We start from the raw sequence: 72,089 nt of genomic DNA, 5'->3' as shown, positions 1-72,089 counted from the left end.
TAAGGGATGTTCCCACTGACAAATCTCTGGTACAGCTGCATCAGATGCCAGATGTGGGAGTTGTGATAGCTTCCAGGGCAGCCAGCACACACGTTCATTATAATGCCCTGGGCATTGCACATGACCTGGCAGTTGATGGGGGGAAAGTCCTTGCGGTTGATGTGGACCCTACCCTACTCACTGGGTAGTGCTTTGATGCATATGTGCGTGCAGTCTATAGCACCCACTACCTCAGGGTATTCTGCTATTTGATGGAAGAGACGCATATTGCTGGCCAACACCTCACAGCTGTTGTGGAAATATATGTGCTCACCGGCATGTGCTGACATGGCATCCAGGAACTGGTGGAGTACCTGGATGCTGATGCCTGTGAGATCCCCATGATATCCCCAGTTGGCCTTTAGAAGGTACCCGTGGCTAGTATTCTTAGGCCTACACATACCTTGGTATCCACTGGGATGGGTTCCCCTCTGTTGGTTCTGTGTGTGAGTTGTAGCCGGCACAGCTCAAAAATTTGCTGTAGGAGGTCCCTGTCCATGCTATAGCACTCCACTATCTCCAGCTCATGTAGCCCCTGGTAGGTTACCCTAGGTCTGTACACCCTTCTCCTTCTCTTCACTGTGGGTTGGTCATCAGCATTCTCATCCTCATCACCCTCAGCCTCTTCCACATGTTGATTTATGATAGCTGCTGCAGCCCCTATCATTTTGTTGCTTTTGTTTGGTAAAATTTCCTTGCTTGTGTACACTGGTGGTGTAGAGTTTGTGGGAAAAAACAGAGGGAAAGGTGTTTGCATAGTTTATAGTAGTGTGCTTGGCTGGGCTGCTGCCTGTGTAATTGGCTGATTCTGACACATTTCACCTGCCAGCTATGCTAGTTCTCCTTGATTACCTTCCTACTGCTGTTTTCCCTTCCCATTTCCTTCCTGTTTAAGTCAGGGGCGTGGCACACAAACACAGTGCTCAGATATGCATGGAGCTGCTCTTTCCTGGTTTACTTTTTTTTTTCCTTTAAAACATGGTACACGGCACGCACACCTGTTTAGGCAATGTAAAGAGGGCTAGGCAGCCTCAGACACACACCCTTGTTTAGCTCTGCTAAGCTCAGGGCAAACCCGAGCCACAGGGCTCCAGTAAGCTTACAGTATGCCTGACACACCCCTCTATGATGTCAGCTAGCTCTTAGGCTTGCACCATAGTCTTCCTGCACCGACACGGTTGGGTGCAGGCTAGCCATGGGGGGATCGAGGATTCAGCATCATTCCCCTCATTTGCATAGGATTGCCTGCTAATGCCTAGTTACAAGTCCCATACTGAGCCTTCCCCCTTAGCAGCCACTATTCACTGGCCATGTTGTCTTCTGCCTGCCATTGAGTATAATGGCAAAATTTTGATTTTGAATAGAATGCTTATTTAAAGTTAATTTTTTTTTATTTTCGGCCCGATCCCATTTGCGTGCCACTGCCCCATGCTTAAACAGCCAAAATTGGCTAATAAAAAATTAAAGTTATTTTTTTTTAACTGTTTTCCATGCCAATGGCCATATATTTGGCCATTGACATGATTTCCACATTATATACACCCTTTATTTGGAGCTGTCATGGCTCCGTTTTGTAGTTTGCAGATATGTACTCAGTTACTAACCGAGTTCATTTCTGCAGATTACACTAGTCCTGCACGGCTAGCTGCCAGCTTCCTGGATTTCAAATTCACCTCATTTGCATGGTATTCACCTGAAAATGGGATAATTTGCATACAGGAGCTGTGTCCGTGCAGGAATTGTGCAGAAGAGCTCATATATGTCCTGGGAACTTATTCCATATTGCCTCCAGCAGCTCCTGCACTATTCCTGCATGCCATGTAGAGCTTGCTGAACCCTACGGTATTAGTTTTTCACATACTCCTCAGAAAGATTTTGCATGCCTTACAACCGTCTGTGTAGAAGTATGTGTGTATATATATATATATATATATATATATATATATATATATATATATATATATATATATATATATATATATATATATATAGACACAGAGAGAGAGAGAGAGATGTGTGTGTGTGTGTGTGTGTGTGTGTGTGTGTGTGTGTGTGTGTGTGTGTGTGTGTGTGTGTGTGTGTGTATATATATATATATATATATATATATATATATATATATATATATATGTGTGTGTGTGTGTCTGTATATGTAAAACAAAATTCCTGATCAGTCTTTTCCTTGCCTTTACTTGCATTACTTGATCTTGAATATCTGTTCTACACTTCACCAACACCATCGTTTAGCCTATCTTCTATTGCAACTATGAAAAGGGGCCCTAATGGAAAGGGAGAGTAAAAAGTGAGGTAGAGTGGTCATATATGTTTGATAATGAAGTATCTTCTTTGTGGAAAAAGGGAGTAACATACAAACAAATCATGCAAAGACCATAGTCTAAAACTACATGCTAGTCTCATACTCTTTGGAAAATATCAGAATCCATGTGCTTAGCACATAAATGATCCCCACCATCTAAAACTGATATGATTTTTAGTGTCTTGGGCACTCTTGTAGACTGTCCATTCTCCTTTTAGTATCACACATCTGCAGTCATAAGAACATACTTCAGTCTGTATGCTTTATGGTAGATACACACTGACAAACAGGGGTGCATAGACCCCTCCCACCATTAATATGAGTTCTTGGCTCAGGTTGGAGAAGGAGAAATCCTCAATCCAATTAACAGCAATGAATATTCATGCCCAACAACATTAGTTGATATAATCAAATCACCTATATCCATTTTTTGCACCAATAAGTGAAAGGTACCTGGCTCAAAGCCAACCTTTTCAGGCCTTACACAATCTGTGATTTGTGTTTTCCTGTCTAAAAGGGTTTACTATTGAAATGTCGAACGGCACTACATCGACTGTACTATAGTCGAACACTGAAGTTCGAAAATAGTAATGTCGATGTCAAAAAAACAATCTAGGACTGTGTTTTAACATAGGTCGAGGTAGGGGAGATGTTTGTAGTTCTGAATAATACTGAACACCTACCTCGACCCATGTTAAAACCATTCCTAGATTGTTTTTTTGATGTTGACATTACTATTTTCAAACTTCCCTGTTCAACTATAGTACAGTCGACGTAGTGCCATTCGACATTTTAATAGTAAACCGTCTAAAAGTACTGAGCAAGCACTTTATCTTGCTCAGCATTAGCACCGCATATTCAATTACATACTATTACTTTAATAACATTAAAGTTAATAAATAAAATTAATAAAAGCATTGGTAAGATCCTTTACAAATACTCTGTAGCCCATGTTTTGAACTCACTACCTCTCAACATAAGAAACATTCAGAATAAATACCTGTCTAAGAAAGAAATTAAATGTTTTCTCATGAAGACTTGGTCATGCCCTTGTCAAACCCCCTCTTGAACTAGTCTCCTCTCTTCTCATCTTATCTGCTTTTCCCTATCAGCTCTTTTTCCTCCTCCTCCTTGCTGTAACAAATTGTATTCATACTATAATCAGTGTAATATTCTCTAAACCTTTTACTTGTTATTTGGCCTGTAATGATATACTGTTCTCAGATTTTGGAAATTGTACTAGTTAAATGTTATTTTACTTATGCATTGTACTTCTGTGCACAAATTTTTGACTTGTACTATATTTCTGTGACCCTACTTTAATATTTTGTAAATATAATTATTTGTATTATTTCTGGAGCTTTTCTCCATGGGTATCCACTGAAAATGGGCCTCTGGCTCAGTTGGACTAACCCAGTTAACAAATGTCAATAAATAAATAAATAATACCAGCTCAGATTTATTCTTACATATCTAAGAAGACTGTTGTGTCTCACCAATTTAGAAATTAGTATGGATTCACATTTATTGCCCCTTCCTTGCGTATCTGGGCTCTTGTCTCTCCGCCTTGCCTGGATCCCTCTGAAGACTTCAGTACTAGACCAGGTGCTTCAGTGGCAACCTAACCCTTAATGAAGCTGCCTGTCCCCTGCCATTGTCTTCTCCTCCTTTATGCTCTATTTCTGATTCCACTTTAATGTTTCTCACTAAGAAACATGGGATATCTACCATCTATGTTATCTTCACAACCTTCTCTCTTATAGTTGACTGGGGTACATCCTGCTTTATATTATGTCCACCCATTGCAGCAAACTTCCATAAACCTCCCAATGCTCCATGAAGTGAGTGTGTGCTACACCTCTGACCCTTCCCCCCTGCATGACTTCCCTGTTACATACTATCACTTCTTCAACAGATCTGAAATAGTGAGGCCTTCTTTGCTAGCTAATCCTTATCATTGATAATACAATCAAAAGAAGAAAACTTCTTGCCAAGTAAAGCACCTTCCACAAATACACAGTCACAAATTAGTTCCACAATGAAAGGTGCACCATTGACTGCAATAAACTTACGTAGATGGTAAAAATCAAACAATTTATTCACAACAAGAACACAGATTCCGGAAAGTAAGCACTTTCACGTCCTTACAACGCTTCCTCAGACTTCAATAAAATCCAAATGAATACATTCCTTTAAATACACATTTCAAAAAGCAGCTGTAATTGATCCATATAATTAGTGTGATTAAACGAGCAGTCAGAAAAACACTAACCTTACTAGCAACATCTATAAAAGACAGTGAAATATGCACAAAGGTGCAAGAATAAAACATGTAAAATCTATTACATAGTCTACACACTAAAATGTTAAAAGTACTATGAATACTAATGCATAAAAATTATACATAAATAAGAAACATGCTCAATGCTTTAATGGTTTGGAAGCCAAAAATGGTTTCAACGTAATTTTATCATTTAGCCCATATTTATGTGCCTGTAATCTCAGTATCCATTTATTTTCAATCTCCTCCGTGTGGCCTCTGATATTACTTGACCTATTTGATTTCATAACTAACTGTAAAACCCTAAAATTAAAACTGTGTTGTGAACCATATTCCAATATATGCTTAGCTAGAGCATTATTGGTGTTTTCCTTATTAATTGCATATAAATGCTCCCTTATTCGTTCACGCAGGGTTCTGTTGGTCTTCCCAACATAGAACAACCTGCATACTTGACATTGAGCTACATAAACTAAATCCGTAGTCCTGCAATCCGCATAGCCTTTGAATGAATAAATCTGACCTGTGAATGGATGTGTGAAAATGCTATCATTTGCTATATATTTACATTGATTACAATTCCGGCAGGCAAAGGTGCCTTTCCTTTGTGACTGCTGCTCCTTACTTTCTGTTTTTTCATAACACAACATTCTTTTGAGTGACTTCATATTCCTGTATGTTATAGTGGGTTGATCATCCACTAGACTCCTGATCTTATCATCCATTTGTAATAATTTCCAATTGTTTTGTATAATACGTCTAATGTGGCTGTTCCTGTTGGTAAAAGGAATGACCAACCTATTCTTCCTTGTATTGATGGGACATCAGTGATGACGATATCCCTATGGATATAGAGTACCTTGTCAGTTCTCTGTATGTCTCCCTCTGTCATAGCTAAATCTATCTCTGCTGGTTTATATCCTCTTTGCACGAAGTTATTAACTAATTCAACCTTTTGTTGTTCATAAGTCTTCTCTTGAGTTGTTAATCTCGAGGCCCTCATAACTTGATTTCTCATAATATTAGCATGCACATGTCTAGGGTGCATGCTTCATGTAATATATTATTCTTCCAGCATGACTTCCTAAACATTTCAGTATCTATACCTTCATCTCTTTTAATCATTCTAACGTCAAGGCAATCCATTTCATTCATTGAATATGAACTTTCAAATGCCAAAAATGTTGTGGTACTGTTAATATAACTCACAAATTCTTGTAGTTGTGTCTCCGTTCCACCCCATACAATAAAAACGTCATCTACAAATCTAATGTAATATTTCAACTTGTCAAAATATAGTGTATTATTCAAAATGTACATGCCCTCCCAGTATGCCAGTACAAGATTGGCAACTCATATGCCAATCTTGTACTGGCATACTGGGAGGGCATGTACATTTTGAATAATACACTATATTTTGACAAGTTGAAATATTACAGTAGATTTGTAGATGACGTTTTTATTGTATGGGGTGGAACGGAGACACAACTACAAGAATTTGTGAGTTATATTAACAGTACCACGACATTTTTGGCATTTGAAAGTTCATATTCAATGAATGAAATGGATTTCCTTGACGTTAGAATGATTAAAAGAGATGAAGGTATAGATACTGAAATGTTTAGGAAGTCATGCTGGAAGAATAATATATTACATCATAAAAGCATGCACCCTAGACATGTGCATGCTAATATTATGAGAAATCAAGTTATGAGGGCCTCGAGATTAACAACTCAAGAGAAGACTTATGAACAACAAAAGGTTGAATTAGTTAATAACTTCGTGCAAAGAGGATATAAACCAGCAGAGATAGATTTAGCTATGACAGAGGGAGACATACAGAGAACTGACAAGGGTACTCCCTATATCCATAGGGATATCGTCAACATCACTGATGTCCCATCAATACCCAAAGGGAAGAATAGGTTGGTCATTCCTTTTACCAACAGGAACAGCCACATTAGACGTATTATACAAAACAATTGGAAATTATTACAAATGGATGATAAGATCAGGAGTCTAGTGGATGATCAACCCACTATAACATACAGGAATATGAAGTCACTCAAAAGAATGTTGTGTTATGAAAAAACAGAAAGTAAGGAGCAGCAGTCACAAAGGAAAGGCACCTTTGCCTGCCGGAATTGTAATCAATGTAAATATATATAGCAAATGATAACATTTTCACACATCCATTCACAGGTCAGATTTATTCATTCAAAGGCTATGCGGATTGCAGGACTACGGATTTAGTTTATGTAGCTCAATGTCAAGTATGCAGGTTGTTCTATGTTGGGAAGACCAACAGAACCCTGTGTGAACGAATAAGGGAGCATTTATATGCAATTAATAAGGAAAACACCAATAATGCTCTAGCTAAGCATATATTGGAATATGGTTCACAACACAGTTTTAATTTTAGGGTTTTACAGTTAGTTATGAAATCAAATAGGTTAGGTAATATCAGAGGCCATACGGAGGAGATTGAAAATAAATGGATACTGAAATTACAGGCACATAAATATGGGCTAAATGATACAATTACGTTGAAACCATTTTTGGCTTCCAAACCATTAAAGCATTGAGCATGTTTCTTATTTATGTATAATTTTTATGCATTAGTATTCATAGTACTCTTAACATTTTAGTGTGTAGACTATGTAATAGATTTTACATGTTTTATTCTTGCACCTTTGTGCATATTTTACTGTCTTTTACAGATGTTGCTGGTAAGGTTAGTGTTTTTCTGACTGGTCCTTCAATCAAACTAATTATATGGATCAATTACAGCTGCTTTTTGAAATGTGTATTTAAAGGAATGTATTCATTTGGATTTCATTGAAGTCTGAGGAAGCGTTGTAAGGACGTGAAAGCGCTTACTTTCCGGAATCTGTGTTCTTGTTGTGAATAAATTGTTTGATTTTGACCATCTACGTAAGTTTATTGCAGTCAATGGTGCACCTTTCATTGTGGAACTAATTGATAATACAATAATTGCATTACAGCCTGTGCCTGTCCTGAGTGATAGACTGCTAAAGACAAGCTAGCCCAATGTTTATACAGCAAGCTGGAAAAATAACCCACTGCATGTAATTGTTGACTAGATATCAGCACTCCTTTATGCCAAGGTACTTGCTTCATCGTCTAGTCTTTTGTATTAAATGTGTAGAGTTTAGCTACAACATGCGCCATCCTTTGCTGAGGCTCATTTCTTCTGTCCACCATGCATGTTTGATCCACATGTGGATTCAGTAATGGGCCTCCCTTCCTGAATAAACTTTTCAATGTCTTAACTTCCAGACCCTAATTTATGACAACAAACAAGTTATTTTCCTAATATAACCTGTTGCAGGCATCTTTCACTATCTTTATGTAGTTTCTAGCATAGATCAAAATTATACTAGTTCTGATCTCTGCTGCATCATTTTGAAGCATAGTTTCCTCTCCTACTGCCAAACCACATTTCCAAAGTGCTCGCATTCTACCTTTACAACCTCCTGGCACAAGAATTTCATTGCTCTCATGATGCCATCTAACCTTTTCAGTATCACCTCTAATTTATAATCCATTTTGCCACTTTAGACAGTTTAAATTGCACTGCATACCCCTGACACCTTCACAATCAATGCATGCCCTCAAAATAATTAATCTGTTTCTGTACACACAACTAAATTTAACTATGTAATGAACACAGCCTAATACAGATGCTGACATCTCAATTTGGCACCACAGTGTCCTCAGCCTGCTACCATTAATTTTCTACTTGGTTACCCAAATTACCACAGCACCACTTACTTCTAATGTGTAGTATATATTTACCAAAATAAGAATTGGTTTGCCATAAATCCTCTCTTGCTGTCTTTGGCAAATTATATACCTTCTCAAATTCCAGTGATCATTTCTTAAAAGGTCCATCCATTGTGCCATCATTGTTTTCACAATGTTCGTTCCATTTTCTCCTTCCAATGCACCAGTCTAAACTTTTTCTTCAGACATAATTCTCCATTGTGACTAACTGCTGTTGCACATTTCTATCTTACAAACCAGTTCCACCTTTCTTTGCCCACTTCAGCTTCCTGTTGCTTAATCAGTAGAATGTTCACTTTCTTCAACATGCAGAAACACAAGATAGTCAGCTTAAGGCACTTATAGTCTTTCTATTTAACCTTCTGACAGCCCAAAGATGAGTCTTCTCTTCATCCAAATGTTATTTGCTTAGCATTAAGCCAAATCAACATCTGACCATTGACAAAGAAATGTTGAATTGACCAGCCTTCTTCTTGATTATTGGCATTACATTTTTTTATCCCACATTCACAGATCCAAATGACTTTTCCATTGTTTATCCATCGTTTGGATGTTGAGACCTTCACACACTACAATCATTTGGATGTTGAGACCTTTACACACTATAATTATTATCAGTTGCATCAAATTTCCTTATTTAATAACAGAAAGTGTAACTTTAATTAATCTCAATAACAGAGTGAACAATGAAGACATCCAGTAATATCAAGCTCCACAGAACAACCAAATCCCAGCACTTTAAAGGTTCTCTTTTATAGGTCTTCAATTCAGTATTAGTTAACTGTAAAATTGTGTTACTTGCTCCTTTGAAATTCATTTGATTTAGTATAGTGACTCATCTCCATGTATCAATGTTAACATTTACAGGCTTCCCTTCTGATTTAATTTCTACAAACAAAAAAAAAAAGGTGAACTTTTTTCTTACTGAGATCTTGTTTACTGCATGTAGAACATGTTTACTGTGCATTGCCCATGCTGCACTTATCACAAAGAAACAAGATTTGAGAAGTATGTGCTAAAATGCATTTTAACTCTTTCACCAGATGTTTTCATAGTGTGTATTTTTCTTATTTCCACACTCTGTTAACGTGCCCATTGTTACCACAAACATGGCATTTAACTTTCTCAGATTTATACTATGTGATATTTTCCAAGACACTTTAACAAGTGTTAGTTGTGTTACCTTCCTTATTTGTTGATAGAAGGCCTTTAAAGTTTTTCTGCTCACTGTTACATGTTACAGCTGTCACTTTACTTGTAAACCTTATACACATTCTGTTTGCTGCTAGAACTGTTAAACACTATTCAAGGTATTTTAGGGATGCCCTTCTCAGCATAATTTAAGTACAGTCAGTTCCACAAATAATCTTTTTTCTCAGCATTTCATGCAATCTTTTCTGTAATTATAGTCCTGGGCTAATTTAATTAACTCATTCACATACCCAATTACATATTTATTACATTTTCAGTTTCTAAGAGTCAGACATGAGTCATTGGTCTATGTCATTGAGTTTAGGGCTAAATAATTTATAACAAGATTGCAAGTTGCATATAACACTTTCTCCCATTGAGTACTCATGAAGTTTATCATTTGTGTTGTAGCTCCACGAACAAGTGCACATACAGCCAGTCAAACACACACACACACACACACACACACACACACACACACACACACACACACACACACACACACACACACACACACACAAAACACACACACACAGTTTCCATGCTATTTTATTCCCTATTTCTTTTCTTTTCTTGAAGGTATTTGGAACTCTTGTTAAGTGTCAAAAAATATTTTATATTATGGACAGAAAGACAATTACCTTGTAACAGTTCTGAAGCTTTAATAAGTAATCCATACTTCATAACAGATATCAACATATACATCAGCTCTCAGAGTGACTTTAGCAAATGGACCTGAAATGAATTAGCTTTAATAGGTTCTAGTTTTTTTTAACTGCATTGTTGATGAATGTACAGTCTGTGACACCGGCAAAATCTAGCAGCATATTCAAAATGTGCTACACCACAGATTAATGGAGATTTTACAGGGTATGTGTGGAGTCCAAAAACCTGAGGTTACTGAGTGAAGCCAGACTGATAGTTATTTGTAGAAAAGACAATCACCACTAATGTTCCACAGTTTTTGAGAACTAGGCAAACCCTCTTGATTATAATCATGCCTGTTATCAGACTGATATAAAAGAGCAGGTGCAACATGTTGGCATTTACACTAAATGCCATACACTAACAACCTGACTCAGCACATTTACACTTGCAAACTGAGTCAACGCATTTGCATTTAAAATCTGAGTGTACACATTTCAGCTAATCTTATCAGATTTCCCCTGATTTGTAATTGCTTAATATCTTAATTGTTTAAGCCTTGTGTAGCTGGCGGGTATATAATATAAACAGTTGCAAAGCAGCCGCTCAGATGGAGAAACTAAAGAAAACATAATCACCAGGAGGCTCACCTTATAGAAAAAAAGAGGACATAAAAAGATATGGGTTATTATCAAAAGAAGGATGCCATGCAGTAAGAAGCGATATCTGCTAGCCAAGTTCATTTTGTACAGGAATAAAGTCCAGACTATGACCCCAGTTGACATAAGTCTGACTGTTGGTCATACCTCCCAACTGTTCAGATTTACCCAGAATGTCCAGATTTTTGTATTATATTTTTGTTATGTTCCTTATAAAATTTGTGTTTTTTTTTTTTTTTTCTGGCAAATCAGTGAGGACTGAAGTTCCTAAACAATGACAGACATTTGACTTTCACACTTCATATCTTTCAGGAAATGTGTGGTTCTGCAGAAAACTTTTTATTCTAACAACTTTCTAACTTTATAAGACCAATATTTAAAGTATGTCCCTATTTTGGGGCCTTTGTATAACCATTATTTTTATCTTTGCCCAGATTTCTTTTTTTAAACACCTTTATTGAATTATCACTTGTGACATATTAAAATTCACATTGATACAAAAGTAATCAAACTTTATTAACAAACATTAATAGGCCGAGAGGTTTGCTAATGGTCCAGGCACTGGAAGAGTTAGCTTGGGGGTGGGAAAGAGAGAAAGGAATAATGATAAAATACAATATCTGCTTACCTCTGTCCAAGGGGAGAGCACAGGGTGAAGGGGACATGCCCAGAAATGGAGTGATCACATAGAAATCCCTGGCTGAGACTGGGTATTACTGAATGTACTTTACCTTCAGGGCAGCACAGTGATTGTGAGATGCCTCTCACAGAAGCAGGAGACATGCCATTTGCAGATACTCATTATACATCATCCTTTGATGACATGTATGTGTACAAAGGAGAACTGGTAGAGCTTAAATAAAAACCTTCCTCTTCCCAGAGTAGATGATGATGTCAGTCCCATCACCCATCTCCAGTCACTGGATAGAATGAATCAGCCATGGGGGTTTAATCTCCTGGAGGATGATTAGTCCAGTTAAGCAGATGAGGTAGAGATTTGGTGGTCAGTAAAAGAAAAAGACAAAAAAATAAAACAAACAAAAAAAGTAAACAGATAGACGGACAGACATACAGTAGAGAGTCAATTATTATATCCAGGGCCCTGTAGTACTCATAGTACACAAAATGTGCTTAGTAAAATCACATGATTCCTAACATCTACAAAAGGAATCAGCACTGAGTTACCTTTTCCTGGTCAGGATGTCTTCCCTCAGTCCCTGTTTCAGAATGTGCTCATTAATCTTTCAACTGTCAAAGCTAGGCAACTGTTCATCAGTGGCTCTCCAGCCTATAGTATGTTCTTGGACAAAAAAAATGTAAAAACTTCTCAAATATCTTACTTTACACATAAATCTCCATGTCTTTCACAAGCACATATAATTAGGATATTCTAAAAAATATGCCAAGAAATGGGAAACAAGCTTCCTTCATATAACCAAGCTATTCCAACATTTTCAGAATTTTAACAAAACCAATAAGCTATCTCCAATCAATCTGTAACTTGTTCGATTGTATAACCTGGAGTTTTATACTGGATATTATTAATATATTAGTATGTTTTAATAGAAGTCATATGGTTTTAATAGGAGTTTTTTATTGCATTCATGCACATGACAGTTTCTAACCAATGGACAGAGGTACCCTTGTATTTAAAATGTAAATGGAGTATGTAGAATTGTACTGTCTGATGAAGCCTACGGGTGAAAGTGCTTACAGTTTTGGACTATTAAACTGCTTGATTTTTACTCTATCTGCAGTGTTCGTGATTGTGGCAAGTGTACTGACTTTTGGATTGTGACGTTTTTATACTTCTACATTCTTTTTTCAACCATTAGACCCAGTGCATGGTATCGTTTTTCGTTCTTGATATTAGTATGTTGTTTATTGCTGGATAATGTTATTTTGTATTTATTTTGCTAAATTCTTATACCTCAGTGTTTCTATCTGATACATTAATGTGCATATGTTGCTTGGTTGCTTCATTTTTTTCTATTCTGAGAGATTTTTGTATGTGCAAATGTACAGTTTGCATGGCTAGCAATAACATATCTTACTTTGTTAAACCTCCATGTACCTTGCATAGTTCTGAGCCTGAGTTCTCATTGGTTTGATTAGTCATTTTTAACTTTATTTGAATGGAAAGAGGTACAATAATCCAGGCCAATTAGTCATTTAAGACTTACTAGGTTATAATAATCCTTTCTAATAGCTATACTTACTTTTAACAACTAGATATGGCCGAGCTTGTGGTAGAATGACAAGTTTGCCATGTAGGGGCAGCTTTTTATTGTGACAGTTCTGCTTCTGAGTTGAAACTAGTTATGTTTCTCAAAATGGTGATGCTTACCTTTAGATATGAGACAAATATGTCTGAAAATGTTAATTAGAAATGCTGACTTTTATATATTGTTTCTCTAATGCAGTCAAGGTAAAAGTAAAAGATAACTGTTGCTGATATATCCCACTAACAGCAGACTAAACATAACAATAAATAAAGTGCTACAAAATGTAGTAGCTGCATATGATGGCATGTTTGTGTTCATTTGTCTGAATAACATACTGACATCAGTCTTTGAATTCATTTATATGTTCCTGTGTGTGTGTGTGTGTGTGTGTGTGTGTGTGTGTGTGTGTGTGTGTGTGTGTGTGTGTGTGTGTGTGTGTGTGTGTGTGTGTGTGTGTGTGTGTGTGTGTGTGTGTGTGTGTGTGTGTGTGTGTGTGTGTGTGTGTGTGTGTGTGTGTGTGTGTGTGTGTGTGTGTGTGTGTGTGTGTATATATGTGTGTGTGTATATGCCTTTCTCTGTCTCTCACTCTCTGTCCAGTGAATGAGCTTTTGCAAATAAACAACAATGATAAAAAAAAAAAAAAAAAAAAAATGGTGTTAGTATTTTTATATAAAGCTAGATATTTCTAAGGAATTTTACGTGCCTTGACTGAGGTTCACCAGGAAGAAGTTTAAGAACCTATGGACAAATACAGGGATGCATAGCTGTGCACCTGCCCAATAGATCGGAAGTATTCAGATCATATTCTCAAGATGTAGTTGTTTGGACATGCAGGAGGATCGCACAGTTGGATGGATTCAACAAGCTCTGCACATAGTGCCTGAATAGTACAAGAGCTGCTGCACGCAATATGACCACCGAGTGATCCAGAAACGAGCCCTTGAGATGTGCATGAGTAAGCTTACACTATTCCCACATGGACACCACTGCTATATGCTAATTACCTCATTTGCTGGTGAAAACCATGCAAATGAGGTGAATTAGCAATCCCGGAAGCAGGCAGGCATCTGTACAGGAATAGTGTAACCTGCAGAAATGTATTCGGTTACTAACCGAATAAATTTCTGCAAATTACAAAACAAAGGCATGACAGCTCTAAAGAAAGCATGTATTCAATGGAGTAAAACCAAAAATTAAAAAACAAAATCCACGTCCAGTCTGAAAATGAACAAAACGAACTTTAATTTAAAGCGCTTTTCGGCACACAATAGATAGCCTTCATCAGAATACAGAATAAGAATGGTTACAACATATTTTATACACAAAAAGGCACCATAATTAATCAATTAAATAGTTAAATAATTAATTAAACTTTTCAATGGCACAGTTTTTAAAGGCAAAGGGTATTATACTGAAAAATAATGCACTGTAAAAGTTACATAAATCAATAACTGTAAAGATACTTAATAAACTTCCAACATTTTTAACTTAATCAAACTTCTAGTTACCTAATCAATTCAATTATAAATACAGTCTATTATTGTGCATACTAACAGAAAACAACTAAAAATAAAAAATTTTAAAAAGAGAAAGAAAAAAGAAAAATTATTATTAGATAATAAAATATATATATCTCAAGAGTATATTATATTAAAGTGCTAGAGATGTAAATTTAAATTCATACAATAAGAAAATAACTCATATCAATTTACAAAGCACTTCAAAAAATACTTCAAAAAATATATATATTATATATGTATAAAATGGCTCCCTAATTCCAAACGTCTATTTATTGTATTTATAGGTTACTTTTGTGTTGTTAATCTAAGAACTGATTAAATAAATTCAATGCATTGTTAATATTGGTTACCTCACCAAACTTCTCAATTTTAATAAAACGCCTATTGATAAAGCTTCATTAAGGCCTGGGTAGTTACTGGCATTTAATTTAATTTGCCACTTCAATTCTAACTCCAAGAGTTTCAGGGAGTAGGGACCACCTCTAGGGTTGTTATCTAGTCTATCAATGATCAAATATTTAAATATGTGGTCAGGGAAACACATAACATGCTTTGCCAGTGCGTTGTCAGCCTTCTTGTGGGTAACGGCATAGATGTGTTCATAAATTCTTTCCCTGAGTCTACGCTCAGTTTTACCCACATAGAAGGCAGCACAAAAGGAGCATTTGGTCAAATAGATGATTCCTTTTGTGTTACAGTTATATTTATCTCGTAATGTATAAGTTACGTTTTCCAATGTGAATGAATTGCTAACAAGTACATGTTTACACATGCTACAAGATTCACATTTCAGCATCCCAGTTGACTTCCTCAACAAGTCGGGTTGAAATTTTAAAGAGTCCTTTAAATTTAAGCCACGCCTAAATGTCACCATAGGTTTATGTCCTATTTTATTCATTAGGGATACATTGTTTTTAAACAAATTCCAATTTTTATTCAGGATGTTAATACATGCTGGACTCAATTTAACATAAGTTGTGGCAAACAAAATAACTTTATTTCTATCACTCTTATGGATGTTAGATGGAACCTTAGAGATTAGATCAGTATTACAACCAGAGTCAAACATTTGGTCAGGTTGAACACCATTTATAAGATCCAAATTATTGCTCAATTGAACTCCATTAATATCTTCACCACTCAAGTTATTTATAAAGTTGTTAGGGCTTGAAGTTTGTATAGCCAATAAAGGACTAAAGTGATTGTTTTCTCTCTTTGATTTAACCTCGGCTATCATTTCGTCAATGAGCTCAACCGGGTACTCTCTTTTTACAAAAGCTGTTTTTAAGAAAAGACATTCTTCTTTGAACTCATCATTGAGAGTAACTATCCAGGCCGCTCTGACTAATTGCCCTTTAATAACAGCCTTCTTTTGGTGAAAAGGGTGGCAACTTGAGTAGTGAAGAAATGTATTAGAATATGTCTTTTTACAGTAAATCCTCGAGGTGTAACTGTTTAATTCTAAGTTCTTGGTTAACATTATATCCAGATATGGTATAGTACAACTATCAAAAGTGTGAGTAAACTCCAAGAACTCAGTAGACTTGTTGAAAAAGTCAACGAGGGAAACAGCTGTTTGTTCATTACCTTTGACCAACATAAAAATGTCGTTGAGGAATCTAGTGCAAAACACAACTGATTCCTGGTACAAGTCTGATTTAAAAAACAGATCTGATTCCCAAAAAGCCATCACTAGGTTTGCTACACTAGCTCCACACAGTGAGCATGTCAGTGGCCAAATATATGGCCATTGGCATGATAAATGATTGTAAAATTATAAAAAATAACTTTTTGTTTTTGGGGCCGATATCTGCCATTTAAGCATAGGGCAGCGGTGCGCAAATGGGAATGAGCCGAAAATAAGAAAAAAAGTTAGAAATAAGCTTTTAAACCCAAATCAGCAATTTGCCATAATAGTCAATGGCATGCATAAGACAACAATACCAAGTAATAGTGGATGCTAAGAGGAAGGCTCAGTGAGAGTGTGGTAACTATGAATTAGCATTCTGTTTTATGCAAATGAGGGGACTGATACTGAATCACAGATTTCCTCTGTTAGCTTGCACCCAACCATGTAGGTGCAGCAATACCATTGTATAAGTGTAAAAGGTGGATGACCTCATAAGGGGGAGTGTCATACATGCTGTAAGCTTATTGGAGCTGTTTGGCCCGTGTTTGCCCTTAGCTATGCACAGCTAAGGAAGGGGGAGTGTCTGAGTTAATACTGCATGCATTTTAAATTAAAATTAAAGCATATAATAGGTTAGACAGCTGTGATTGAAACACTGTGTTTTCTTCTAAGTGCATTTATGTATAATATGTTTTAACTAGTTTAAAGTGTTTTTGAGGTATTCAGATTATGAGTGTTAATTTATTTATTAACTAATTTTAGCTATAAACTAGGTAGTATGTTTTTAAGTGTTTTTAGTAATTATTCAATCATGTGATATCATTAAGTAAGGGTATTTAAGGGTTTTTATACTGTACTTGTTCTGATGAAGTCTCTTGAAGGAGAAGAAAGCACTTATCCATCAAAGAATAAAATTTGGAAATTCTATTTGCATCATTTTCCTTGTCTCACCAGATTTGGAGCTGTAGTCTGTTGTGGTTTAGGAGGTTCTAAAGTTTTATTTCTTGTGGGGAGTGTCTGAGGCTGCCTAGCAGTATTTACATTGCCTAAACACTGGGTTTTAAACCAAAAAAAAAAAAAACCAGGAAATAGCTGCTCTGTTTACATCTGGGTATGCGCAGCGTGCCTCTGGGCTTAAACGGGAAGGCAATAGGAAAGAAAAACAGCGGTAGGAAGGCAGTCAAGCAGAACTAGCATAGCTGGCAGGTGAAATGTATCAGAATTAGCCAATTACACATGGAACAGCCTGGCACACTACTATAAACTATGAAAACACCTTCCAGTCTGGTTTTTCCCACAAATTCTAAACCACCGGTGTACACAGACAGGGGAAATTTTACCTGACAAAACTAACAAATGTTAGGGGCTGCTGTCACTGTCATACATCAATATGTGCAAGAGGCTGAGGGTAATGAGGATGTGAATGCTGATGACCAACCCACAGTGAGGAGGAGAAGAAAAGTGTACAGACCCAGGGTAACCTACCAGGGGCTACATGAGCTGGAGATAGTGCAGCGCTATATGGTGGACAGGGACATTCTACAGCAAATTGTTGAGCTGTGCCAGCCACGCCTCACACACAGAACCAACAGAGGGGAACCCACCCCAGTGGCTACCAAGGTATGTGTAGGGATAACAATACTAGCCACAGGTACCTTCCAAAGGGAAACTGGGGATATCATGTGGATTTCACAGGCATCAGCATTCAAGGTACTGCACGAGTTCCTAGATGCCATGTCAGTACATGCCGGTGAGCACATATATTTCCTCAACACCCATGAGACGTTGACCAGCAATATGCGTCTCTTCAACCAAATAGCAGAATATCCTGAGGTAGTGGGTGCTATAGAATGCATGCCCATGCACATCAAAGCACCACCCGGTGAGCGGGTTAGGGTCTACATAAACCCCAAAGGCTTCCCCTCCATCAACTACCAGGTCATGTATGATGTTCATGGCATTATCCTGAATATGTGTGCTGGCAGTCCTGGAAGCTATCATGACTCCCACATCTGGCATATGACATGGCCGTACCAGTCATTTGCCAGTGGGAACATCCCATATGCCACCTAGTGGGGGATGCTGGCTATGCACTGGAGCCGTGGCTGATGACACCCATCAGAAATGCACATATACCTGAACAAGAACTCCATAATGAGGCACATGCTCAAACCAGAATCATAATAGAGCATGTGTTTGGGATGCTCAAGTCACAGTTCCACTGCCTGGATATATCCGATGGAGCCTTGGATGACTCTCCAGCTACATGTACACAAATGTTCAGAGTATGTGCCATTCTACACAATATGATCCTGTGGAAACAGCTGCAGCAGGAACAGCACAGGGCAAGGCCACGCAGCCGCCACCATTGCCAAGGCCATCACAGGCACAGAGGGACTCAGTGAAGGAACTACCTGAGCCTGCCCATGTAGGCAAAAGGAGGCATGCCCTTTATGCCCAGGCCTTGGCAAAGAGATAACGCATAACACATAAACTGAGATGGCAGGAACCCAGGGAATGACACCTCTCTCTGACTTGCACATACAGTAAAAGGGATGCCAAACATGACACTACCTGTGCTTTACCATTTATAGGGAGTGTACTATGTGGATCCGACATAGTCAGCCCTCCAGCACCATCCTCAATACTGGCACAGCCGCAAGGTAAGTCAGTCTTCCTATCAATCGCTGAATGGAGTATTATGTTCTGATAGTTGTATCTATGGTATGGACGTGAGCATGCAAGGGAATTGGGTGGCTGAATGGGATGGCAGCAGATAGTGTACACCTATATGGGCAGCATGAAATCCATAACAAATACTGCTGTCAACATACTAGGCAGTACTAGATAGGGTGACAACTCCCACTGCAGTACATGTGGTGGCCCAAATGTGTGTCCATAGGACACACACACATGCTTGTCAGTGCGACTCACATACCCACCACCAGCCTCAGCCAGCAGGACAAGTGTAGATGACCATAAAGAAAGGCTGGGCTGAGGCCTCCAATTGATTGCAATGGTTAACAGCCCCCCTCCAGACCTACACAGACAGACTACAACAGGTCTGGCAGTTGTATGTCAGTTCTGAAGGGTAATAAGTCTGAAACTGAAATGTTGGTCAATAAAACCTAAAATCTGTACACTACTGATATGCCTCCAGTCTGCATGATAGGTCAGAATACAAAATGAAATGGAAGCCAACAGAGTACCTGAAATATCAGTACAGTCATAGCAAATGTTTAAAGATGTCAGGTATGTCCTCGCCCCCACAATCCCATGTAGAAATGTAGTAATATGTAAGTGTGAGGTATAATAACAGTGAAGCACAGATTTCCTGAGCTGGCCCACTCTACATGATAGATTGTTGTATGTGTCCAATATGCAGGGGTCCATGTGTTGGGTTGTCATGTGCTCAATATTGTGTGGAAGTGGTCAGCATATAGGCATGAAGTGCTGTGCCTTGGTGACCTATGGGCAGTACTGTGGATGACAGGGCCATGTTCTGACAACTGCAGTGCCAACCACAATGCTTCTCAGTAATACCCATGTCAGCAGAAACAGGGTGCTATCTGTAGGTTGAGAACACCAAACACTGGGCTGGAGTACAACCCTACCTGGAATGGATTCACACACTCAACACAGAAGGTCATACTGGGCATGCTCATACACTTATAAAAATGAAGCCCATGTCTGACAACACAGTAGAAATGAAGCCCATGTCTGACAACACAGTGGACTATACATATCTGTCATTTGCAGATGTCTGTGCACACACACCAAATTGTACACCATTTATAGGTTCATAGGTTCATAGGTTCATACTAGGCTATCTGCCCGAGGGCATTTACAAGCCTAGCCCATAGTTTTGTGGCTTACGCCACCCCTTTAGTATGGGGAACTATACCCATTATTTTGCTGTGCCTCTGTCGAGCAGTGACACTGAGGTAATCCCTGGGGTATATCTGCGATCTCCCATCCATTGATCAAGATTTCTCTTGAACAAGGCCAGCGAGGTGCTCTGCCTCACATATACCGGGATTTTATTCCACAGCATAGGGAGTCTTTGGGTGATGAATCTATCCCTCCAGCACGTCCTATTAATAGCCATGTCGAGGTTTAAGTCTCCCGCCCTTGTGGCTCTGATGGATCTAGATTTTTTGAGGTGCAGCATATTCATCAAATCTGGGTTTGACATGGCCTTGTATGTTAGGCAAAGGTCACCTCTGAGCAAGCGGTAAGCGACTGAATAGAGCTGGAGTTCTTTCAGTCGGGCAGCATAGGACAGATGTTTGAGCATTCCTATCCAATATGTGCTTCACACACACATATTGGATAGGAATGCTCACACATATCCAAGGCCAACACAATATAATATGTCAAACATACACACGCAAAGATGTGGGGAAGAGAGAGACAGACAGTGATAGATACAATTCCATTATAAGGCCTGTCCCACCCACTACACATCCAATTGGTCGATATTGCATGATGTGCTGATGTCAATCACTGTAGACATTCCTTTTGGTAGCCCTCAGCCCTATAGTGTCTGTGGTGCTTGTGATAACTGTGTAACACAATAGTAAAAACCAGTATTCATGTAGCATTTGTATACTCAGTCCCGTCAAGTGTGTGTGTGTGTGTGTGTGTGTGTGTGTGTGTGTGTGTGTGTGTGTGTGTGTGTGTGTGTGTGTGTGTGTGTGTGTGTGTGTGTGTGTGTGTGTGTGTGTGTGCATTTCCAGAGGAATAATTTATGGCCCATTCACACACTCTGCACTTCCCATTGCTCGTTAGCACTCCTGCCAATATCAGTCACCTTGAAATAACCCTTTAGCCAAAACACAGTCCTATAAGCACCATGCCACTTGTGATAACTGCATAATGCCATAATATAGCAAACTAGATAGGGTAGGAGTTCTAATCCTGGTTCTAGCAGCTGTGAAAATGTGTGCATCTGTGTGTGAGAGTGTGTGAGTATTTGTTGACACCTGCTTTTGTGTTCATTCACACTTACTGCACTTCCCTCACCCCTCCTTAAGCACTGCAGCTGATGTCACTTACCTTCAAAGATACCTTTGGACAGCTCTCTAACGTATAACTGCTGTGGTGCTTGTGATAACTGCGTAATACCATAGTGTAGAAAACTAGTTAGGTAGGAGTTGTAATCCTAATCCTGGCAACTGTGAAAATGTGTATGAGTCTTTGTTGACACCTGCTTTTGTGGTCATTCACACTTACTGCACTTCCCTCACCCCTCCTTTAGCACTGCAGCTAATGTCACTCACCTTCAAAGATACCTCTCGAAAATATAACCACCATGGTACTTGCAATAACTGAGTAACACTATAGCACCAATACAGAGCTAGGTAGGGGTTTGAAACTCAGTAATGGCAAGTGTGTGTGTGTGTGTGTGTGTGTGTGTGTGTGTGTGTGTGTGTGTGTGTGTGTGTGTGTGTGTGTGTCATCAGTATCCTGTGGGGGTGTTGGTGTGATTGTGTAAATAACAAGATCCAATACAGGGTGGGTTTTGCTACATTTGCATATTGAGGACTCATATGTCCCAATGTCACATTACAAGGCCAATAGTTGTCAAACACCATAGAGGTTGTTGTAGACAATACACAGCCATACATTTATATATAAGAAAATCAAAAAAATAACGGCACCAACTGCAGTCAGGTTAAACGTTCACAAAAACTGCTTTACTACGTAAGCGCTTTCATGCAGATACTCTCCGCACTTCTTCAGACAAACAAATACACAATTGTTACAGCTTATATAGTCACATTCATAATTAAATCATTAAACAATTAGCTACAATTGATTCAATTGAATTTACATTTTACAATTTAAAGCAATTAACTACTGAAATAAACTCAAACGATTCAATATAATGTTAAAACATTCTTATGTAGTTGATAATGAGATTATGTACAGAAACCAACACCATGCTAAGGATAGAAAATACATACAAATACTTATTCATATAGCATAATTCCTAGATCATATGTGCTTTGAGTAAAATACTTTCAAACTTGAATACATATTTACAAAAGTGATAATAATAGGAAATTATTAACTTGAAGTTTCCTGATGTTCTAAAGTATAAAAACAGGTACAATTTTTCTTTATACTAACTCCTTCAGAGTTACTATCCTAAAATGGCCTTGAGTTTTAACAAACATTTAATCGAACAAAACTCATTAAGACCTGGGTACACTTGGGCATTAGTTTTTAATTGCCACAAAAGCTCTTGTTCTTCTAATAGCAAATTCCAAGGACCCCCTCTCTTATCTTTTTTAATATGCTGGACTACCATAAATAAAAATTTGTGTTCTGTGCACATTATACTATGTCTTGCCAAAGCGTTTAAAGTGTTATTTTTTGTGATAGCATATAAATGTTCATATATCGTTGGCAAAGGCTCCGTCTTTCCAAAATAAAACGCGTTGCAAGATTGACATAGTGCTACATAGACCACTCCTTCAGTTTGGCAGTTATATTTGCCATTAATGTAATATTTTACTCCTTTGATGTTAAAGGTATGTCCAGTTTTAATATGTCTACAATAGTGGCAAAGCCACATTTAAACATCCCTTTTATGGTTAAGTGCTGTTGTAAAGGTCGTTCCAACAGTGTTTTTAAACACGGTGTTCTTTTAAACACCATTCTTGGCTTAAGGCCACAGCTTTCACCACATAGTGTGTCCTGTGCAATTAATTCCCAGTTTATATTTAAAACATTTCTAAATTCAGAAATGTGTTGGTTGAACTGGGTAACCATGCATGTGTTATAATTGTCCACCTCATGATTACTAGCTGCTATGCTGGATTGCTCCAGAGTAGATTGACTCCCCATGTCATGAACTGGTATAACGATGTTCTGATGTATTAAAAGAGGTGAAAGTAAACCATTATGACATTTTAATTTAATTTCCTTAGTCAGATCATTAATTAGTTTACTTGGATAACCTCTATTCAGGAACATCTGTTTAAGCAAATCACATTCTTTATTAAAGAGGTGGTCATTAGAACACATTCTTGTGGCCCTCACCAATTGACCTTTCACAATTGACCTTTCACAAAAGGACTTAATTAATTTTCTGGATATTTCAATTAGTAAAGACTTTGATAAAAAATGTTTCGTTACTAGTATATACAGGAAAAAACTATATAGTAATTCATTACTACATTTCACTAGCAACCACCCGTATACACAGAAAAAAGGCATTGTGAAAGGTCAATTGGTGAGGGCCACAAGAATGTGTTCTAATGACCACCTCTTTAATAAAGAATGTGATTTGCTTAAACAGATGTTCCTGAATAGAGGTTATCCAAGTAAACTAATTAATGATCTGACTAAGGAAATTAAATTAAAACGTCATAATGGTTTACTTTCACCTCTTTTAATGCATCAGAACATTGTTATACCAGTTCATGACATGGGGAGTCAATCTACTCTGGAGCAATCCAGCATAGCAGCTAGTAATCATGAGGTGGACAATTATAACACATGCATGGTTACCCAGTTCAACCAACACATTTCTGAATTTAGAAATGTTTTAAATATAAACTGGGAATTAATTGCACAGGACACACTATGTGGTGAAAGCTGTGGCCTTAAGCCAAGAATGGTGTTTAAAAGAACACCGTGTTTAAAAACACTGTTGGAACGACCTTTACAACAGCACTTAACCATAAAAGGGATGTTTAAATGTGGCTTTTGCCACTATTGTAGACATATTAAAACTGGACATACCTTTAACATCAAAGGAGTAAAATATTACATTAATGGCAAATATAACTGCCAAACTGAAGGAGTGGTCTATGTAGCACTATGTCAATCTTGCAACGCGTTTTATTTTGGAAAGACGGAGGCCCTTTGCCAGCATATATGAACATTTATATGCTATCACAAAAAATAACACTTTAAACGCTTTGGCAAGACATAGTATAATGTGCACAGAACACAAATTTTTATTTATGGTAGTCCAGCATATTAAAAAAGATAAGAGAGGGGTCCTTGGAATTTGCTATTAGAAGAACAAGAGCTTTTGTGGCAATTAAAAACTAATGCCCAAGTGTACCCAGGTCTTAATGAGTTTTGTTTGATTAAATGTTTGTTAAAACTCAAGGCCATTTTAAGATAGTAACTCTGAAGGAGTTAGTATAAAGAAAAATTGTACCTGTTTTTATACTTTAGAACATCAGGAAACTTCAAGTTAATAATTTCCTATTATTATCACTTTTGTAAATATGTATTCAAGTTTGAAAGTATTTTACTCAAAGCACATATGATCTAGGAATTATGCTATATGAATAAGTATTTGTATGTATTTTCTATCCTTAGCATGGTGTTGGTTTCTGTACATAATCTCATTATCAACTACATAAGAATGTTTTAACATTATATTGAATCGTTTGAGTTTATTTCAGTAGTTAATTGCTTTAAATTGTAAAATGTAAATTCAATTGAATCAATTGTAGCTAATTGTTTAATGATTTAATTATGAATGTGACTATATAAGCTGTAACAATTGTGTATTTGTTTGTCTGAAGAAGTGCGGAGAGTATCTGCATGAAAGCGCTTACGTAGTAAAGCAGTTTTTATGAACGTTTAACCTGACTGCAGTTGGTGCCGTTATTTTTTTGATTTTCATACATTTATATATAGGCAACCATTATAATACCTGGAGACCTCTCTCTACCCACAGATCATACACAAACATGCTTGGCTCTTTCTCTCTTCCTTTATTTCTTTTCCTCTGTCTCTGTCTCTCTCTCTCCCCCCTCTCTGGTATATGTGGAAAAATGCATCTGTTTTGAATAAGCAGCAGCTTTACTTTGGTAGGTAATGCTCATGATCAGCTGATGGTCTGCGCATGGATCGGAGTCCTCCACTTGCAAATTGCATGTGGAACACCTGTGGTATCATTCATATAGCCAATTGAATGGGAACACACTCCTATAAGTAAGCAGTACAAGTGGGTGGTGGCCCTTCTCCCTGACTGTGAGCAGGACTTCATGTGGGTGTGAGACAAACAGCATCACAGAGGGTAGTTGGAAATACCTTTTACAACAAACACTGTGGAGACTAGCCAACAAACTGGAGGGGGATATTCCAGACATGGGGACAAAATGTAAGTATTGCTGTTCTACATTTGAAGTAATGTTGGTTTAATAGGGTTTGTGTGGATATGGCTGTTCTGCATGATTTAAAGTCTAGCATGTCAGTGTTATATGGTTGAGAAAACTCTCACCTGTAGGGCTATCTGCAGACTGGCCAGAGTTTGGAGCCTGAGATTTGGTGTGTTACTCATACATTTTCTGTTTTCATAAATGCAGTAGAATACTGGGATGATTGTACTCAGGAAATGGTAACATGCATGTGTGTTACTGAGTTCATATCCCTCAGAAGAGATATGTCACAACAAACCCTGTTACACCAGCAATGTTCTCAGTTTATAACTGCAATATGTCAATATTGGCTCTGTTTGTGCCTCTGTCCCCCAAGTCTGTCACCCTTTGTTCATATGTCATGCAGTAAGAGGTGGATGTGTACAGTATAATATTATTACTGACATAATACCTGATATCACTACAGTGATATATCAGACTGCCAGACATATAATGTCTAGGAGGCTGAATAATTGAGGACAAAACCTGGATATTCTGTGGTAGTCTGTACAGTAGTGAGGTATGTGTACTTATGGTGATTGTTGACAGAGTGTCTGTATTATGTAGCAGTTTATTTTGATCATGTTATTTGGCCTGTGTACAGACTGGGGTAGATGTCAGTGTTCTTGGTCCTGTTCTATTTGACAGTGCATGCTGCTCTAGTTTCTGATACCCTATCAGTCTATATGTCTGTTGGGCCAGACTGAGACATGTCCCATACCACAGGCAGGCATCAGACTACACTGTGAATTGGGCCAGTATATGTAGGGTTGGTGTGTGAGTGGCAAACATGATGATAACTTTTGTTCACACAGGCCATAGACTATAGTATTACTTAGGCTTACCATTATGTGACTGTGACTGTGTTGAGATTGGTTGTGGGTATGCACTTTCACACTGGTGTCTGCTACTCCATGCTGTTACATGCCTGTAGTGCCTGCTATATTTGCAATTACATGTGCATTCCCCCATAATTAAGTTGAGTTAGTGTTGTGGCAGTCTGCCTGTAGTGTAGGCAGTGCTTGGTGACATGCCCAGCAGCGCAGTTTATTTACCCTAGTGTGATGTTATGTCCAGATATTTGTCAGATGTACTGTTGTATGCCCATTATATGTGTTGTATATTTCTGACAAAGCAGTGGGCTGGTGTGAAGATGTATGCCACTAACTATTATGAAGTATGTGGCTTGGAATCTCTGCTCCTCCAGTTAATATGTGTTAGGACAGACAAGAGGGTATGAATGCATAAACTGTGTGAGCTTATCTAGTCCATTATTTCTGATATATCCCCATTTTCATGGCTTTAAACATCCCCTTTTTCAGGCTTGTTCTACATTTCTTGCACTAAGGCGTTCTGTGTACACCTCCTGATAGACCAGATTGTTTCAGACTGTCCATGCTTATTGCTCATATTGCTTCGGTATACCATAGGATCATTACTGTGATTTCTACGGTACTTCACTATGATGATTTTATGATGTCTGTCAGTAACTGATGGCATACATGTCAGTTTCAGAATAGCCTTCCTTCACAACATGTATGTTGACACAACCCCTGTCACTGTAGCACATTCTACATTTATAACTGCAATACATACATTATGTTCCCTTGCACTATCAGGTTGAGAGTTATGGTGCTGAGGTATGACTATCTATATATATATATATGTATATATATATATATATATATATATATATATATATATATATATATATATATATATATATATATATATATATACATACTGATTCAACACCATTTTCACTTACAAGTACTAAACAACTATAGTAGTCAAAACAGTTGTTCACTACTATTCAGTGTGTGTACTGAATGATATATTGGAAAAACAGCAGACATTGTTACAGCTCAGGTGACTTAGTGGTTAACTGCAACTATAGCGTACAGGGTCATGGGTTCAAGATGAGCATGGGCTGTTTTTTTGTTGCAAGGCACAACAAGGAATGTTGGATACAGAGTGGCTAAGGCAATTTTGAGCAGGTTTAAGTGGGTTTGCGCAGGTTTTCATGACGGTAAGTGCTGCTAATGTACAGCTAAATGAAGAGGTGCTTACACTATGTAGGCTTCGCTTACCAGTGCATAAATCTGCTTAGCATTTACATTTAAGTAATGCTTACACCTGCTAAGCTTAGCTCAGCCCTGGTAACCAGTGATCACATTCATGTCTGATAAAATAGCAGGGTAATGACATATTTAATTAGTGCATTTAATTCCATGTACATAACATGTGCTGTCATTATAGTAGCAAGGGGTGTAAGTATATTGTATGGAACACCTGAGTATATATGGGTAGAGCCACAATCTTTTCTCTTTGCATATGTTTCATACTTGGGTAGTATCCCAGGTTATATGCAGTCACACTTGCATGTATTGTATCATTACATTAGTATTTTTAACACTGCTTTTCCAAGTAAGAGTATATTGCAGATTTTGGTACTGGAACCATACACACCTGCATGCAAAGCTGGACTCTGAGTAATGACGGTCATGTTCTTGGTGTTTGACCTGTATGTTTTTATGCATCTCCTATTGGATATTGATCTGATATGTTGATATTAACTGTAGACTACTGTTTTTAGGACATGTCATTGTGGACTGCTGTCATGTAGTAATGGCATACCTATCAGTTTCAGACATCTATCTGTCAGAACATTCATCCTAATGCATAACTTGTTGGCTAGCTACTTTCTATCTGTCCTCTGTACATATGTGCAGATGTCAGGTATTCATCTTGGCTGCTTACAGGCAATCTCTGATTGACTGACACTTGCATGTTTGTCCAGCTGTCTTATGAATGCCAGAGCTAGGAAACCCCTCTCTGTATGCACCACATGCTATGGATACTCAAACAAACTACCACAGTCGACAGAACATGTTTGGGTACAGGTCCCTAACCCAGACAGTGGCCATATTATGCAATATATACTGCATACATGTCAATTGGAGCACTTCACTGGCCTTCTTCAAGTGAAAACCAGAAGAGTGGATGTTGAAATTAACTGTCACCCTGAGATCACTCATGTGGCATCAGTTGATAGATGGCCTGCTGACAAATGTCAGGTGGTATGGTACCAGTGTACTCACATGCCCTTCTCTTCTCATCTCTCCATGGACATTAGCCTGGTACACACCTAGGAACACCTGCACCTATGGACCTCAGTACTGAGAAATATTTGTGTGCATTATTGGGTATAACAGTGTCTGTGTGTTTGTAAACTTGTAGTTGAAAATCCTCTGAAGGCCTTCTCACCCACTACACCCCCCATTGCTATACTTAGAAGGGGCTGCTACTGTAATTCAAATTAAATGTACCTTGTTACACTTTTCCCCCTATGGGCTACCTGGAGCTTGCAGTACCAGCATAACACTGTTCTACAAATGGGTAGATAGCCATGGGTTACCCTCTGAGTCCTTGTAAATGTAAGTATGTGTGTGTGTGTGTGTGTGTGTGTGTGTGTGTGTGTGTGTGTGTGTGTGTGTGTGTGTGTGTGTGTGTGTGTGTGTGTGTGTGTGTGTGTGTGTGTGTGTGTGTGTGTGTGTGTGTGTGTGTGTGTGTGTGTGTGTGTGTAATTGTGTGTGAGTGTGCATATTTGTAGGAGACAGCATTCAGAGGCCACATTCTCCAAATACAATAAACCTTGCCATACATTATAAGGGATGGTTATGTTGCTGACATTAGAAGAGCCATGACAAACTCTCACCCTACTATCCCTGTGGCATGTGCAATAAATGCATATCCCTGCAGTAGCAATAATTAGATAGACAAGGCTTTGTATTGCAGTCCTGGTCAATGTGTGATTGTGGGTATGTCAGAGCAGTATCATGGATTTCAGTGAGTACAATATCCAATGTGGGGTGTGAATGCTGGGTATACTGTATTTACACCATGGTATCCCCAGTACATGTCCCAAGATCCACTGTATGAGGAACACTGTCACCATCATCCATGCAGGTTACTGATTACACTATCCAGCCCAATGATGCATATGCTGTATGCAAAAACTCTGTAACAGTATGTACTCACTGATGGACTCAGGTCTATCAAATGTGTCTATGACTGTATGTGTTTGTCAATGTGTATATGACAGTATGTCATGCTATGTATTGTCCATTAACACCCAGTGCATCCCCCATTACCTTACTGTACAATACTTGGTGATGTTCTTCACTTAACAGGTAACTCGGGACACACCTCACCCTAAAAGCTCCGTGGTATGTGCAATTAAGGCCAAACACATTAGTAGCAATAAGTACCTAGGTAGGGGTTCTACTATCAGTGTTGCCAAGTAAGTGTGTGTGTGTATGTGAAGGGATCTACTTCAGTTTGCAGAAGATATATGTTCCAGGAGATCATTTGTCCGAGAACTAACTGGCAAAAGGTAACATTTCAAAGCAATCATCTCATGAAAATTCATTCCATCAAAACTAGCAGTGGATGTGTAAATGCCCTCTTCCCCACTGTACAGCTGTACAGCAATACTGGAGTTGGTATATATAGTTGGGTGTGGTTGTTGTGGCCACAGCCACCCACATTGGGGTTATTGTTGTGTGCATCCCCCCGGTTAGTGTGCTATACTGTACAGTATATGTTAACAGGTTAAGTAGTTGTTAATCACACTATGCACTCAACATGCACTCACCTGTATAAACCCCTCAGACCTATCAGTTATGTGGAACATGCAGTAACTATTATACAGACCTGTTACTCGTGTTTAGCTGTACCCAGGAAATGACACGGTCAATGTGTCACCATGGTGCCACACCCCTCGTATGAAAGGACAGCAGACCAACATCCTGTTGACACATAGACACCTAGAACACAAACAGAATACATTATGGAGACCACAATCAGTCAGTGTTAATAACAACTATAATACATCATGGCTGTACAGCTACACACCCTGACATGTAAGCATTCATCATTCCAGCTGACAACATGTTAAATAGCATTACAATGCTAAACCTTAGTACATTCACCCTGTGCATCAGAACCATATTAGCATGTCCCTGCATTGACGGTATGGATGACAGGGATGTGGCACAGGTATCATCATATGCACAGTGTGTGTTGTGGGTTTTCCAGAGGCCTAGGCTGAGCCGTTTGGTTGACATCATGTGTGTGGGTTAGGGTTTTCTTATTAAATGGGCTGTGCAGATGTGGTGTGTATAGGTATGGATATGCCCTAGCTGTGTTGGTGATGTGTGTGTGTGTGTGTGTGTGTGTGTGTGTGTGTGTGTGTGTGTGTGTGTGTGTGTGTATGCACACATTTATGCCATGTGACTGCCCTATACAGGAGTATGTTGGACAGTTGTAGACTGTACATGGCAGGATGTTCAGTTCACCATGTCTGGCCATGGACACTGGAACTGTGCCTGCCAGGGGTTGCATGGGCACTACCAGGCAGAAGCCCAGATATGGTGCTCTCCCCTGAAGATGACAACTGTCTGCTGGCTCAGTGTCCCTATTGGAACTGGCCAGGACCATGTGCACATGGCCTGCTGTGTTGTGGTGTAGACAGCACCCCCACCTGCAGTGCTGGTGCTGGTACTGCCACCACGATAGTGGCCGTGAGTTGTTGCATGTCCACATAAACCTCCACCTGTTGGTGTTGCTGACCTACATCCACGTGGCCGACAGCCTACTCCCACCACATGCTCTAACACAGACACCACATGGTCCAGGATTCCCACCATCTCCCCCAACTGTCTATCCATGACCTCTGCAAAATAACGGTGGGCACCTGCAAGATCACGGATGTAGTCATGTACAGCAGGAAGAGTAAACCTCTGCAGCCTCAGACCATCTCTGATGTAACATTCCATACGTGCCTGTGCGTCCATGATGGCCCAAAACATGCATCTTGTGACACCTGTTGTGGCACTTCTGCCAGGGGCATTATGGCTAGCAGCCCTCCTATGAGCACCCCAGTACATCTGCCTGTGTGGGACCTCGCCAGTGATCCAGCTAAGGCTGCTGTGTACAGACACACTTGCCATAGTCAACACACTTTCCTGTCCCATGCCACCACCCACCAACTGTCCCTCATCTATGGCCACTGGTGATGGAGTATGCATTGTGACTGTGTGCAGGGATGGGGTGGGGTGGATAAAAGTGGGATATCAACCACTGGCACAGATTCAGCTCCTAACAACCCTGCCTGTGCCTCACTATGCCTATCATCATTGTCAGAGTCTGTATGGACACTAACATCAGTTTGCCTGCAGGAGGGACCCTGGCCCACCTCACCACCTGTAAGGGGCCGACAAGAAATGTAAATTAATACCTGTACATTATGGTTTACTTCTACACACACTCACTCACACACACATACACACACACACACACACACACACACACACACACACACACACACACACACACACACTTACTTATTTACAGGTGAGGTGGCACAAAGATATTACACAGGCCTCTCATTACTCAACAGTCAACATGCATGACATATGGCACTCAACAGCATGCACTGCAGCCATATTCAATCCTAGTACCAACATTATACACCTCTGTGATGCATGACTTATGTTAGTAGGTGATGCCCCTTCCCCTGGAACACACTGCACCCATGTAAACAGTATTGCTGTGCACCTGTACAGCACACTGGCATGTACTGTGCACCATACCTCACAAGTGTCCACACCATTGCTGAATGTGTATATGTGTGGCAGTTATATTTGCTCCATTGCTCACAGTCCCTATGTGTTTGTCTGACATATACCTGGGATGATATGAGGACTGATGTCAATAATTAATGCATGTCCTTTGATTTTCAGATCTCATCATCAGCAGTATATGTATGTGCAATAAAATCCAGTTACACTGACAACCTTCAAAGCATAATGTGTATATAAGGAATGTACACACCCTTGTTGACATGCCAGCCTCTTCTATGATATGCACTGTGGCCACAATATTGCATTTATTAACATTACACACACCTGATATGTGACATATGGCCTGTGCAATCCAATGCAGTATCAAACAAATGTGTTAGTCTTGCAGATGCTGAATGAGATGCATACAATATGTGGTATGCATAAGTGTGCACACCCTTAACACAATGGTTTGTTGAAGCACCTGTTACGTGAACTACAGCAGTCACTATTCCTGGAAGGGGTATACTAGCATGTCCCATCTTCACTTGCCATCATTTGGTCAGTCTGCCCTACAAATGTCCCCAACCCTGCCAGATTGCAAGGTCAGCTCATGTAAATAGCTCTTGGAGGTCACACAGTGGCTTCAATATTGCTGTAGAGTCAGGATTATGTCTGGCACAATTCATAACCTTGACTGTGTTCAGATACAGCCATTCTTAGCAAGCTTTGGATGTATGCTTCAGTTCACTATTCTGTTTCAAGTTGACACCCCTCCCCATCCTCGGCCTTATTGCAGATGCCTGACAACTATGGGCCACACATGAGTGTTATTTTGCAGTGTTCCAAATTTAAAAAAAAAAAATGTCTACTGGCCTAGTTCCAGCTTATGAACAGCAAACCTAAAGGTGTACACTGGCACCAGCAAGCTAAAAATTGGGGGTGGTGGCCCTGAGGTGGAGTGAGGTGTTGCTTGTGTACCATATATATCTTTATGAATACTGTCTGTAGGTTTGAGCCCTGGTCTCATGACACCAGTACACATTGCAACACATGCCTTTGGGAGACTTGATATTATGCTTATGGTACCTGTAGAGAGCCCTGGATGATGTATCATGTGGGACAACTCTTCCAACTGATTACCCTAACCTATAAGCCATACATATGTAGAATCCAGGCAATTGTCGACACAGGTACTGCACAAGCAGTATTTACTAGCCATTCATGCAAGTTCTTCAGTGTTGCTGCATGTTTCTGGGCAGCCTCCATGACAATTTTGCAACATGTTTTATCATCTGTTTTCGATGGCCATCTGCTTTTTTTCTACATCACTGTTGTCCCATACTTCATACACACATATATGACTGTCTTCACTGTTTGCCATGGTATATACAATGGTGAGGTAAGGCTACTTTTCCCACTCCTGAGTGCTACCTTTTGGATATGGGATCCATTTCATTGTTTGTAAGATGTATGCAAGCCATGGCTACCTCTGTTGCAGGTGAGTGGGAAAATGTCATGGACATACTTCTTGGACAGCAGACCATTACTTGATGTGACATTGAGGCCCTGTACTTGATGGAAGGTGTGTATTCAAGAAGAGTGAATGCTGCCAGCACATCACAAGCTGCTTCCACAATATGTTATTTGGAGTGTGTGCCCACATATGCTTCCAGTGTTTCTTAAGGTATATATTCCCCGTATCTGTTGTCCTAACCTAGGATTCCATATTACACATTCATTGCTCATGTTAGGATCACATTATAGGTTGCAAAAGGTGTGGAATGTGGTATTGTGGTTTTTCATTGTTTATATCAGGAACATTTGCCATTGTAATAGTGGTGTATGCACTGTTGCAGCCACTGTATGCAGGTAATGTTTCAGACATGTCCCTATTGTAGGCCATTTGTCCCACCATTAGGTTCATCTCTGCCCACACATGTTGCACTGACAGGTCATTAGGTACACTGCATGACTTTTACATACCTTTCTGATATGCCACCATGGTGACCACTGTGATGCGGTGCAGTTAACACCAACAATAAGTGAACATGTACAGCATGCATTATAGGTAGGTGTGTTAAATGTGTTCATGGCAAATAGCATGGTCATAACATGGCCAGTGCATTGGCAAACCTGAACAAAAAACTTCATTCTCACCAGCTACAGGCTGCTGCCCCAGTTGTATACCAGAGGGACCTAAATAGTTATGTGAGAGAAGTAATATCTGTAGCCACACCTACCTGTGGCATTGGTACAGGGTGGGAGCAGCATTTCAGCAAATTGACAGTAGAAACCCCCAATACTAGAGATTTTGCACATCTGTTCATTACTACACTGCAGCAACAGACTGTCTAATCTGACATATCCATGTAGATACTTTACAGATAAAAATGATAAGCAACAGTGGTATAGTAATGTGCCCTTGGACCTTACCTGCACTCTCCTCATCCATTGTGTGGGTGGCACCCACCTCCACAATGCTGTCTTCAGCCTTCTGGGTTGTCTGGTGGGCAGGTGCCCCAAGGCTGGTGAGGAACCCCTCAGCATGTGTCAGTGGGGGCTGGATGGCATGACCTCCACCTGTGGCTAGCTGGTCCCTCCTAACTACAGCAGCACACTGATGGGCATGGTGGATCAGATCTGTGCAAAGATGCCGCATCTGCTCATAATTTTGGTTGTACAGGCCAGCATCGTTTACTCTGTGGGAGAGCTCGCTCCACAGGGCAGTCTTCTCCTCAGATCCTGGGCCCTGCAGCTAAATAGCATGTCATGATGCAGGATCAGGTGTTGTATAACCGCCTCATTTTCATAGGTTGTAAATGCAGGGAGACATTCCCAGAGCATTGTACCTGGAGACATAAACAGAATAAAAGGTCACAGGACTTCATACAGTTGTCCACGTGCACCTCAACAATGGATATTACTTTCAAATAATCAAGACTATACCATAACACTGTAACCTATCATGGCTTTGAAAGCTTGCATTAAACTCCTGGCCCTGATCTGTCCAGTTCTCCCAATGCTGGACACTTAATGGCATAATCCACTATTCACCATTCATTTCTGTGTAGAGGGATGACAGTGGCCATCTTCCATGTGGATGGTGTGTGAATGGTGGCATGTCTGTGTTTGACTGTAGTGTATGATGGAACTGTGAGCACATGCCTGTGTCCATGTAGGAGGAAAACTGTGATGTTCTCATGGTGACTTGCTGTTGTTGCCATCAGTCAGCATTATGTCCATGCTCACCACTGATGCGGGCAGGAGTCTGGCTGATGTGCATATCCCCCTGTACTGATGTTGTGGACAGGGTGCCTCTGATGAAGGTTGCCTATATCCATGGTATGTGTGTATGAGGTGTGCTTTACCCCCAGTACAGGTTGACTCGTGTTCCTGGCTCTGAGACTGTGTACATATGTGGAGACATGGTTACAATTGGCCTTGGTGGTTTGGATATGTCTGATTTCTAGTCTTATTCTGCCTTACAGGAAGTCACCTGTGAACCTACATGCTTGCTCAGATAGAGGTGCACTTCCTTCCAAGTTGTGGTCTGCACCTGTGTGTCCCTGTACAGCCACTATTGCAACCTATTATGTGCTTTGTGTCTTGGTGCTGTCCACCAAGGTGGATTACTCTCTCATTGGTGGAGGATGGTTATACAGGTAAGGTACTGTTGATTCCATATAGCTACAGTGGATATGAAGTGTGTACACTCCTGTTACAATGCATGGTTCTTGTGCAATTGGAACATCACCCCACAAAACACATGTCAACACAATCCCCACCTGTGATGTGTCCTAAAGCCTGCTTAATTCAATAGGGAACATAACAACATGTCCTGTGGAAACATATTTATTTTTATTTATTTATTTTACATTTGTTTACCGGGCTAGTCCAACTGGATACATGTCCATTTTCAGTGGAGGCCCGGGGAGAAAAACTCCTCTACAATACTACTATAGTAAGAATAAACAAAAAATGAACAATAATATATCAACATATACAAATAAAATCTAAAAACATGTGCATTAAACCTACAGCAGGAAGTAAAAGCATTTGAGTACAATAAGAGGTTTAGTAAAGTAGAAAACTACAAGTAAAGTACCTACTTAGTTACCCTATTACTTCTTTGTAAGAAGTTGAAAAGTAGTGATTATATGCCTTTGTTAGAAAAGAAGTAACAGAAACAGTTTTATAGAGGATAATTTAGAGTGTTAGATATAAGAAAAAGAGTGGATGTAAGGAGTCAAATAGCAAGGAGATAAAAGAATGGTTAGTCTGGGTTATTGCAAGAGCAAAGCCAGTGGTTGGAAAAGTAGAGTTTTAGTTTAGTTTTAAATAGTGGGAGAGCTGTTAGAGTTGTGAGGTCTTGAGGTAGCTGATTCCATATTTTACCAACTGAGTTGGAAAATGTGGAGTCACCTGCTGAGTTCTTAGATAGAGAAGTATGAATCAGTATTTTGTTAGAGGAGCACAGGTTCTTTAGATTGTTATAGGGTTTTATGAGGGTGGAGAACATTGGAGTGTTGTCAGGGTGGTGAAGGGCTTTATGGGCAATTGTAAGTTGGTTAAATTGTATTAGGTTGGGTAGTTCTAGCCACCCTAGTTTTTTAAGATTGGAGCAATGATGAGTCCTGTATGTAGAGGCTGTGGCAAATCTGACAATATTGTTATATGATGTAGCTAGTTTGTTAAGATTATATTTAGAAAGATGTGTATAAATGGGGGGAATTAATACTCAGTACAGTAAGCCAACTGACTGTGTGTGTACACCCTTACACTGATATGCTGTGTAAACACCTGTTACGATGATTACAGCATCCATTTGTCTTGGTTTGTACTCTAATGTCATAAGACATATTCACTTGGCATTGGTTGCTCACCTTCCATGAAACAGCTTTCTTTCTTTTTAAATAGAATTGTACAGGTTATGGGTCACATTTGAGGTGAGAAACATTTTGACATAACTTTCTGTGGTCTCATTGGCATACAGCAGACAGATCTGGCATTCCAACAGCGGTGTGTACACTTTGATATCAAGTGTATATAGGTGTTGATATAGCTGTTAGTGGTAGGCATGGACAGTGGATCATAACACAGTTGTACACTTCTCTGATTACTATGTGATAAGTATGCCTACTGTAGTACCCATATCAGTGTCATGGCAATGCAACAATCAGTAGCAGTACACATTTTATTTTGTTCTATGCAGTGACAGTGATATTACACACGTGCAACATGCACATCCTATTTTCTGGACTGCTTGTGACCCATGTTATTACTTCTGTGCCTTTCAGTTGGATATACACATACATATACATGCTCAGGTGTACCTGGTATACATTTGTGTTCTATGTCATTATGACACACTGTATTTACACTCTTGCAGCTGAATTATACATCTCATCCTGTTATACCATGACTTCTGGTCATTGGTCCACATCACTGGGTGACAAAACAGGGAAGTCAATTCTGATAAAGTATTAATATAGCTGCCATAACACAAGTATATGTGTAAGTAACTACAAATATCTGTCAAAACTGTGAACATCGTCCAGAAGAACACTGTGCAGTTGAATGTTATTAATTTAATATATCACATACAGTTTAACACACAGATCTGTGACAGTGCTTTATTATGTTCATGCCCTATATAGGTATCCTACATTTACAACACAAAACACAGATTTTCTAGAGTTTCTGTGATTTATAAAGCTTGTTTCAGCTACATATTGTACTTATTTTACTGCCTGCACTTTAGCAAAGTCATTTTTGTGTTTAAATTACCTGTTTAACTGTTATAGGCTACACACTCAAGTGTGATAGCCATTTCTGTGCATTTAAAGTGGTTTTTTTTATTGTATCTGCTTTATTTTCTGGAAAAAAAAACTTGTTTTCCCACCTTTCAAAGCTAGTATAGTCCAGTTTTCAGGTTAGTGCTGAATTCAGGGCTGTGTTACAAGTTTCTGTGTTTGCCCATACCTAGCTTGGATAGAAGGACATTTCTCTGTTCACTGTGAGAGAGGGAGCTTTGAGCAGCCTATCTGTCCCTGGAGGAGTGGTTTCAGCCCAGAAATTAGTGGTGTATTGGCCATTTTGGGCTAATTTCTATCTCTTTCATTTCCCTGCTATAAAACCCGCATTTGCAAGGTTTTTGTGCTAGTACACAGCTCAGCAAGCCCCTGTCTGGTGCCCTGCAGAGTTCTACAACAGCAGGGAGACAAAAGAGAGACTTTGAAGTGATTAAGAACATTTTTTCTGCATTTTCTTGCTGCCTTTAGCTAATTCCACCTAAAACAGTGATTTTCTAGAATTTCTGTGATTTAAAAAGCTTGTTTCAGCTAACTATTGTACTTATTTTACTGCCTGCACTTTAACAAAGTCATTTTTGTGTTTAAATTACCTGTTTAACTGTTGTAGGCTGCACACTCAAGTGTGATAGCCATTTCTGTGCATTTAAAGTGTTTTTTTTATTGTATCTGCTTTATTTTCTGAAAAAAACAAAAAAAGCAAAAAAAAAAAAACTTGTTTTCCCATCTTTCTAAGCTAGTATAGTCCAGTTTTCAGGTTAGTGCTGAATTCAGGGCTGTGTTACAAGTTTCTGTGTTTGCCCATACCTTACTTGGATAGAAGGAAGTTTCTTTGTTCACTGTGAGAGAGTGAGCTTTGAGCAGCCTAGCTGTCCCTGGAGGAGTGGTTTCAGCCCAGAAATTAGTAGTTTATTGGCCATTTTGGGATAATTTCTATCACTTTCATTTCCCTGTAATAAAACCCGCATTTGCAAGGTTTTTGTGTTAGTATACAGCTCAGCAAGCTCCTGCTTGGGGCCCTGTAGAGTTCTATAGCAGCAGAGAGACAAAAGAGAGACTTTGGAGTGACTAAGTATAATTTTTCTGCATTTTTTTTTTGCTGCCTTTAGCTAATTCCACCTAAAACACAGATTTTCTAGAGTTTCTGTGATTTAAAAAGCTTGTTTCAGCTACATATTGTACTTATTTTACTGCCTGCACTTTAACAAAGTCATTTTTGTGTTTAAATTACCTGTTTAACTGTTGTAGGCTACACACTCAGGTGTGATAGCAATTTCTGTGCATTTAAAGTGTTTTTTTATTGTATCTGCTTTATTTTCTGAAAAAAAAATACTTGTTTTCCCACCTTTCTGAGCTAGTATAGTCCAGTTTTCAGGTTAGTGCTGAATTCAGGGCTGTGTTACAGGTTTCTGTGTTTGCCTATACCTTACTTGGATAGAAGGAAATGTCTCTGTTCACTGTGAGAGAGGGAGCTTTGAGCAGCCTATCTGTCCCTGGAGGAGTGGTTTCAGCCCAGAAATTAGTAGTTTATTGGTCATTTTGGGCTAATTTCTATCGCTTTCATTTCTCTGCTATAAAACCCACATTTTCAAGGTTTTTGTGCTAGTATACAGCTCAGCAAGCTCTTGCCTGGTGCCCTGCAGAGTTCTACAGCAGCAGAAAGCCAAAAGAGAGACTTAGGAGTGATTAAGTATCATTTTTTTGCATTTCCTTGCTGCCTTTAGCTAATTCTGCCTAAAACACAGATTTTCTAGAGTTTCTGTGATTTAAAAAGCTTGTTTCAGCTACATATTGTACTTATTTTACTGCCTGCACTTTAATAAAGTTTTTGTGTTTAAATTCCTGTTTAACGGTTGTAGGCTACACACTCAAGTGTGATAGCCATTTATGTGCATTTAAAGTGTTTTTTTTTATTGTATCCACTTTATTTTCTGAAAAAAAAACAAAAAAAAAAAATACTTTTTTTCCTGCCTTTCTAAGCTAGTATTGTCCAGTTTTCAGGTTAGTGCTGAATTCAGGGCTGTGTTACAAGTTTCTGTGTTTGCCTATACATTACTTGGATAGAAGGAAGTTTCTCTGCTCACTGTGAGAGAGGGAGCTTTGAGCAGCCTATCTGTCCCTGAAGGAGTTGATTCAGCCCAGAAATTAGTAGTTTATTGACCATTTTGGGCTAATTTCTATCACTTTCATTTCCCTGCTTTAAAACCCGCATTTGCACGGTTTTGCACACCGGGCAGTGCTGGTTAGCTAGGGTATAACTATTTCCGGCTCCACAAAGTGTACTCTTCAATTTTTCCCTTGGAACTAGACAAACTTTCAACTTAAGTACTCAAACCATTCACTTCTCATCCCGGCACTTGCTCAAACCTCATAGCAAGCACTAATAAACCTTAGCACTAGACCCCCCCTATACTGTAGAGAAGGACAAGGCTCTCTATTCAACCTCCCCTGCCAATCAGTAAAACAGTTCACTGTTCCTATCCAGGCATGTCCAAAGGGCAGTTTCAGGTGTACTCTCTGGTCCAACTGGTGAATCTGGGCATTTTGAGGCAATGTTACAATTGTCTCATGCACACAGACAACCCTCTCCTCCTTCCACCAAATGCTAATACATGCGAGAGAAGCAATTATACAGCCAAACTGGAGGGTAAGCTCTCTCAACCCAAGACTGGACCAGGCAGTCAAGAGGAGAAGGGAATTACTTGCATCACACCACCAGTCTCACATAGACCTATGAAACCAGCACCAGCAAAAAACACACAGAAATACATGAAAACATACTCAGAGGTTCTAAATAAAAATCTGCAAAAGCAACAGAGACCTTTTAAGCAGATATCCAAGCAACCGCCACCCCAACAAAAAACATGAAATACATACTTCACAAAACCAGTGTGCCACACAATCACAGCCCTTAAGGCACAATAACATACCCAACACACTAGTAATAGGTGACTCTATAGTCAGGCACACTGACATCCCACTCACTAGGCTGAACAAGGAGAAGGTTACTGTTAGCTGCCTGTCGGGTGCCAGGATCCGCCACATAACACAAGCACTCAGGTCACTCAAGAACAAGTACAAATATGACTCTGTCATTGTCCATGTTGATGTGAATGACCTGAGCCGTACCTCCCTGGACTACATGAAAAAGAGACATGGACGAGCTCTCTGATCACGTAGCCCAGACCGGTATGACCCTGACCCTGATTAGCATCCCGCCCTCACCAAGAATGATACCACAGTATAGAGAAAAAATTATCAATTTCAACAACTGGCTAAGCTTCTTGTGTCATTCAAAGGGGATCCAGTGTCTGTCAGCCTGGGATGAAATGCTCGGCAAGCCACGCTGCTTCACTAGAGACAGCTTGCACCTGTCACCTTTAGGCTTTCGAATACTGGCCCAAGGCTCTTGTCACCCCCATAGTGCCTTTTTTTAGGCAAGGCTCAAAAGACAAATCCACCACCATAAATAGCACAAGTAACAAAAAACTGAGGGTAATGCTACTCAATGCCAGAAGTCTAAACCTCAAAATGGACACACTCGAGGCACTCCTCAGTATGGAGAAAATCAATATATGCGCAGTAACAGAAACCTGGTTTAAGGTTCCAGAGAGCACCCCAGCACTACCAGGCTACAACTCATGCCATACATTTCGGCCACAAAACCCAGACTGAAATACAAAAGGCAGGGGAGTATCCATATTCATCAAGGATGCCCACACCTCCAGGTTAGTGGTACAGCATGATGCTTCAGAGATCATCCACGTGCAATTAACAATGGGCAAAACTGCTATTCAAATTATAGCTTGCTACAGATCACCCACCATGTCCCAGGATCCCCACTCTGCATTCCTGGAAACACTGGGAAACATAAAGTTCCTACCAAAGACCCTGATATTGGGTGATTTCAATTACCCAGACATTAACTGGGAGAACTACTCAAGTACAAACTCTCTTGCTCAACATTTCCTAGAATTTATAAACTCAAATGCCCTGGATCACCTGGTCAACACCCCCACCAGAGGTGGCAACATATTGGACCTGGTCATCACCAACATGGGTGACAGGTGTTCCACACCGAAGGTCAACCCCTTGCTAGTTAGATCTGACCATAAACTAATCACTCTGGATATCACATTCCGACACCACCCCCGGTCAAAGAAACCACCGTGAAAAATTTTCAAAAGCAAACTTCACGTTACTTAAGACCGAGGTGGGAAGTTTCAAAGCCCCTATGCTAAAGAATAACTCTGTCCAAGCTGCAAAATCCTTTACTAATGCACTCTACGGGCACCTACAAGAATGCATGGATCATGCTAGCCCAAACAAAACCAAGACTCACTCCTCCAAGAAAAGGAAACCAGTCTGGTGAACCCCTGCCACAAACAAGCTATACAATATAAGGAGGAAACTAGTACAGAAAAGAGTAAAATCCCAAGAAGGGAAGACATCCCTGATCAGTATCAGCAAGAAACTACGTTCCCTCATAAAATCATCCAAGGCTAGCTTCAAAAGAAAAATTGCCATGGACTCCAAAGATAACCACAATGCATTCTTTAGCTATGTCAAGAATCTAAGTGGCAATTCTCAGATCTGCTCAGAGTTAGTGCAGAATGGCACAAAATACACTGAACCGACTGATATAGCCAACATCCTGGCAGACAGGTTCAGTGCAAACTTTACCCCCCTCTCACCCCCAAAAGGGACCATATAACTATACCAGAAGAATGTAGTGCCCCTGAAATCACAGACACTCAAGTTAAAACAGCCCTCTCCAAAGTCAAAAACACAGCATCACTGGGACCGGACAGTGTCCCATGCTGCATCCTACATGAGCTCAAAGATTAACTAATCCCTAACCTAAACACACTATTTAAACTCAGCCTCTCCACAGGCTACATGCCCACAGAGTGGTGCATAGCAACAGTTATTCCACTCCACAAAGGTGGAGCCACAACGGACCCCTGGAACTATTGCCCTATAAGCCTGACTAGCTTGGTCTGCAAAGCTATGGAGTGCATTATCATGGATCTCATTAATAGAGACATTGGAAACCTCCAAACACTGGATCCTACCCAGTTCAACTTTGCTAAGGGCAGATCATGCCTCCTAAACCTGGTGGACTTCTTTGACACAGTTACCAAGGCTATAGATGAGGGAAAGGTGGTCCACACAGCTTACCTAGACCTCGCAAAGGCCTTCGACACCATTCCCCACTCAGGTATTATAGACAAGCTCACTAGCTTGAACATAAACCCCTACGTCATGAGATGTGTTGCCAACTTACTCATGGACAGAACCCACATGGTAAGAGTTGCGGACACTAAGTCTGACTCTAAACCGGTTACAAGTGGCATTCCCCAGGGCTCAGTCCTAGGACCCCTCCTGTTCGGCATATACTTCTCAGAGGTACAGACAAGAAAAGGACTATACCGACCAAATTCACAGACAACTGCAAACTAGGAGCTATAATTGACTGTCTGGCTGACACAGACATCCTCCAAAAGGGTTAAGACACAAGAATTACGAAGCAGGGCACACAACGCAAGTTCTTGTGTCTTAACAGTTTGTGTTCGGTCTTTTTGGATCCTCCAAAAGGGTCTCACTGAGAGAGATATCTGGTGTCAAAACCATGGCCTCAAGCTAAATGCCAAAAAGTGCATAGTCATCCCCTTTGGAAAAAAAACAAAGTACCCACAAACTATCACATAGGTGGTAACCCCCTCAATACAGAAGATATAATAAGGGATCTGGGGACCCAAGTAGATAGTACCCTCTCCTTTGATAATCACATTGCCAAAGTGGTTAGAAAATCCTTCTATGTGGCCCACTTAATCACAAAAGGTTTTGCATCCAGATCAAAAGAGGTAATTGGGCCCTTCTATGCATCACTCATCAGACCCATCATAGAGTGCAAATCCCCATTTGGGATGTACCTTACAAGACACCTGCAACAACTGGAAAGACTACAGAAGTACCTCACCAAGAGGATCATTGGCCTCATGCAGATGCCCTATGCAGCTCGAGTGAAGAAACTCCAGCTGTACTTGGTTGCATACCGCCTACTCAGCGGAGATCTCTGCCTGACATACAAGGCCATGTCCAACCCAGAATTGATGGGCATGCTCCACTTAAAGAAAACCATATCCCCTCGAGCCACATGCTCCAGGGATCTAAACCTCACCACAACAATAAATAGGACATGCTGGAGGGATAGAGCCCTGTCCCAGAGACTTTCCATGCTCTATAACAAGATTCCAATCTACATTAGGCAGATTTCCTCGCTAACCCTCTTCAAGAGAAACCTTGTCGAGTGGATAGGAAACAGAAAGTTTACCCCAGGGATCACTTCAATGGCTTTGCTGGACAAAGGCACAGGGAACTAATCTAAGGGGGTGGCAAAAGCTGACACATTCCGGCTATGCTTATAAATGCCTTCGGGCAGATAGCCTAGTACCTACCTATGAACCTATGAACCTATGTATAATACTCATATTCACAGGTAACATATGGATATGGGCAACATCCCATTAACTGGCCTAGCAGTGGCACAGACACGACTGTTTGACAGACACCCTAGTGGTTGCCATATATGAGCTGTCTTTTCCCAGGGTGTGTCAGGCTCCTCAGCTGTGACCCAACCTATCCACCTCTTAGAGCATCACATGTGGACAAAGGCTAACATTACAGGGGGATATAAAGGGACAGATTGTAGATATGCCTATTACTAACCTCTGAAGTTTGTAGCATGGTACATTTCACATTACCATGACTGTTCTGAAGGTGGTGGGGTCTGAAACTCATGTGTCTGTCATGACTTCATTGCTTCCATATCCAGCTATTTGCCAGACTAATATAGATGTTTTGAGGAACAGAACAAACACTATGATGGCTAAATCTTGACATTCTGTAAAGATCTCTACAGTTGACAGGTATGGCCCACTGCAGACAGAGCCAGATGCTATGTCCATAGCATTTATTCAGCAGGACATCATTGCAGCAAGTACTGAAGGTACATATACATTTTTCATAATCATCTATCCCATTATTACAGACTAAGTACTACATTCAATTCCATGCTTACATGTGTTACATGCCTGGTTTATCTTCAGGTTCCTTCTGTGTACAGGATGTCTTCTTGTTTCTTAAGTTTTATTTTGAGGTTTTGTTTATGTGGTTGTTTTCTTTCTCCCTCTCTCTCTCTCTCTCTCTCTCTCTCTCTCTCTCTCTCTCTCTCTCCACTACTGGGATTGAGCTGGTTTGAATAGGTTGAAGCATGGCTTTTGTAGGTGATGCTCATGTTTAGATTATGCCCTCTGCACCAGTTGCTGTTCCCTACTTGTTAATTGCAAGCAGGCAGCTGTGTAGTTCTTCCAAAAGCCAATGTCATAGCAACCCACTACTATAAATAACTAAATCATGTGGGCATTGTCCCTTTACCTTTCTTGTATGGAAGACATCCTTCATGTGTGGGGCCAGCAGTGTTAGAAACAGCAGGTAGGAATACCTTGTACAACAGGACTTATGGACACAGGCCAACTACATGTTTGTATAAGGTTCCAGACCTATGGAAAGTGTGTGAGTATTGCTGTTATATGCATTGAATACTGATAGTTTTACAGGGTTTGTCTACATGCTAGTTTTGCATGGAATGCAGTTTGTCTGCATAGCTCTCAACCATGGGCTTATCCATATGATGGCCAGAGGATTGTCTATGTTTTGTCTGTTCCCCACACAGGTCTTGCCCCTGACATATCAGTGGCATTCTCTCTATTGATTGCTATCAGTACATGGCAATATGCATTTGTGTTTGCTACTTCATATTCCTGAATAAGCGTGTGTTGCAACCAATCTTGTAACACCAGCAACTTTCAAAGTGTATAACAGCAATATTTCAAATATGGCCTAGTGTTTCAGCCTCTGCCCTACACTTATATACCAGGCTTTGTCCAGATGTCATGCAGTAAGAGGTTGATAGGTAATGGTCTATCATTATTAAATGCTGACATTCCTGCTATCATTCCAGTGATGTTGTGGAATACCACACAAGTTGTGGGGTAGGGTCGGTATATATGAGGGCTACAGCTGGATAAAACATGTGTGACCCTGCACAGTCTGGAGGTCAGTGTATGGAGAATGCTGTTATATGTCACTGTAAGACATTTTATGGGGGGAGTATTAAATGTTTTAACCTAGGCTATTACAACATGTGAGAAATATCAGTACTAAGAAACATAAAGGTATATGGCTGTACATTTTCATACATTTCACCATGGGAACAGGGTGTGCTAGACCTTACTGTCTTACACACAGTTCTGTTTGTCAGTGTGCTAGTGACATTTTAAGTTAAGCATTATGTAATGGATACATTTACATTGTGACAATTGATACTTTTCCCCCTAGGGGGTTGACTACAGAGTGTAATTGGAGGCTGTTGAACTACATCTGTAATTAAGTGTTGATTGATTCTTGTCTTCCATGTAAGTGTGTTTTCTACTGTTGTAGTACTTGAAGGCTTTAGCCTAGACAGCAAAGTATGTTATGTTTTGCAGACTACTGTATCATATGTTTTCTGTGAGAGTTTCATTAATCAGTTATTATGTATTTCAAACACCTAAATGCTATTAGAAAGGGCATAAACAACTGAAATAGTACACAAATAAACATTTATATGTATGCAAAATGTGTGGTGTCATGTACTTTGCATTGTGTGTCAGGATAGGTTTCATGCAATAATTCTCATTTGTAAGAAAGAATCAGACACTGGCCACTTGAAAAGGTGGCAACTGTAGGCTGTTTGATATTATGTACACACTGTATAGATGCTCTCTTTATATATATAACTATAAGTATTTCTATATTTATATATGTATGTATGTATATGTGTGTGTGTGTGTGTGTGTGTGTGTGTGTGTGTGTGTGTGTGTGTGTGTGTGTGTGTGTGTGTGTGTGTGTTCCACATTGTACATTCCCTATGGTAGACTAACTGTTCTACATGATATGTTAGAGAAATCATCCCAGCCTTCTACAGCTCAAATGGCTTAGTGGTAACTTGTTGTGGCAATGTTGTACAGGGTTGTGGGTTCAAGTCTTGCAAAAGCTGGTTATTTTGTTTCAAGGCACAACAGTTCATCTGTGGAGGAAGGGATAATGGCAATAATTACAAGATGTCCCTATTTTGGGCCCCTTCATCCCCATTTACAGTGCGTATCCAATGTCCAAATGCACTACATACATATATGTAAATATATATATATATGTGTGTGTGTGTGTGTGTGTGTGTGTATATATATATATATATATATATATATATATATATATATTATATATAGATAGATAGATACACACACACACACACACACATATATATATATATATATATATATATATATATATATATATATATATATAAATATAAATAATGTCTACATATATATATATATATATATATATATGTGTGTGTGTGTGTGTGTGTGTGTATATATATATACCCTCTCCAGCTCCTGCCATACTGCCTACAATGGAAAGCTACAACCAGTTATGAGCTGTATTCCCATCTAAGGGGTTCAAATACAGCCAATTTCCCACTCTTTGCCATGATTAGATGGTTTTGAAAATGCTGAGCTAAGCTAAGCTACGGGCAAACCTGCTTAGCTAAAGTTGGCAGTGCTTAAAGGGGTAGGTTCAGCATTGCTTACCAATGGGCAACTCCACTTAGCTGGGCTACTCATTGCTTCGTATTCATATGCACGCAATACTTACACCTGGTCAGCATAGCTGTGCAATGCTTAGCATTGCTTATGTTTTATTATATTGGTGTAACACCTGTATGGGATTGATTTATCATTCATTACATAATATAGATTTGTTTACCTTCCCTGACATCCCCAATGTGCTGTGATTAACTGATTCTTGTCTGACTACACTGTCTGGGGCACATGTGTTTATATGGGGGTTTCACTACTTTATTACACTGACACCTCACATCTGGGCCCTGTACACTACTCTGGTTGAGAAAAATCAGTTACTTCTTACATAAATATGCAACAAATTAAAATTGTAATGTTTACACATACAAAATGGTAATGTTTTTTTGTGGGGCTCAAACTATGAATGACTACATACAAGGCATATGCCCTAACCACTGCCCTACTGCACTTATGTTTGCACTGGATGTCTATTGCTTTTTAACTTATCCTGCCATTTCAGCTGGGCTAAGCATAGCAGAGCAACAGGCACACTCATGCAGCTATGCTTAAACTTTATTGCATATATAAAAAAATAATAATAATAATTTGTTGCGTTTGTTAATTTGTATCCTTCACAATATCCACGCTTATGCTGAGCCTGTTATTCTATCAACTTTTTGGCTTTGTAGGGACAATTGCCCCTTATGGTTTTGTCCAGATTCCTTACTCTGATGAGTTGGGAGGTGTGTGCTATGTGCTTATGCTAAACCTGTTATTCTATCAACTCTATGGCTTGGTAGGGATGATTGTCCCTTATGGTTTTGTCCAGATTTGTTGCCCTGATGGGTTGGGGGTGTTACGAGCATTCTCGCTCATTTGAAATTGCCGAACTCACCAATTGTGGAGTGCAGGGTGCATGTGTATTGCGACACCTCTGCTCTCAGGCACACCCCCTGCACTCGTACATAGAACTGTGTCTGTTTTACAGCATGGCAGCACACCATAATACATATGCATGCTGCACTGCCTTGCTGCACAGGAACAGTCCCTACCGTGCAGGAATAAGTTAGTGTCTTTACACTGCAGGCATATTTAATATGAACAAACATAACTAACACAAAAAACAACTGTAAATCCAACTTTTAAACTGGAAAAGCAGTACAGACCACACCGAGCATGGAATTGATCATAACAATTAGCAAACTGAATAACAGGATTACCACTGAAACTATAGTTTAATAATAATAATAATAATAATACATAATTGTATATATAAATATATATATATATATATATATATATATATATATATATAAATATATATACATGTATATACATATATATATATGTAAATATATATATATATATATATATATATATAAAATATATATACATATATATATATATATATATATATATATATATATGTATATAAAATATATATATACATGTATATATATATATATATATATATATATACATATATATTTATTTATTTTAAAATATTAAACTGTGTTTTCAGTGGTAATCCTGTTAATCGGTTTGTTTATTTTGTGACCATAGCCATGCTTCATGTGGTGTGCCCTGCTTTTCCAGTTTAATATTTAATATGATAAATACTGTACTGACATAATGTGTGTGAGTGTGTGTGTGTGTGTGTGTGTGTGTGTGTGTGTGTGTGTGTGTGTTTGTGTGTGTGTGGTTGTGTGTGTGTGGGGGGGGTGATGCTTAATTTATTAAAGGCATAAATTATACACACACACACACACACACACACATATATATATATATATATATATATATATATATATATATATATATATATATATATTTAAATGGGTACGTGACAACTTCTTAAACAGTAGTATACTGCAAGTCATACTACTGAATGCAAAACCTTGAAATGTCAACAAACAATATCAGCCCCATGTTCCTGAAACTCAGACATGAGTGGTAATGTAGGTCCAGCTCTATACACATGTAGTGGAGCAGGCATTTTGACTACAGCATTTTAAAGTGTATCACTTTGACATGTCAGTATTGCACATTCAGTTTTATAACTTTCAGTATATTGCTTTTGAGTAAATTGTCACATACGCAACTAGATGCAAATTGTCTAGGTGGAAGTACACACAAACACACACACACACACACACACACACATATCGAGAGTGAGCTGCTGTAAGATCCTTTGCAGATGTGACGTATGACAGCAAGCCTTATTAGTAGCAATTTTACTTCACATTTGGAATCCACTTGTCTTTTCAGTAGTGGTATTTTTCTTACTATGATATAATTTGTCTTACAGAACTGTTACTAGATACAGAGGTGTATCCATAATTTCCTCTAGACATATAACTAACATCTTGTGAATGTGCTTGATACAGCAGGTATATGTGGGTTGAAAAATAACAAAAATATATTTGTTTGCTAAAACACGCTGATGTTGTCTTTAGGTATTTTGATGCCTTTGGTTTCTAGCCTCTTATTCAGTGAAAATTGGGTGCCATCTTTGACCGTAGTTATTTTTTTCTCCTTATTCTTAAGGGTCTTTGAGAACTGCTTTCATCAAGTGACATACTTCAGCCAGTCAGTGATAAATTTGAGTGAGTTCTGTCCAGAACTGCAAGATAAATCTGGTTGGCAGTTCATCTTATTAGCAGTTCCTTTCTTAAACATTTGTATCATGTTGTGAACCCATCTTTCTGTGCATTATGATCTGATATTGCCCTGTAGGCATAATACTGCTAGTTCTCATTCTGGGTACTTAGGGATGAAGATGTGCCTCTCCTACTACTTAGCAAAGAAACGCTACTTTATTAACTAATTGCCATATGAGGCTATGTTAGGTAAGTATAAGTTAGAAACTATTATAAGTAGGTTGTTTTGGTTCATATGTAGATGACTAAGCTTTTGGCCTAAGTGACCACTAGAAAGCTTAGCCATTTCACTTAAGCTGTCACATGCTTTTTAGTTTTCCTAGTATTAACAGTGCTGCCACACGTCCCTGATGTGTATTTATATTCCTCATCCAATTCAGTCTGGCTTGGAAAAATATTGTTAAATGTCCTTGATTTTGCAGAACATCCCAGAATTTGTTTCATATTCTTCACCTGTCGTTTGTAAAATGTTTGATTTTTTCAGCAAATCACTGAGGATTATAATCAATCAATAATATTACGTTACAGTTTCATGCTTCTATTATTCAGAAAATGCATATTGCTCCCAAATCTGTTTTTATTATGTTTTCAGGTGAAGTAAAATAATATTTAAAATGGTCTTTGATTCTGGCCTTAGTCAGTCTAGTTATTTTGACTATGCCCAGAATTCATGAGCAAAGAAGTTGAGAATTACGTTTTGAAAGTTGATAAGGAATCCATTGCATGTGTAACAAGACTGCATGTCTTGTTCATTATTTTAATGCAGTGCACTGATCATTTGCTGCTGTGATGTATACAATTGTTTATTTAATGCATGGTGATGGTTAGTTTGATAAAATCTTACCATGATTATGCATTGATTTGTGTGATGAATTATTCTGTACATAGTTAACAAAAATGTACCTTTGTGTCTTCTAAACTCTCTACTCACTAACCTTTGAGCTGTGGCAGAAGAAGGTCCATTTGTTTTTTTCTACCAAACTGATTGGTAATAAGGTCAAACAAATAAAATCTTCATTGCATTTGTTAATGAAACATAACAATACCAGCTGTTTAAACCTGCATTGCCAGCAAACACATGTTCTGTGATAGACAAAAGGCAATAAAAACATGGCACATTATTCCTGAGAGCACAGAGCTAAAACTATGAAACCAGATGAATTAGGTATGCACCTAAAAGATGTAAAATAGTTCTGTTAAAAGACAGACACGTGACTTTTTTCAGTACAGTCAGTGGTGCACTCCTTAAGCAGGGATATATGTTATCCTTATCTGCTGTCATGGCCTTTATTTCATTTTTGTCTGCTTTGTTGAAGACATTTCTGCCCCTAAGGAATCCCAGGAAGTCTGAGTTCACAGTCTGTGTATTAATCACATATTACAATGGCAGCACTAAGTCGACTGCAGGTTGTATTTTATGGGTGAACAGGTGTTCAAAACTTAAGCAAGAACATTTTTGTGGAGGATGGAGATAAACAGCTGACGAGATTATATAGATATACTCTGACCTATAGCCAGAATGATCTGTTACAGCAGTCGCCCTCTTGTTTCGTTATTTATTGTCTAATCATTATTGCAAACAGCATCAATCACTGTGCCTTTGCTGAAACTCTGTTGTGCTTGCACAAATAGCCTAGCTATGAAACAGATCAAAATGAAGGCAGAAATAAACTTATAAATACATACATGCATGCATACAAACATACTTAAAAACAGCCAAGTGGCTAAATTGATATCAGCATATAAAACTTTGAGCACATGATCTGTTAATCCTATTTGCTGCTTTTTTGTGGCAAATCAATGAGGACTGAATTAACTAAATAATGACAGGAATTTGAGTTTCAAACTTCATATCCTTCAGAAAATGCATGGTAACACAAGACTTTTTATTCTAGCAACTTTCTAAGATAATAACTGTAATATTTAAATTTTGTCCCCCCATTATTTTTGACTTTGTACAGATGTTTTGTGCTAAGAGGTTGAGAGCTATGGCAGGCTGCTTGTGTAGCTTCTGAGTGCATACATTCATAGGCATCCAAATGTACATCACATAAACCCACTTAAGTATGCTCACACACTCACACACACACACACACACACACACACACATATATATATATATATATATATATATATATATATATATATATATATATATATATATATATATATATACATATATGGGTGTACTTCAGATTATCTAAATAGCATAATATTGACAGCCAAATGATTGACAGTCAAAATATCTAAACTGCAAAATATTGATAAAAGCAAAGTTATATGGGGGAAGGGTTTATGCCCTTTCCCCCTCTGTTGTGTGACCTTGAAGTTGGTATATATAATTATCAGGAGGTGTGGGGGTGCAGGGTGGTTTGCACCCCTACAAAAACATTGAAAAAATGTGGTTCAGTATTCTCAGATTTTGTATTGGTTTTCTATATGTTAAATTGTTTATCACATTTTTCCGTGTTGAAGTAAACGTTCCAGGAGTGTAAGTGCACAGGACTCCAGATAATGCACACAAACATTGCTTCACAGAGAGATAACACAGATGCAGAAAGTCAAAGATCACATGGAATTTTATGTGAAAAAGACAGTCTACAACAATATTTAATACCGCACATAAATTGCAATATAGCACACTAGCTATTCCTCACAAAGTATAGCATGTGTAACAATGGCAACAGTAAAAATGTAAGCATATCAAAAAGGACATGAACAAAAGCTGTGTGAAGAAGCAAATCACTTACAACATAGTACATCACCGACAGAATATATACACACCTGCTACCAGTGGTTCCCTCCAGGAGTAGTGGTGGAGGTGGAGAGTTTATCACCAGTGATGAAGTGCCAGGGATGGTACATAAGGTTGTGCTCAGTACCTTTGGTGCATGACTACACCGGCTGGAGGGGCTGATCTCTATCATTTTGTGTAGAACCAGGACTAGGAGGAGGAGAAGGAGACATTAAGCATTCCAGCCAGTGGTGGTGATGACAGTCCAGTGGGTGAGGACTGTATTCTCACTGTCACTCAGCTTGATGACCATGGGTCCCGGATTTCCCTAACTTCACCCCATACATGGTGTTCACCGACCTCTTGTGCCCATCACCCTCCCTGAGTGTTGTCTTATCTGTCTTGTCAGTCAGTGATTGCTTCCAAACCTATGCAACTTACCTGAGCCACAAATATCTATGTTCCTTCCTCAACATTCCTCTTGATCTCAAAAAAAAAATAAATAAATAAAATGGGCACCTAAGCCGCACAAAAAAAGTCCCATACATAGCTCTCCATTTCACACATGAGTCTTCTTGACACACTTGATTCAGTCCAATTGACCTTGCTTTTGCTGTGGTTACAACTCTCTCTGGATTTAACAGTCCAAACTCAGCTAATATTATGTATATATTATCAGGTCTGCTGTTGAAGAAATGGATAGCTATAGTTCTTTCTTACCTCCATCCTGCACATTCCTATACTGTTTTCCATTTGTTCTTCCCCCTGCTTGCTCTGCTTTTCACCACTGTCCTATCTTCCCCATTTCTTTTCTTTAATGCATTATTGCATGATGGTGCTAACTAACTGCTAGACTTTAATAATGTGGCTCTTGTTTGCTTACTGGTTAACAGTGCACAAATATGTCTATCTCACATGCATGTGTACTTTTCTAACCATAAAGTAAACATGTTGCTCTTCACACTATAAATGTATAAATTATGCTGTTTTACTGCTGTTCACTTCCCAGTTCCTTTGTATGACATGAAATTACATGTAGCAGCATTGCAAACTGAGGGCCCCTTCTAACTATATGTCATATGTTTAAAATACATCTATGTATTGGTACCCCCCAAGCACTACATCCCTGGGTGTCTCAGTACTTATTCCACACAGATATCAACCACACTACAAAATGTAATATCAAGTGCTGTGTGCTGTGCAATGCACATCAATCTGGTAACATGCAGAACTACAACCATTGTCCCACATGGCTAAAAAGACTTGTCTGCAAGTCTGCTACAGGAATCAGCATAGACCATATCCACAGGAACATAGATGACCTTCAACACACTTGACCATAATCATTTTGGTTTTGTCAAGGGTAGATCTTGCTTATTGACTGTTGTGGACTTCTTGGATACCAACCCCAAAATCCTGCATAAGGAATAACAAGACAAACCACATGTTGAGTTATCCAAGGCCTTTGACACTATCCTCCATTCATGTCTCAAGGTGAAGATCTCCCATACAGTGCATGATGGATAGCCAACTGGCTCAATAACAGAATACACACTCTCAAAGTTGTGGAATGCACCTCCATCACTAGCCCACTTACCAATGGACTATCACAAGAATCTGTGCTGGGACCTCAACTCTTTAAGAAATACTTCCCTGTACTACAGGCAACAGTATATGGCCTGTGGTTTACCAAGTCTGCATATGACTCTTAACTGGATGCACTCATATAGAGTCCCCCAATGATGGTAACATATTACAGTAAAAGCTGACAGGCTGATGATTGGTGACAAATCCATGCATGGAACTTTAAGCATACACTGACTCTTTGTCACCTTTGTCAGTGAAGTACCTATGATAATTATGATATACATAGCACCCCCCAAGCTCAAACACAGTGTTGTGTGACTTGGGAACACATGTTGATAGCAGTCTACACTTTCATCACTATGTGCCCATAGTGGTGATACCCACAATCTGCACTGTATGTATCATACATATTGACATCACATCTAAAGTCAGGGTAGTCATACTTCTGCTGTATTCTACCCTTCTCATACCAGTAAAGGAGTACAATTGTGGAGAATAAAGGGTTGTGCCTTGGAGATTTCCAGGTCTCCAAACATGACATACATGGAAAGACTGGCATACCTGTCACTGTACTCATTATCATGCAGCCTGCTGAGATGTGACCTATGGCTGCCCTGCAGAGCAGTCTCAGATCCTGCCCTACTGGAAATGATGGACATTTGCAATTCAAATGTGACATCTATAAATTGCCCCAGGGTTCTCAACCTAGCCTGTGAAATAAACAGAACATGTTGGGGAGGCAGATATATCCCACAATGATTCACAATCCTCTGTAATAGGCTCCCACTGTGTGTGAAGCAGTGCTCTTCAATGACCCTGTTCAAGTGCAAACTTACCTACTAGTTGGATAAGTGTAAAGTCACCTCTGGGCTGGCACCTACATCCCTCATGGACAGAGCCATTTGGTGCTGCTCACAAGCACAGTCTGCTAAAAACAACCATCCGACTATCCTCAGTAAGGGTACTTGTGTTTTTAAACAGCTAGGCTTCTAAACACCCTAGTGCTATTAGACTTATATAAACCTATGAAGCTATGTGCCTATGCAGGTTTCACAACTTGTTGTCCCACTCATGGCCTGCTGATGTCATCTACTATACGTTCACCTGCACTAGTGTATAAGTCAGACTTCAGTTGTGGTGCTTGTGTAAAGTACTGCATTCAGTAATATGTGTACTTAGATAGATAGGGGTTCTAGTCTCACTCCAGTCAAGTGTGTGCATGTGTGTGTGTGTGTGTGTGTGTGTGTGTGTGTGTGTGTGTGTGTGTGTGTGTGTGTGTGTGTGTGTGTGTGTGTGTGTGTGTATGAGCTGTTGCTTGACATTAAGGAGGGAATTTTGCACCAGCATGCGGGACATTGTTATATTCTCCTCAGCAGCCACTTTTGATGTTATCAACTATACATTTTTTTCAGATACACATCAAGTTGTACTTGAGCTGTGGCACTTGTGTAAAGTTCTATAGTTTGTGCACCTTAGATAGGTAAGGGTTCTGTTCTCACTGCAGTCAACCAGTTGTGTGTGAGCTTTAGCTTGACATTACATAAAGATTTTACACCAGCATGTGGGACACTGTCATCTTCTCCTCAGCAGACACTGCTGATATCATTAGCTGTATCACATTTTGAGTTTTCATTGCTACATCAGGTCTATTACAGCTAACAAATGTCCTGAAAGATGTCATTGAGGGAATGCATTATGACAACAGTATCATCTTGTAGAACTTGAACAGGTCAAGGCATTTGACAAAAGGCCACACTGAGGTAATCAATCAATGCTGTTATATGTGGTCGTGAACAGGTATATCACCTTATGGGTAGGCCAGTGTATGACATACATGGTATCTCACTATTTTGAAATGTGAGACGTGACATATACCTCAGGTCCAGTGATCAGGATGGTATATCAGGAGTGTCTGCTAGACACTTTTCTGCCCATTAGTTAAGTGAGGGGCATCACAGATGACATACACATGCTGTGTCCAAACAGTTGCCTGAAGGACTACAGCTTGTGGGTAATCATTGACTCCAACTGTGATATTAGTATAATACAGTTTCAATGCATACCAGAGACTGCTGACACAGCCATGACAACACCTGCATTGATGGGACACATTGAGGGTTTTTTTGTATCAGGAAACAGATACACCACCCAAGTATAATGTGGACTTCATACCCTATAATCAGACCAATAGGTATGTGACCTGTGCCCAGAGGTAGAGGGTAAGTACATACAACAGCATGTTGTCACAGTGCTGACTACTGTCATGAATGTAACACAACTACTGGGTATGTGGAGGACACGCACATCAGAGGCCATGATAACTTCATGTTTCCCCACCTTCATAGGATCATAGGAGGTTACTAGGCTAATGGCCCTGGGGCCCTTCCAAGCCTAGCCAAGAGTCTAACCCCAAAAAAGAAACCTTAGTCAGCACCTGTCACCTCTGTCAATGAGGGACACAAGTAAAACCACTGGGACAAATTTGTGGTTTCCCATCCACTTATCAAGGTTGTGCTTGAAGAGGGTCTGTGAGGTGCTCTGTTTGATGTGCATGGGAAGTCTATTCCAGAGACGGGACAGCATCTGGGAGAAAAACCTGTCTCTCCAGCAGGTTTTGTTGATGTGCATATTAGATTCAGGACTTTTGAGTGGGTAGTGGGTGAAGAATTAGACTTATGGATATGGAGAATCTCTAGTAGGGCAGGGTCTGAGATTGCCTTATAGGCGAGACAAAGATCACCCCAGAACAATCTGTACTATACCAAGTAGAGTGGTAGTGATTTGAGCCTGTCAGCATAAGACAGGTGTTGGAGGCCATGGATTCTCTTTGTGAGGTATTTCAGTGGCCTTTCCAGTTAGTGCAGATGCTTGGAGAGGTACATCCCAAACGGGGCATTATACTCAATTATTGGTCTATTGAGGGAGGAGTATAGAGAGGTAATAACTTCCTTTTTTCTGGATGCAATCTCTTTACTTATGAGATCAACCAAGTAAAAGGCTTTTCTGACCACTGCCGCTACATGATGGTCGAATGTGAGGTTATCAACCTGAGTACCCAGGTCTGTCACCACAGGATGTGTACTTATGGGGTTGCCATTGATGTGGTAATCAATACGGGTCATGTTTTGCCGAATGGTATGATGATATTTTTTTTGGGTCTATATTACATTATCGAAGTTTCAAAACTTTGAATCTGATATGGTCGACACCATATAATCAAAGTCTTGAAAAATCAAAAATGTAATAAAACACAACAACCTACAAAAACAAACCATTTAAATGCACTAAGCAGGGGGGCAAGCCCCCATGCACCCACAACACCCCCTGCTACTTAAATATACCAACTTTGAGATTGCACTACAGTGCAGAAAAGGGAAATCGTTCCTTTCCACACTGTACAGAGATCTCCATTAAAAGATTTGAAGTTTCAAGACTTGGATCATATGGTGTCGACCATATCAGATTCGAAGTTTTGAAACTTCGATCTTCTGATATAGATCCACATTATTTTTGCATTTAGCTGTACGCCATGACATCACACCAATAACTGTGTACAGGGCACCCTTCTTCATGTACCTCCCTACACATCTTCCAGTGATGTGCAACTGAAGTTTATCACCTTTGTCACATTGCACTGTCACACAGCTTATTGGCCATACCTAGATTTTCTTTCTAGGTAATATACATGAATGTCTGATGGTGCAGAAAACTATAGGTTCATAAGTTCATCACTGTTTACTTAGTTAATGACCACAAGGGCCTTCTTAAGTCTAGTCATGCATCCCAAATCTCTGAAAAGTTCTGATACCATTGATAAGTTTAAGCAGGGGCCTGGGAGATGAACCATTTACAGGTTTCCTGTGTCCGTTAGAGACATAGGTGCCAAACCAGTGATGGATTTCCTTTCCCCAATCCAGTTGTCCAAGTTACACTTGAATTTGGTTAGGAAGGAACTCTGCTTCACATGGATGGGTAGCATATTCCAGAGATAGGGTAGTCTCTGGGATACATACCTGTCTCTCTAGCAGGTTTGAGTTTTTAGAACAAGTAATTCTGGTGCTGTTTGTTTTGTGGATATGCTGGAGGTCCATCAGAGTGGGGGTTAACAATGCCTTACATGCCAGGCATAGATCTCACATCTGTAGGAGATAGACTACAGGGATAAGGCCTTGAGGCAGTCTCCTTAGGATATTTTACATACACCCTGTATTCTTTTAGTGGGAAACCTCTATGGATGTTCCAGTTGTTGGATATGCCTGGTTAGGTACATACCAAAGGGGGCACTGTACTCAATGACCAGTCTAATGAATGCTGAATACATGGGAACAATGACTTCCTTGAACTTAGATGTCATACCTTTGTTTATAAGTTGTGTGTTTGGCAGTGGTGGGATATCCACATCCCATATTAATTAGTTGGCAAATACTAATTGGTGTGTAGTGGTGTGGGTAGAGTGAATCCTGTAGCTTGTGTACAGTGAGCTTTGAAGGTGTTTTTGTACTCTAGAACAGCCATGCAGTGAATACTTAGAAATCAGATCACAATTGTTTTATTTCTTTTGTTAGCTTAGTTAGTCAAGGTGAGAAGGCAGCATGTCAGCAGAGGAGTATGGAAAGCTGGCAAGGAGCCAGCTGGCAGAGATGTGTCAGGCTAGGGGACTGGTGCATGGAAACCTGACTAAGGCAGACCTGATTGCAGCCTTGGTTATAACTGCATCAGAAAACAGCAACCAGGAGGACAATCAGACTGGCAGTGGAGATATAATACCCTTAGAGAATGGACTGCTCAACCTTTCTGCAGTGGACTTAAAAATCCAGCTGAAGCTAAAGAGACTTGAGTTGATGGCCAGGCATTTTGAAATAGAAACAGCTGAGAGACTGAGGAGTCTACAGGCTGAGGAGAATGAGAAACTGCTACGTCTAGAGGCTGAGGAAAAGGAAAGGCAGAGGCAGCATGAAAAGGAGATGCTGACTCTTCACCAGAGTCATAGAGGTAATAACTAGACTCCAGAAGCACAGCAGGTCATTACATTTCCTCCACAGTCTAAAGAGGGGGATCATTTTGATAGTTTCATTCATATGTTTGAGGGGGGTATGTAAACAGTATGAAGCAAGGGCTCTGGGTACAGTTCCTGACCCCCTTATTCCATGGTAAAGCTGTAACTGTTCTGTCCAAAATGTCTGACACTGCATGTTTTGATTATACTGCTGTTAAGAAATGTCTTTTAGAACTGTTTAAGCTAACACCTGAAACATATAGGAAAATGTTTCATGAGCATAGACACAAGGCAGATGAAAGTGTGTGTGAATATGCTGCTGAACTGAGCACTTATTTCTATAGGTGGGTGAGTGGATGCCAGGTCACCACTTTTGAAGGGTTGGCAGACCTTGTGGTGAGGGAACAAGCCCTTAGCACTTTGCCTGAGGACATGAGGATATGGTTAGCTCATAGACAATGTGCTACTTCAGATGAGATGGGGAAGAATGGAGACCAATACCTGGCAAGCAGGGCAGCCCTGCACAGGAAGGAGATCCTCAGTACTGCTCATGGGTCTAAAAGAACCCATGGTGGGAAGCACAGATTACCGCAAAAGAATCTGTCAGTGGCAGGGGAAGCCACTAGTCCAGGTACACATCCAGGAGCTAGGGTTAAATGTTTTGAATGCAACCAGTGGGGCCATGTGGCATACATGTGTCCATGGAGGCAAGGTAGGGAACAAAAGGTGAGGGAGCCAGTAAGTGGGAAAGACAAAATGCCAATAGTAGGTTGTCTTGGGAGAACAAGAGTACCAAACAACCAACAGAGGCTATATCCTATTGTAGTGAATGGCAAAGAGGCCATTACCAAGATAGACATAGCCTCTGATATAACCATGGTAAAGCCTACAATGGTTACAGAGGAGCACTACTTGTCTGGGCAGTCTACTCCAGTCAGGGCTTTAGGAGGGATCCCATTCTAAATACCTTTAGCTAGGGTTCACTTTAACTGGGAGGATGGAAAAGCAAGCCAGCAAGTAGGTGTGTTTGAGGATATACCTGCAGATGTCCTGATAGGGAATGATTTTGATAATGCAGTACCCTGTGCTTGTGCAGTTACATGCAGTCAGGCTTGGAGACAAGCAGGTAAGTCTGGTAGCCTGGGTGAAACCCAAACAGACTGCATACTTGCAGCCAGGACTGGTGATGTGGTTCGTAGGTTCATAGGTTCATAGGTTCATACTAGGCTATCTGCCCTGGGCATTTATAAGCCTAGCCCAATTGTGTTTGGCTTACGCCACCCCTTGATTTGAGTATACTATGCCCTTTTTAAAGTTTAGTTTACTGTGCCTCTGTCTAATAGTGACATGGAAGTAATCCCCGGGACAAATCTACGATCCCCCATCCACTCATCAAGATTTTTCTTGAAGAGAGTCAGTGAGGTGCTCTGCCTAACATGAATTGGAATGCTATTCCAGAGTGAAGGGAGCCTCTGGTCATGAATCTGTCCCTCCAGCATGTTCTATTTATTTCTGTGCTGAGGTTCAAGTCCCTCGAGCGCGTGGCTCTAAGGGATTTAGATTTACTGAGGTGGAGCATGTCCATTAATTCTGGGTTGGACATAGCTTTATATGTCAGGCATAGATTGCCTCGAAGTAGGCGGTATGCAACTGTGTAGAGCTGGAGTTTTTTTAACCAAGCAGCATATGGCATCTGTTTGAGTCCTTTGATCCTCCTGGTGAGGTACTTTTGGGGTCTTTCTAATTGCTGCAGGTGCCGGGTAAGGTACATCCCAAAGGGGGCATTGTATTCTATGATGGGCCTGATGAGGGATAAATAAAGGGGCATGATTACCTCTCTTGATCTAGATGTGAATCCTTTCATGATGAGGTGGGCTATGTAGAAGGTCTTTCTAACCACTTTGGCAATGTGGTTGTCAAAGGAGAGATTGCTATCAACTTGGGTCCCCAGATCCCTAATTACTTTCTCTGTACTTAATGGGTTACCACCTATGTGGTAATTTGTGGGCACATTGTTTTTGCCAAAGGTATGACTATACACTTTTTGGCATTTAGTTTTAGACTATGGCTCTGGCACCAGTTATCCGTCTCTGCGAGACCTTTTTGCAGGATGTTTGTGTCAGCTGGAGAGTCAATTATGGCACCCAGTTTGCAGTCATCTGCAAACTTGGTGAGCCATAGTCCTTCCACATTGGCCTGTACCTCAGAAAAGTAAATACCGAACAAGAGAGGTCCCAGGACAGAACCTTGTGGGACGCCACTTGTGACCAGTTTTGAGTCTGAGATGGCTCCAGCAACTCTGACTCTGTGGGTTCTGTCTTTGAGCCAGTTTGCAACCCATCTTGTGACATAGGGGTTTATATTTAGGCTGGATAGCTTACCTATGATGCCCAAGTGGGGTATTGTGTCAAATGCCTTTGCGAGGTCCAGATAGGCTGTGTGGACTACCTTCCCTTCATCTATGGCCTTGGTGACTGTTTTGTAGAAGTTGACCAGGTTCAGAAGGCAGGATCTGCCCTTGATGAAGCCAAATTGGGTAGGATCTAGTGTCTGTAGGTCCCCAATGTCTTTGTTTATGAGTTCCATGATGATCCTCTCCATAGCCTTGCATACTAGGCTAGTCAGGCTTATGGGGCGATAGTTTCCAGGGTCCGCAGAGGCGCCACCTTTGTGGAGTGGGACCATTGTTGCTGTACGCCATTCTTTGGGCACATATCCTGTAGTGAGGCTGAGATTGTACAGCAGTTTTACTTGAGGGATTAGTTATTCTTGGAGTTCATGTAGGACGCAACCCAGGACGCCATCTGGTCCCATGAAAGCAGTGTTTTTTGCTTTGGAGAGGGCGGCCTTCACCTGAGCATCAGAGATGTTTGGGAGGCTGCACTCTGCCAGGATAGATACTTGCTCTTTTGGGGGGGAGGGGGGGGGAGTTTGCACTGTACCTGCCTGCCAGGATATTGGCGATGTCTGTGGGTTCAGTGTATTTTTTGTTGTTTAGAGTCAACACAGAACAAGTCTGGGAGTTGCATCCCAGGTTCCTAACATAACTGAAAAAAGCCTTATGATTGTCTTTAGTGTCCTGTGCAATTTTTCTCTTTTATGAGGGATTGTAATTTTTTGCTAGTACTGATCAGAGATGCATTCCCTTTTAGGGATTTTGCTCTATCATGTAGTAGCTTCCTCCTTCTGTTGTACAGTTTATTTATGGCTGTGGTCCACCAGACTGGACGCCTGCCTTTGGATGATTGGGTCTTGATTTTGTTTGGGATAGCATGATCCATGCATTCCTGGAGATGTCCGTAGAATGCATTTATATAGGATTCTGCAGTTTGGGCCATAGTTTCAACTGGCCCTGGGGCGTTGAAGGATTCCACTTCAGTTTTGAGAAGTGTGAAGTTCACTTTTGAGAAGTTTTTCACTGTGGTTTTCTGGGCTGGGGGTGGGGTTGGGATGTGGATATCCAGTGAAATTAATTTATGGTCTGATCTTACCAATGAGGGATATACTTCTGGTATGGAGCATAGAGTCCCCATGTTGGTAATGATCAGGTCTAGTATGTTTTCCCCTCTTGTGGGAGTGGTGACTAGTTGTTCCATAGCATTTGAGTTTATAAATTCCAGGAACCTTTGGGCTAAGGTGCTGGAGCTTGAGTAATGCTCCCAGACTATGTTTGGGTAGTTGAATACGTCCAATATAATGGTGTTCGGAGAGATCGTAGTGTTCTCCAATGTTTTCAGGAAAGCCGAGTGGGATTCCTGACTTTGAGAAGGTGGTCTGTAGGATGCTATAAACTGAAAAGCAGTCCTGCCCACTGTCAGTTGCACATGGATGGTCTCTGATACTTCGTGCACTGCCACTAACCTGGAGGTATGGATATCCTTGATAAATATGGAAACTCTCCCTCCTTTTGTGGTTTGGTCTGGGTATTGGGGCCAAAAAGCATGATATGAAGTATAACCTGGTAGTGCTGGGGTGCTCTCTGGAGCCTTGAACCAGGTTTCTGTCACTGCACAGATATCGATGTTTTCCATACTGAGGAGAGCTTCGAGTGCATGCATCCTGAGGTTAAGACTTCTGACGTTTAGCAGCATTACCCTTAGTTTCTTGTTCCTTGTGCTGTCTATGGAGGTGGGTTTGACTTTTGAGCCTTGCCTAAAAAAGGCACTATAGGGGTGGCAAGAGTCTTTGCCAATATCCAAAAGCCCAGGAGTGACAGGTGCAAGCCATCCCTAGCGAAGCAACGTGGCTTGTCGAGCATGTCATCCCAGGCTGACAGACACTGGATCCCCTTTGAATGACACCAAAATTTTAGCCAATTGTTAAAATCGATCATTTTGTCTTTATACTGTGACATCATTCTAGGTGAGGATAAGATGCTGCTCAAGGTCAGGGTCATACCGGCCTGGGCTACATGATCAGAGAGCTCCTCTATGTCTCTTTTCATGTAGTCGAGGGAGGTACGTCTCAGGTCATTCATGCCAGCGTGTACAATGACTGAGTCATATTTGTATCTGCTTTGGAGTGACCTGAGTGCTTGCGTTATGTGCCGGATCCTAGCGCCCGACAGGCAGCTCACTGTGACCTTCTCTTTATTCAGCCTGGTGAGCAGGACGTCAGTGTGTCTGACAATAGAATCACCTATTACAAGGGTATCAGGTGTGTTATTCAGCCTTAAGGGCTGTGACTGCTTGGCACACTGACTTTGTGTGCTATGTGTTGTACGTGTTTTGTTTTGGGGTAGCGTTTGCTTGTATGTCTGCTTTGGAGGTCTCTGTTGCTTAGGTAGATTTTTATTTAGAGCCTCCGAGTATGTTTTTGTGTTTTTATGTGTTTGGTTCGCTGTTGTGGTGGGACTATGTGATACTGGAATTGTGTTGTGTGAGGTTACCTTCTCCTCCTGACTGGTTACACCAGTTTTGAGATGAGAGAGCTCAGCCTCCAGTTTGGCTATATGGTTGCATCTCTCACATATATTTGAACCTGTTTGGAGGAGGAGAGGGTTGTCCATGTACATGAGACAGTTGTAACATTGCCTCAAAACTCCCAGATTCACCAGCTGGACTGGAGAGGAAACCATTGACTGACCTTTGGACATGCTAGAGTAATATAGGGAACTGAATTAAAATGGACCAATAGGGGACAAGGTAATCGTAGAGAGTATAGGAGTAAGTAGTGCTTATGGTTTACTAGTGCTAACTTGTAAGATTACTTATTTGGACCAGTGAGGGGCCTTAGAATGAGAATATGGTGTTTAATTTGAGAGATAGAGCAGTTCTAAGGGAAAAAGTGAAGAGCAGACTTTGTGGAGCCAGGAATAGTTTAAACCCAATTAGGCGGCGCTGCCCGATGTTGCACTATGCGCAAAAATGTGCAAAACCGCGCAAAAGAGGGTTTTAAGAGAGGGAGATCAAGGAGTTTGGAACTGACCCAAAATGGCCGATAAAACTACAGTTTCAAGGCAGTAACCACTCCCACAGGAGCAGGCAGGCTGCTCAATGTTTATCGCTGCCACTGATGAACACAGAGACTTCCCTTTAGCCCAAGCAAACAATGGCCTCCAAGAAACTTACAAACAGTTCAGAACAGCAAATCTGTAACTGAACTTTTTTAAATCTCAGAAAAGTGGGAAAAAAGCAAGATTTTTTTTTTTTTTTTTTTTTTTTTTTTTTAGGAATGCAGAGGTTCACAAGTATCAGCAAGTTAGAACAGTGCAGTAAATGACCCCACACTTGAGTGCTAGGCCAGAGACAGATAACATGCAAGTTTTAAGAAAAAAAATGATTTTAAAAATAAGTGCAGGCAGGAAATTCAGTAATCAGCTCTAGGTTGTGTTCTAAATACAGTTACCAACACAGAAATCAAGTTTAACAAGCCAGAAAATGCTCAAAAGTAGGCAGCAATGCAGAAAAACTTACTTCAGGGATTGAGATACTCTGTAGCAGTGAGACTGAACGTGAGCCACAGCTGCTTGTGGGTACTGATGTTCCCTTGGACAGAGTGACTACAAAGATAGAGGTGAGTAATAGTACCCAGGCTAACAGTGAGGCACCACTGTCAGAGGATGCCAGACTTCCTGTGGAAGGGGAGCTGGGAAGGGTTACAAGGAGAGAGTTGAGACAGGCTCAGGTCTCAGAACCCTACATTGCAAGGCCTGAGGCAGGTAGCTAAGGAGGCACCTGATTCTCATGGAAAGGGGGAATCTGAATACAGGAACAAAAGGTTACTATACAAGCGTGGACCCCTGAGGGAGGGATAGAAGGTGAGAGAGTACAGCAGTTGGTAGTGCCTAGAGCCTACCATCTGGCATTTCTAGCCATAGCCCATGATATTCCTTTTGCAGGTCATATAGTCATAAAATGTACAAAGAGGCATATTATGCAGAACTTCTATTGGCCTGGTATTTCCAGAGATGTAACAGGGTACTGCAGGACCTGTGAGCAGTGTCATAAGGTAAGTAAGGCAAGAGACAAGGTGAGAGCTCCTTTGATGCCTTTGTCTGTGATTGAGGAGCCATTTCAGAGGGTAGCTATGGATATTGTGGGTCCTCTGAGTATCTCAAGTTTCACAGGGTAAAAGTATATCCTAGTGGTAGTGAATTATGCTATACAATACACTGAGGCAGTGACTTTGTCCTCCATTGAGGCAGAGAAGGTGGCAAATGCTTTGTTAGAGATTTTAAGCAGGGTAGGTTTCCCAAAAGAAATACTGACTGACAGAGGTGCCAATTTCATGTCAGACCTGCTGGCTTGTCTGTGGAAGTCCTGTGGGGTGAAGCACATGAAGATCACCCCCTACCATCCTCAGACTAATGGTCTTGTTGAGAGGTTAAACTCTACAATCAAGTCCATGCTACGGGCATTTGCAGAACAGTTTAAGAGGGAGTGGGGCAAATATTTGCCCCATCTGTTGTTTGCTTACAGAGAAGTTGCCCAGGAATCCACAGGTTTTTCACCCTTTGAGTTTCTGTATGGGCATAGGGTGAGGGGACCTCTAGATTTAATTTGAGATGAGTGGGAAGGTGAGTGGAAGCCCCACAAGGAGTCTGTTGTGGCATATGTCCTAAACCTCAGGACAAGGCTCAGTGATCTCATGGGCTTGGCCCAGGAGAACATGGCAGAAGCCCAACAACAGAAAAAGGTGTGGTATGACAGGAATGCTCGAGCTAGAGATTATGTTGTGGGGCAGCAGGTAATGGTTCTCATTCCTGTCATACACAACAAACTGCAAGCAGCTTGGGAGGGACCCTACAAGTCGGTAAGAAAGGTAAGTGATGTTAACTACATGGTGGAACTGCTAAGCAGAAGGCAGGGGCACAAATTGTGCAATGTTAACATGATGAAACCTTACCATGATAGGGAGGCCCTTGTGCTGACCATTTGCAGTGGATTGCAGGAGGAGTCTGAGGGAGATCTGGGGACTGATCCCCTCAGTAAAGATCGGGCTGACACCTCAGTAGAAGGGGTAGCAATGTCCCAGCAGCCATCTCCTACCCAGGTTCGAAAAATCTGAGCAGTGTTGCAGGAATTTGGGGGCATGTTCACTGGGAAACCATGGTGCACCCACCTGGTGCAGCACCAGATAGATACAGGACCCCAAAAGCCTATTAGGGAGGCTCCTTATAGAATGCCTGAGAGAGTCAAACTGACTCTGAGGGAGGAGGTACAGGAGATGTTGGAGCTAGGGGTGGTTCAAGAGACCAACAGTCCATGGGCCTCCCCAGTGGTGCTGGTGCCAAAGAAGGATGGCAGCACCAGGTTCTGTGTGGATTACAGGAAATTAAATAGTCACACAGAGTCAGATGCTTACCCCATACATAGGACAGATGAGGCCCTAGAGCAGCTGGATGGGGCTAAGTATATTAGAACCATTGATCTTACCAAGGGTTACTGGCAGGTGCCCTTCATTCCCAGTGCTAGAGAGAAGTCAGTCTTTGTGACACCTTTTGACTTGTATGAGTTCAAAAAGATGCCCTTTGGGATGAAGAATGCCCCAGCAACTTTCCAGAGGCTGGTGGATAATATCCTAGCAGGAGCAGGCGGGTTTGCCCTTGCTTACCTTGATGATATTGCCATCTACAGCCATTTCTGGCCAGAGCACCTTCAGCAAGTCAGGGAGGTGCTGGACAGACTGCAGAGGGCAGGGTTGACCATTAAGCCAAGCAAATGTCAGGTAGGTAAGGTCTCCTACCTAGGACATAGAGTGGGAAGTGGTAGGATAAGGCCAGAACCTGCCAAAGCAGAAGCCATTCAGGCATGGCCTTCACCTGTTACTAAAAAGCAGGTGAGAGCATTTTAGGGATAGCAGGGTACTACAGAAAGTTCATCCCCAGTTATAGTACCATAGCTGCTCCCCTCACAGACCTGACAAGGAAGAACAGGCCAGATAAGGTAGTGTGGACTCCAGCATGTGAGCAGGCATTCCAGAAGCTTAAAGAAGCTTTGGGAGGACCTCCTGTGTTAGCCAGTACAGATTACAGCAAAGAATTTGTTGTGCAGATGGATGCTTCAAACCATGGGGTGGGGGGCTGTACTTAGCCAGATTTCTTCAGAGGGAGAAGAGCACCCAGTGGTTTATCTTAGTCATAGGCTCCAACCCAGGGAGGAATGCTATGCAGCTGTAGAAAAGAAATGGCTATCCATAGTGTGGGCACAGCAAAATCTTCAGCCTTATCTGTAGGGAAGGAAATTCACTGTTATGACAGATCACAACCCCCGAACATGGTTAAACAGAGCCAGCCAGCAAAATGCTAAGTTGCTAAGATGGAGCCTGGGGTTGCAAGCATATGATATGTCCATGCAGCACTGCAGTGGGGATAGCAATGCCAATGCAGATGGGCTGTCAAGACAGGGAATGGGGTGAGGTACACTCAGATAGACCTAACCCTCTCAAGCGGCATTTCTCAAGGGTCACTTGAAAAACTAGCTTGAGTTCTCCGGGGGGAGGGGGAGAAAACAAATGTGATACTTGTGCCCTGGCCCAGCAATCAAGGAGCCTCAATCCTCACCACTAACCTCAGAGAGGGCATCTCATATGAAAGGATAACAAATCCACACAGTAAAGTGCAATTTCCCATAAGAGCACACAGAGATCACATTGAGTCCGGGACTGGTCACTCCCTTGCTCTCCAGGTCCCCAGTAAGACTCTCCACTGGCACAGCTATAGAGTCCAGATCTCAGTCAGCTGGGCAAGCTAAAATCTCCAGCACACTCTCTGTCCAACCAGTGCTTCGTGTCCTTGCCCAAGTAGCTGACACACACACTTTGAGATAAGTTTATACAACCACACATACTGGATGCAGTTAAATAGCAATTCCAGAAGGCCTGATATGTCATGTTTCATGCTATTTTGAAGGCATCCTGGGATGTTATTTGTACAGTGTTTGGTCTTAGACAGTTGTTACACCAGATGCATATGTGCTACCTGTTCAGCTTATGCGCACACTGCATGCATAGGTGTTTGACAACATTAATGGCATGTATATCATTCATAACAATGTGGATTTTGCCGTAGATATATGCCATGCACACAAGGCAACTAGCCTGTATTGCCCATACTGTCACATACAGGTATAGCAGTGTCCATCCTAACACCTCCTGCCGATACTACAGTGCCAGGACAATATGCGTGGTTACCCTCCTAGAGTATGGATGTATCATAATAGTTGTCAAATGTGTGTGTGCAGGATTAGTGGTTGTATTATTCTATTTTTCATGATTGTGGTTGGTTCTTATAAGGTTTGCCATGATCCTTTACCTGTGGCCACTTTGCTGGAGACCTCTGCTGAGAGTACACTCATATTCAGGTATAACAATTTGCACAGTTTCACAATATGCCCCCTACCTCAATTGTATGTCAGATCCCTGATAACTGTCCTCTGCATTATTCATGTAAGGATGCTTATCTCACACACATATCTTCCCCATTGTTATGTCACCTTGTGTGGCAGTCACAGACAACACATTTTCACTGTACAGTCTATACTGTACCATATAGATATGTGCCTGGTGTTGCTGCTACAACCATCTTCAACTGACATGCCCTCCTCTGCTGTACATGCGGGAGTTTCACCTATACTCTTTCCCTGTGTTCTTTCCTACAATTCATCTGTGTGTCTCTATTCAATACACACACTTCCTCTGAGTGATCATTTTACATGGCAGTGTGCCATATCCTGTTACAAATCATTAACCCGCTTCAGTAGAGAATGCCAGGAATGGGATATCACAATACTCTGCACTGTAGGTACACTGTTCTGTCCTGTGTTTGGACCATATTCTTCACATTCATCCCTCTCAACTCTCCAGATATTCCCAGGATGTCCAGATGTTTTCCTTATCAAATATGTGGCTTTCAGCCATATCACTAGGATGATCTCTGGACTGATGTGACTCAGTAATACATACATTTGATTGCATACCTCTCAGCTGTCATGATCTGAGCAGAATGTCCAGTTTTTGTCTCATATTTGTGATATTTTCCTCATAACATTTTTTTCCGGGCAAATCATTGGCATGCCATTACCGAGTGCAGTCAGAATCTAATGACTGACATTGGAGTTTCAAACTTCATGCTCTTTAGAAAGTTCATGCTAATGTACAACCTAAATATTCTATCAACTTCCTAAATTTGGAAGTGCAATATTAAAAATCTGTCCCTATTTCTGGCCCTTTGTTGCCTGTTTTTATGTCTATGACCACCTTTTTTGCTGTAAGAGGTTGAGAGTGTTACAGTCAAACACATCACCATGTGACATTTATGTTAAATATGTCCCTATTACGAGTTATTTGTCCTATTATTAAGTTGGCCTTTCTGCGGATCTGTTGCACTAACAGAATGACAGATATTTGTAAAGCCCTAGTGATCATTGTGGCATTCCGCACAAATCCACGCACAGTAGGTGCTATGCCTTACATGAAATTACTATCTGTATTTGCTTACAAGGTTTTGTAGCCAGCAACACTGTTGTGAACCATGAAACCTAGCTGAGGGATGGCGCACCACATTAATATGCATTGCACACAGACAGGTGCTGCACACCGTCACCAAAACATGTAAACTCCATGTAGGCTTTGTGCAAAGTCTACACAGAGTTTATTGAATCCCACAGAGTGCTTGTATGTTGGATCTGAGATTACGATTGCTATCTTTTGCCCGATGGCTAAATTGGGATATATTATGGAGAATTCCCTAGCAGAATTTGAAAGCTTTCTATTGTTCTGTATATTGTTAAGGTATTTCAGATTAATATAAATGTTTAGTGCAATTATTAGAGGAAACATGGTATTGCTTTTGCCCTAAAATCACAGGACATTTGCCATTTTTAAGGTTTTCCTTCAGTGGAAATAACTCCCCAAATACAGACTGTCCTGCATGAAGAGGGACAGATGGTTGTCCTGTCTGAGGTTACATGAATGATTGGGTGGTACGAGTCAGTTTTTTATACATGGCCAGGAATATCCGAATATCAGTCTGTGATCAACAGGTGGTTAATGTGGAGAAAAACAATAGGTAATATCTGGCAGCCCATGTTAGGTAGGCTAACCGTGATCTGCGATAAAGGATGCTTGTATTACAGTGTTGGTAGTAGTACTGTCACATTATATAGATATGGGAAGTACCAGCAATTTGCACCAAGTGTTTGTCTGGTGTCTGGTACAAGGCAGGGTTAAAGCTGATACAAAACCCCCAAGCACTTACTCTATTTCTTTATAATTGCAAATTAACGCAGAAGTCTTTGTGTTTTGTACTTGTATCTAAAATATTTCTTGATGTATGACTATCACTGTCATTTTCAAGGTCTGATATTATTAGATGTGATTGTTAGGGGATGAACTACATAACCTATTTGACTTGAAAACTGTATTGCTTTACATTTTGTGACTTTGTGAATCATGGAAGAGTTACCAAGCCAGAGAAAGCTGGCAGTTGCATGTCATGAATTTTACTGTATTTTTTTAACTTGTGTGTTTCTTTTATGTGTACCATTAGAATCTTAGTCTCTAACCTTTTCAATATACACTTACACTAATATGATTTACATGTAGCATCTGAAACTGTTTCAGTATCTTTATTGTGATGTATAACGTACATATATAGACTTATGGATTGGTGCAGGGTTATGGTGCCATTGTAGACTATGTGAGCTTGATTGGTTGCCTTGGTGAGAGTCAACCCCTTTACCTTCTGTTTGTGAGGTGGGTACCTCAACCATTATGCTGTTATTCCTTCCATTGGGTCTATGTTTATGTTTATTTTTTGCAACTTTAAAAGTTAAAGATAATTTAAATATATATTGATTGTGAATACCTATTTACATTTTATATTTTTATACTTTCATTTTTATAAGTGTATAAAATATTAATTTAAGTAGGAAAGTTTTATTGAAGTGACATGCTAAAAAGGTGTTTTTAATACAAGTATTTTAATATTGTTACATGTTGTATTTATTTGGTGTGAAGATTAAAGGAAAAAAGGTGTTGGGCTACTTTAAATTCTG

Source organism: Protopterus annectens, chromosome 5.part0, assembly GCF_019279795.1.
Source record: "Protopterus annectens isolate FY-2018-M chromosome 5.part0, PAN1.0, whole genome shotgun sequence".
Classification (NCBI taxonomy): Eukaryota; Metazoa; Chordata; order Ceratodontiformes; family Protopteridae; genus Protopterus; species Protopterus annectens.
Note: the sequence above shows the minus strand (reverse complement) of the source record.